At 37.3% G+C, this 72,089-nt stretch overlaps 2 protein-coding genes and 2 non-coding genes across 4 annotated transcripts; 3 read left to right on the forward strand and 1 right to left on the reverse strand.

The window, feature by feature from the left end:
* Positions 1-29,954: 29,954 nt before the first annotated feature.
* On the forward strand, positions 29,955-36,416 carry LOC149842684 (putative pectin methyltransferase QUA3). Its single transcript, XM_089999355.1, has 7 exons — positions 29,955-30,468; positions 32,675-32,875; positions 32,994-33,204; positions 33,310-33,571; positions 33,672-34,043; positions 34,388-34,483; positions 35,751-36,416. Exons 1-7 carry the CDS (start codon positions 30,073-30,075, stop codon positions 35,971-35,973), a joined length of 1,761 nt encoding a protein of 586 aa, XP_089855481.1. The 5' UTR covers positions 29,955-30,072; the 3' UTR covers positions 35,974-36,416.
* Positions 36,417-44,733: 8,317 nt separating this feature from the next.
* On the forward strand, positions 44,734-44,806 carry TRNAR-UCU (transfer RNA arginine (anticodon UCU)). The gene has a single exon. It is a non-coding gene; the product is annotated as a tRNA-Arg (tRNA).
* Positions 44,807-44,869: 63 nt separating this feature from the next.
* On the forward strand, positions 44,870-44,943 carry TRNAV-AAC (transfer RNA valine (anticodon AAC)). The gene has a single exon. It is a non-coding gene; the product is annotated as a tRNA-Val (tRNA).
* Positions 44,944-52,207: 7,264 nt separating this feature from the next.
* LOC149842687 (RHOMBOID-like protein 2) lies at positions 52,208-58,207 on the reverse strand. The gene is made up of 5 exons (XM_089999361.1): positions 57,630-58,207; positions 54,845-55,008; positions 54,033-54,196; positions 53,682-53,938; positions 52,208-52,541 (listed from the first exon to the last, which is right to left on the reverse strand). The coding sequence occupies exons 1-5, from the start codon at positions 57,914-57,916 to the stop codon at positions 52,430-52,432; spliced, it is 984 nt and encodes a 327-aa protein (XP_089855487.1). The 5' UTR covers positions 57,917-58,207; the 3' UTR covers positions 52,208-52,429.
* Positions 58,208-72,089: the final 13,882 nt, after the last annotated feature.

The raw sequence follows: 72,089 nt of genomic DNA on the forward strand, positions 1-72,089 counted from the left end.
TAAATGAGCTTGTGGTTCAAAGGAACCGATTTAGCATGAATATGTTAGGTGACATGGGATGATGTGCTATAATGAATAAAAAATATGCATGCACATGTGAATGCTCTTGAGTGAGCAAATGGTTAAAAAGAACTAATGGGGTGTTGAAAGTATACCAAGCTTAATATAATTACCTCAAAGCGGATGCAGGGTATGAATACTCAACTGGTTTAAAGGTATCAGGGCATACTGAATGAATTATCAAAATGAGTGAGCTAATAAAAAAATGTAACTACCATGAATGAGTAGTATGATGCTCATACCATGAATGACAATGTGAAAAGTTACTCTAGAAGGGTGCTTGGGTTATTGAGTCATGAAGTGTTAAATGATATATGACACATGTGATGATACACAATAACACATCTAATAAAGAGAACCCAATAATTCATTCAGACTGTGGCTTACCTTGGAGATGGTAGGTGGTACAAAACTTTGTTAAACAATTATTTTGTTTTTATGAAGGCTAGATGCCTCACTTTGTCCCAGTCATCGAAGTTGAAGGGTCAAACTACCAAGGTATCATAGGTGGTAGGTCAATGTCTTCTACAAAAGTTTAAGATGCATCTTATTTTTTGTTATGTTGCTACTAGTAGGATTTCTCTCGATTACAAAACACCCACAATGAGACCGATTTGATGTGGCACTTAGGTCATTAAAATACATATCATAATAAACCTTCGAGTGAGCTCTTTGTCTTGATGTATGGCCCTGTGATTACCCACATGGATACATACAGAAGAGAAGCAAAAGCCTTACATTTGAGCACATTTATTTTGTGAAAACTTGTACTGAAAACATGTCTTAATAATGCAAAAGCTCAATTATGGATATGTTCATGTGTTGAAATATTCTCTATGAATTTAACTGTTATAGTTTTTTATTGGAATGCATTATGGTGGTTATGTTGCATTGTACATGTCTTGAAAAATATATGTTGCATGTATGTTTGGTTTTATATATTTATGCAATGTTATTGTGTTTCTACTGATGCTTTATTAGTCTAACTCCTATATTATAAATACTCAGATAATGAATGAATTAGTTGTAGCGATGGCAAAGAGATGATGGGATGTTGCAGGTGGTACCAATAACCAAATATGTAGATCTAGGATTAGTCTTAAATTGAATAACTTATTAATTTGTTTGACAATGGTTTAGAAGTAATTCAATTGATTGATGAATGATTTTAAATTAATTCATAAATTATATGGGTTTTTTTATATCTCAAATTCATATTTTTGAGTCAAAACCGATTCCCGATTTGGACTTGAACCCAAGTCCAATAATTGTATTTGTGTTTTCCTTGATAAAGGGTTCTTGTTCATGGTTGTCTCTTTTTTTATCTTAGTTCTAGTGAGTAAATATACACTAGCGCTTATGCACAAGTAGGCTCTCCCGTGTTTAGTTCGGTTAGAGCAATGTCATCGACAAGGCCTTGCATAAAAAAATTGCTCTATTTATAGGTTAAAATTTTGGGGCATTACAAGCATGAAATTTGCGTCAATAAAAATCTCTTTAATGGTGCTAATATGACGCTAGTAAAGATATTTTTTCATATTTTTAATTAAAAATACATATCATTTTTACTAACACAAAACATTTTTACGCTAATAAATATCTCTTTACTGACACTAATATTGCACCACTAAAGATATTTTTCCATATTATCTTTATTGGTGCTAATATGGCACCATTAAATAGATTTTTACATATTTTATTTAAAAATATATAATCTTTACTAGTGCTAATATGGTGTCAGTGAAGAGATTTTTTCATATTTTTAATTAAAAAAATACCATCTTCATTGGTGCAAAAAATGTCCTTGCTAGTAGAGATTTTTCCACATTTTAATTAAAAAATCATCTTTACTAGCGTGAAAAAATTTTGTGCCAGTAAAGATCTTTTTAAGTGATTCGACAAAAATTGCTTATGTCCATGGCTGCACCGAGCCTTCTTCTTTATTTATTGGCATACACGATATGGAGAAGGATGCCTCCTTAAATAATAGAAGTCTATGAATTTTACACTGAGTCTACTAGTGTTGCTAGATACAACAGGGAGTCTAAGATAAAATTATAAAACTACCCTCTAAAAAAATCATAAAAAATTATGAATTTATATCCAGGTAGGAAACAAGCTCTATACTCCTCTAATAGAACCTAAGCTTAGGCTCATCCCGCTACGCCAAACCCCTTTGGGGCGATATTAGTCCATGTTGATAATATCATCATTATTCAACATGATTGAAGTAACCTTTAATTTTGATGTGATTCATGTAAGATATAGCTAGAACAATTTCGAGATAACGGTTGTACCATGATATTACATCGTTGAAATAGTGACTATATGTAAGACTCAAGATTTTTCTGAGAAAAGGCAATGCATGATGTGATTCAGTGATGGTAAATGACTTGTGTTAATTATGAGGTTTTTGCATATAGTTATGCATTATACATATGTATATGTATATAAGTATGGATATACGAGACCCTAAATCACGTAAGTAAGATGTACGACATGATTGAAGGCAATCTATAATATATTAATTTTTGAGAACCTTAAATTAAATTCATAATATATTAGATTAGTCAATCCTCTAATTTAAGACCCAAACGAGAAAAAAAACCTCATTATTTCATGTAAATTATTGAAAAATGTATATCGATAGAATATGGGTCTTAACGGGAGCAATTTTTGCAAGTGATGAAAATCTAAAAATATGCTTTGAGAATGTAGTTGCAATTGGAAATTTAAACAAGGATTTGTTTTAAAATTTTGGTTGAAATTGAGTGTATAAATAAATTTTAATAAAATTTATTATTTAGGTTGGTCGTAGGTCCGACTAGGGAGGGGGCGACCACCTTTTTGGACGTGTGGGGCCTTGGTGGACCAGCTAGTCAAGGGTTGACCAGCTGGGCGGTGGCATTTTCGAAAGGTTTTCAAAGAAATTCAAACGAAATAAGCCTATTGGTGCAGGAAAAGTAGAACTAAAATATTACAAGTATGCCACCACCTAAAAGGGTATGGCATACATCCTAGCCATTCATTTCTAACTTTTAATCTCAGCCACTCACTTAAAACCCTAGCATATTTAACCTTTGAAAAGAGAGAGAGAAAATCATTCTCTCCTCTTCTTTCTCTCTCTCCCTCATCTCTCTCAAAATCGTGGGGCTCTCCCTCTAGCCGTCCGTACACCCTCTTTCATCCCTCTCCATCTTGCTAGTGTGTAGGGTTGGGTACCACGTGGGACTCCACCCTACACTCCCAAGCAAGAGAGGATCTCCATTATTTTAGAAGTCATTGAATGCGAGATTTATATCATTGTTCATTTGTATTTGTATTTTTGTAATGTATTCTTCATTCCTTGTGTAAACATGAAACTGAGTTCCACAATGCATGTGTGTTGAGTTGCATGTGAATTCGGTGGATTAGATTTGTATATTATTCCTTACATTTAGTTCATAGCACTTATGTGAGATGCATCACGTGAACACACACACACACTTATGTTACATAAAAGAAATATGTATTTTGTCAAAACGAGTTTCCCAAATCTAGAGTTGTCAAAGATACCTTCGACGATTTGATTGTATCTCCCTAGATACTAGTCAAATTTTGGTGTTCTTAGACATTATGAAAATCTCAGACCTAGTCATCTGACTTTGTAGTTGAGAACTTTTCCAGATTCAGAATGCAAAGTTCTTTAACATCTTCGTCAAAAATATAGTTTTTGCATGCATTAGATCTTTCCCAAATCCAGAGTTGTTAGAGACACCTCTGATAAATTGATTGTATCACTCTGAATACAAGTCTGATTTTGGTGTTCTTAGATATTCTGAAAAGTTAAGACTCAAACCTCTAACTTTGTACTTAAAGGTTTAGTCTTATTCGGTCTGTAGGATCTTCTAAAATCTTTGTCAAAAATATAATTTTTGCATGCATTGATTCTTTCCCAAATCTAGAGTTGTCAGAGACACCTCTGATAAATCGACTGTATCGCTCTGGATACAAGTCCAATTTTGGTGTTCTTGGATATTCTGAAAAGTTAAGACTCATAACTCTAACTTTGTAGTTAAAGGTTTAGCCTTATTCTATCTGTAGAATCCTCTACAATCTCTTTCAAAAATATAGTTTTTGCATGCATTGATTCTTTCCCGAATCCAGAGTTGTCGGAGATACCGTTGATAAATCGACTGTATCGCTCTAGATACAAGTCTGATTTTGGTGTTATTAGACATTCTGGAAAGTTAAGACTCATAACTCTAACTTTGTAGTTAAAGGTTTAGCCTTATTCTATGTGTAGAATCTTCTAACATCTCTGTCAAAAATATGGTTTTTGCATGCATTGATTCTTTCCTGAATCCAGAGTTGTCAGAGACACCTCTGATAAACTGACTGTATCGCCTTGGATACAGATCAAATTTCGGTGTTCTTAGACATTCTAAAAATCTAAGACACAGTCCTACAACTTTTTAGTTGAAGACTTTTCCTGATTCAGTATGCAAGATCCTCTAAATCCTCTGTCAAAATATAGAACATTCGAATTTTTGTTAGTCCCTGTTCAGTCCAGAACGCCCTTGATAGCGTCTCGTATTTTCAGAATTTCTCCTGACTCTCTCAATGAAAATTTAATTGGTTTGATTCTATGAAAAGCTAAGAGATAATTCTACAACTTTTGTGTTTAGAGTCAGGGTTGAATCTTTGCCTAAATATCTCAAAAATATTAATTTTTTTGTTGTTATAGAAAGTCATGATTTTCTTTTAACTTGTTTTAAATCTCTCTCCTTTTGTGGCCGAGTTGGGTGCAGTCCACCTGAGACACCAAGTCACTGAACTTAAATAACCTAAATAAGCTTGTTTATCATCTAATATGGTCAAATTGGGATTAACCAATATCCGATATCATACTTGTATTGCTTTGATTTATGTACGCTTACACACTACATGGGAACAATGTGACATAAATGTTATAACACGAATGAGTATTTTTACTTGCACATCATGTCACCAAACTTAGAATAATTGCACGAATCATGTTGATAATTCAAGTGTCCTAGCATTTAATGAATATTTGATTGTGTTTCATGTACGTTTGCATTGATCACACGATTCACTTTTGACACTTGATCTGTCCTGTAAGTATAAAGGAGACTCGAGGCACCTTGTAAGGGTGTATTTGTTTGTGAGACTTTGTGGAATGTTGAAACTTCGTGGCGAGTTAGTGTGGGCAATGGACCCACCTTGTGAGTTGAGCTCACTTATGTCAGAAATGTGCAGTTACTCGTACTTTCTTTCTTATGAATATCTCATGCGATATAATTCTAGAGAGGTCTTTCTTTGGTTAGACAATTAATGAAATATTCATTGTTGGATGCTAAGGTTAATCATGTCAGTCGTTTGATCATGATCTCACTGCTTGTTGTTGAATAGAGCAAGAGTTGTATCTTCTTGCTCATTTGCTTAAATTATTGATGTACCTGCTTACGTATGTTAGTGCTTAACATTACCGCTTATGGCTAGCATTTCTCCTTACTTAATGCAGTTACACTTGTTTAATCATTTCAAATATGCTAATTATCTCACTACGATACACATATATGTTCACTTGTATATATGCACTGTTTGCGATATTTTACCTGTTTCGACATGATAAGTTCGCTTATGTCATTGCTTGGATTAATTATGTTATTAATGCTATGATTTGCGCAAATGGATTGTCGTGGTTGATTTCTCACCAGCTTGTAAGAGTACTGACCCCATTTTATGGGGATACAGGTGGTGACTTCTCGTGGTGCGATGGAGCTCGATGTGCGGCGGAGGACTGAACCCACACTCTAAAACTCGAGATCTTGGCAGTTGTTTTTTGTAAAGGAAAATGTTGTATCATTTTGTAAACAATATTAATAAAAATGTTTATACTTGTTGTTTTCTCTGTTACCCGCCTAGAGTTTCCACTTATTTTTCCCTTTTGGTTTTCTGCCTTGCGCAATGTATTTCAAAAAAAAATTATCCTGAAAATCTAAAGGGATTTTTCCAAGCTTAGATTTTGGGGCGTTACACTATAACTATGGCCGACATAGCCAGAATGACTAGGTCTATGATCTTGAGGACGATTTCCCCATTCCTCATGAGGAAAAAAAAAGGTAAGCAGGTATGGGACCAGTCTACATAGAAACCCAATTGTCGCCTTATGATCCCCATCTCACGGTAAACTATGATGCCCATAATTTATAGTAGAGACAGGATTCATCAAGATCACAAACAAACACCGATATTTCGAAAAGAAAGTGATTTTATCGAAAGCCAATATAATGCCAAAAATATAATATTTTCAAAATACTACCTATTTTGAAGATATATACTTCTATTTGAAAATAGTTTTTTTCTGATTTCTTTTATATTATTGATATTTTATGACTTCACATTATGCAGCATCCCTACATGCTGGGTATGCAGCAACATGTTTGGAAGTTATCCATCACAATATTTCTCCAAAAATATTGGGCATCATCTTGAGAAATGTCCACGTGGATGGTCAGCAAAGTTGAAGCTGCATGCTAAGGAATAGAGTGATGCTGAATAATAAAAGCCTTTATTCTATAAATATGTGTTCTATATACATTTTTTATAGGAATCACTTCTTAAAGTAATAGATTTTGATGCATGGATAGTTTTTTATAAGGTTTAAAAATCAATGGTCTATAATTTTCATAAAATTTCCAGGCTCTAACTATCATTTTTTTCATCCAAAATTCATGATCCAAGTTTCAATTTCTAGTAAATCAATCATGTTGAACACATTTACGGGATTAGAAATTCAAAAGAAAAACACCAAAAATCCAATAGCTTGTTTCATTTAGCACCATGCCCATCTCTCTTTCCCAAAGTGTACTCCCTTTTGCAGAAATATGATTACTCTCTCTAAATATGTATGCAACTACTTTAAATGGTACATGCGTGCTTTTCAAATTTCAAATAGCTACCTTAAATGGCTCTTTCTCTCCCACAAATAGATTCATACATGGATTTTACATGGCTCTCACACACACGATGTATGTGTTTGCCTTTTGGTTCTTTTTCTCTCTCTTGTTTTACCAAGTGTTTGTCCATTTGATCCCTTATCAAAGCCTACTGAACCAACCTTATTCAATTCATGATTTTCCATCGTCTAATTTTTCCTTTGTTTTTGGTATAGATTAATCTGCCCAGTTTAAAGGGCATGTTACACGTTCTTACAAATTATCATGATAGCTCTCATTTGTCTAATGTTGTTATCATATAAATGATATTTTTATCCTTTTCTTATGTTGTCTGATCATATGTTTGAAAGCATCTCATTCATTAGAGTTCCTTTCTACTGCATATGTGTTTCCTCTTTGTATTGACATAGTATTTCTCTAAGGTGCGTTGTATATTTTCTTAACCTGGATCTCTCTAGGCATAGCTGACTTAGTGAAAAAACTGAAGGCTAAAAATGTTAATGACAAACTTAGTGAAAAAACTGAAGACTAAAAATGTCAATGACAAACTTGTTTATGGAGGTTTTCCTCAAATGATCAACGTGTCTGCTGCTCAACTTGAGACTTGAGGTGGTTGACTTTTTACTTTCAATTACATGAGAAAGTTTGTTTGTTATATTATGTTTACGTTGCATGTGGGTGTTTGAATTATGTATATTGTTCTTTTCTGGTCATCTGTCATTATTTATTTTCTTGCTTACAAGTCACTTATGCACATGATCAACAAACTTTAAAAGGTAAATTGTGTTAGTTCATTTAACCATTAGAACAGTAAAACTCCTTCAGAATTTTCTATATTTAGTTTGGCTTACAATTTTCTACATTTAGTTTCACTCGATTTCCTCTAACTGAGTTGGGTTGTGACTAAGGGCAGAGTAAGGAATTTAAGCTAAGATGAGCACAAATGACACTAAGAAAAAAATAATTTCTATGACAATAAACTATACTAGAAAGTGCAAAAGAAATTAAGGAACTACATAGTGTCATATTCATAATTAGGAACCTTGGTTGAAACTAAGCATGTTTTTTCATAATAAAAACTATATTTAATAACTATAGTTCAAAAACCTAGTGACTCGAGAATCGGCTCGTCCACTAGTGACTTGTGATTCGAGCAAGTCAACTTGATGACACGTTCAGGTTTTGTTAACTTATGGTTTTGTATAAAAATAATGTATTATTAGTCAACTAAATACAAAAAAAACTAGAGAATGATATGATTGTTTCTAAAATCACTAAATAAATCAAATAACATCATGTTAGGTTACAATTAAGCTACATCTAGTCATTTATTAAAAAAAAATAAAGTATCGAACAACTAAACTAGTGTCTCCAAATATAGATTATATAACATGGTTCATGTAAGCAGTCTAACAATATTCATAGAACTCATTCTAACTTGGGGTTTTGCTTTTAACATTCATAAAATTCATTCAAATACATTTTAACTTATCCATCAAACATTTAAACATTTAACAATTTCTGCTCAAAATAATCAAATTTCAAACAAAAACATAAATTATTTCAAACATTTAAACACAAATGTAAATTCATTCAAATATATTTTAATCTGCCCATCAAACATGTAACTTCGTAACCTGCTCATCAAACATTCAAACATATAACTTTATAGCATGCCCTTCAATTCATTCAAAAATATGAATTAATTATCTGCTCATAAATTTCTTTAAATATTTAAATTTCAAACACAAACATATATTATTCAAATATAAACATAAATTCTAACATTTAAACATAAGAATAAACTCATTCAAACACATTGTAACCCGCCCATCAAACATTCAAATACAAACATATATCCTTTATATACATACATGCAAAATGTGCATCTATAGAACCAATTCTAACTTGGGGTCTTGCTTCCAATTTTTCATATTCATAAGTTCATTCAAACACATTTTTGAACCTACACATCAAACATGCAATGATTTTACTCCAAAATTTAGCATTGTTTGATATAAAGATCAAAGAAAATATATTCTATGAATAATGCAGTTTGATTAAACTCAAGCTTCGATCTTGAAATGTATTCAACAAGACATGACAAAGAAACACAAACATCATACAAATAAACAACCAACTATTTAGTTAATATTTCAAGAAATGTATAGAAGACGTTATAATTTATAAATAATTAAAAAAAGTATAAGTCACTTAAAACAAAGAGAAATAAAAAATATATATAATAAATTTTATATCTTTTACCAATTTATCTTTATCATAAGGTTAATAAACAAAATCACCAACCCAATGAACAAAAGATAATAAAACTAATAGAAAAATGGAATATATCACATGTTTTAAAAAAGATCAAATAGTTAATATTTTTATGTCCTAATTGTTCAGTCCAAGAATAACAATACATCTCATTAATAAAACCTATTTAATTATTTCTCTAATCAAATCACTAACCAACCAAAGTTTTTCAAATATCTTTTAAAAAAATCATATATTAATGGTTACTAATAAGTAACACGTATTTAATAAGTGAATGAAAGCTGAATTAGTTGAAACAAAATAACAAACAGATGCTAATTAAAAAAAACTAAAATTTTCATCTATGCTAATGAAAAAAACATTGAATTCTATTATTTTAAGTTCTAAACAAAGTCAAGTGTCAAAAAGAAAAAATACATGATACCCTAAAAGCATAATTCAAATTCATGTCATTTAAATAAATAAAAAATTAAAACCCATTTATTACAAGAATACAAATACATCTCATTTCAAGAATACATATATATATTTTTTGGCAAGTTGTTTCGTCCAACAATACAAATACATCCTATTCTCAACCAACGATTACACCATAACAAAGTTGAATCCATATAAACAAAGTAAAAAAACATATCTTCATAAAAAAACTCAAAAACTCTACAAAAACTCATTAAAAAAAAATGTGAGATGATGATGCTGTTAGAAATCTTAGAATCTAACCCAAAATATCTGATTGAATTAACGCCTATATCGACGAAAATAAAACATTTTTTTCATACAAAGAGAGAGAGAGAGAGAGAGAGAGGAGGGGGCCATTGTGGTGTTGCAGAGGGTAGAGGGCCGAAGAGAGAGGGGGGAGACCACTGACCAAAGGTGGGTGGGGTCAGCGGCGAAGGCAGAACAGGATGAGGTGGGTCAGGGATTGTCTCAAAGCCACAGGAAGAGTGAGGGCAAAACAACTTGGGTGGGTGGGGTCAAGGGCAAAGGTGGAATAGGGTGGTGGGCCTATGTGGTTAGGCGACTCAAGCCAAATCAAGTGTTGTGACTCACAGTGGGTGGGACCAGTGTTGGGTGGGTGGCGTCAGGGGAGAGGAGGTGGAACAAGGTAGCCTAGTGGGTGTGGTTAGGCAAACCGGGAGTCTAGCTGTCAGGGATGGAAGCGGAGTGACAGCGCCTTGCAGAGGGCGAAGGGTCAGAGAGAGAGAGGGATTCAGGCGATACTGAGGTAGCCACTGGGAAAAATTAGGGGAGGGGAGATTGGGGATTAAGGAGAGCGAGATTGGGTCAGGCACAGGGCACTGCCCACCCCTTGTGATATGAGAGAAAGCCATTGGGTTGGGCACTAGTGCCCACCTTGACCCGATCGGGGTGGTCACTGCCCTTATGATATGCGGGTTAAGATGGGAACTTCCCACCCTAACTCATATCCCTCTCAAGGGATTTTCACGGTTTAGGGTGGCCACGTGTCTACCCTCTTGTAAACGTGGCTCTGCCCTTGGTTATGATAATGATGTACAAAAAAACAAGATATATATATATATATATGGAGAGAGAGAGAGAACCAAAAGACATACGTGAACAAGAATGCATGCGCTCACATGACATCCATGTCATGTGTGAGAGAGAAAGGATAAGAGAGTCATTTAAGATCTACGTATGCATCTAGTTGAGAGAGAGAGAGAGCCATTTAAGGTAGTTGTTTGGAATTTGAAAAGCAGCATATACCATACCATTTAAGGTAGTTACATGCATATTTAAAGTGGGAGTAGTCATGTTTTTGCATGCATCGTAGTCGTGGGATCTTAAAAGAGAGTAGGTACTTTTGGAGCATTGTATTATATATATATATATATATATATATATATATATATATAGAGAGAGAGAGAGAGAGAGGGAGAGAGAGAGAGAGGTAAACATGCTAAAATAGGCTTTTTCGACTTTTTTGTTTTATTTTTAAGTTCAGACCATCTTGGAACTTTCGATTTAGACACATGGGTGAGTTTTTATAAGGTTGGAAAAAATGTCTAAAATCTTTCTAAAGTTGTGAGGCTCTAAATATCATATTTTCATCAAAAATACATAATTTGGGTGTTGATTCATAGCAAATTGATCATGCTGAGCACATCTGTTGGGTTGAAATCGTAAAAAAAACACTAGAAAAGCTAAACCATGCATTTAGCATGTTTGCATCACTCTATACGTGTGTATGTGTGTGGAAAATATTACCTATACTCTTGAGTACTGTACTCTCTGGCTAAAACTTAGAAATATGTTTCATTTGATCAATCTGTCCCAACAGATGCATTCAGAATAGTCCATTTACTAGGAAATGCACCTTTGATCGAGTAATTTTGACATAAAAATACGATTTTCACAATCATGAAATGTTTGCACATTGTAGACGGTTTAATTTTTAAGCCTTTCAAAATTCTGCTTATACAATATGATCGAAATATCTCTAAAACATATTTTTGACCAAACAAACCATATATCGATCACTTTTGTAAGGCTTAATTCATGATAAAATAAAAACAATGTGATACTGGATATTTCTACTCTAGGGTATAGTATGCTTGAGGGCAGCCAATATATATATATATATATATATATATATATATATATGAACCACTGATTTTCGAGCATTTTAAATATGCATCTAAATATAAAAAATGCCTAATCTAAGTACATGTTTTCTATTAAATTGTGTAAGAGCTCCCATATACTATGTAAGAGCTCTCTCTCTCTCTCTCTTTCTATATATATATATATATATATTGAAATTTTCTTTAAAAAAAACTAACAAATTTAAATTTCATGAGATTTTATGACTAATTGCCACCAATCTTCTCGAGTCCCACCTCTCTCTCTCTCTCTCTCTCTCTCTCTCTCTCTCTCTCTCTCTCTCTCTTTCTCTCTCTTGTCCAACCTCTTTTCGAACTCCGCCCATTTCTTGCGCTCTCTTCCCCTTTTTTGCTCTTTCTCTCTCTCTCTCTTCTCCTTTCCCCTTTCTTGCTCTCTCGAATCGCTCTCCGTCTGTTGCATTCTGTTGGTCCTTGAAGCCATGGAATTTGCAATGCTAGAAAAGGGTGGGACGTCATAAGCCCCTCGGTCGCGGACATCTCTGTCACTATGATCGACGACGTCCTCACGATCACGATGCTCTTCTCTATCACTTTCTTGATCCTTCTCTACGCGAAGCATTGCAAGTGGGGTTGTGGGGGAAGTTGTACAGGCAACCCTAAATACCTCCACAAGGCTCCTCCCTCCTCCTTTCAACAAAACTCTGGTGTCAATCGCAAGGTGATCAAGTCACTCCCTGTCTTTTGGTTTGGTTGCTCTGGTGGGGGTGGGGAGGGCAAGGACGGACTTTAGTGTGTCATCGGACTGAACCAGTTTGAGCAGAACACTAGACCATCACCTTTGTCACCCCCTCGTAGTCGCCTTGCCTCAATGGTTGATGTCCCTTTGATGTAAGATCTCTCTCGCTCTAAAGTCTAAGCGCTTTGGATGAGCTCAACGAACCAAGCCAATCCCGAGCCAACTCAGTCTATTGCATTGTGGACGAGCTTAATGAACTGAGCTGAGCTCGGCCCAGGCTCAATATGAGCCGAGCCTATACATTACTTGGTTGAGTCGAGCTTGTACATGCCAAGCTGAGCTCATGTACATCCCTACTTGCAACGTCCCAACGCAAGGTGATGTGCACTCACTGCTTCTACTAGCCCCAATTGGTTAAAAAAAACTATTAAATTAGTAATGAGGCTCCTCAAAAATATTAAATAGCAATAAAAACAATGAGTGTTTTAGGTAATTGCATTCTATCCATTTTTTAAGAGATTTGCTTCATGGAAGCCTATAATTGAAAAGGCATCTAACATTGGCTAGCAGGGTGGTTTAATAGGATTCGAATCTTAGTTGGATTCATATTCAAATTTCAACATTGAATTAATACTGATTTTATATCTGATTTCTAATTGGATCCGAATTTGGCTACTGAATTTGACAAGTCAGATTTGGATTCAGGTCAGATATTGAGTTACATCCAAGACATTGGCATTCTGATATGGACTCAGTGAACATCGATCCATGATCCATGATCCATGATCCAAGATCCAAATGGATCTTGAAACATGTGAAAGCTTTTCATGAAAATGAGACTGAATAGGACTCGAGAAAATAGGTTTTTTGGGACCTGTGCACTCTGTTTCGATAAAGGTGGTTCAAAGGAAAGTTGTGCATGACTAATACGCCTTTTCAAAGAATCTAAAATCACTGGATTCGGATTAGCGGTGTCTGTTCCATGGACTCGAGACTGAAACTGACAAACAAGCCTATGACAGATTTCTAGATTCCATGGACAGTCTATTTGGAGAGGTTTTTAACCATGCAGACAAGAGAGTTTGTGAAAACCACCAACTGAAAAATCTAAGGTAAAATCTAGATCTTTCCAACGAACCAAGATTTGGAATTTTCTGAGTTTTCTATAAGTCTCTACAATTTCTAAAATTCTGAAAATGGTGTGAGTTATTGATAAAGAACTAAATTTTCCACTATTCGATAGCAACAACAAAGATTGATATTTTTGAAACCCCTAAACGAAGATTCATCTATAACTTAGAACATGAAAGTTTTAGATCTAGATTCTAGCTTTCCACAAAATCAAACAAAATGAATTTTTATGAAGGGAATCTCCAGATAATTGAAAAATACCGAACACCACTAGAAGTGTTCTGAACCAAGGTGACAATGGATTCCTGTCAAACCGATACTTTGACAGCACTTTTTAAGGACTCAAATGACCAATTCATGAAATGGCCTAAACTACAAAGTTGTATGAAATTGTCTTAGCTTTCTGGAAAACTAAAGAACGTCAGAAACCGATCAGTATCGAGGCCAATACAACTATTTCTTTGGAGTTATTTTAGACAACTCATGATTTAGGAATCCGGATTTTGACAGGAATCTGAGTTATGCAATAGCAATCTGAACTGGATATTTTGCGAACAAAAAAATCACTTTGTAACATAAAAACTTCTATTCATTCAATAGAAAAAAAAAAAACAACCCATAACCTATTACAACTTTCAACCAATATTCAACAAGAAACATAGGAAAATAACAATAGACTCTAACTAATGAACCAGGGATTTAGTTATCCGGATGAAGATGGTAATGGATGTCGCTGAGAAGCAGTCGACACCAAGAAAAAATCTCTCAAACCAAAGCTCAAACCAACAGCCAACACGAACCAAGAAGCTTGCACGACAACCTCTAGGTCGATCTTCTCAAAGATCACCTTCCACACCAAAAATGAGATTTGGTTCCTCTTTCACCAAAAACATTTTCTCTCCCCAAGCCAAGAATTTTCAGCCACACCAAAATTCATTTTTCACAAAGAGAAGCAGTCCCCTCCCCCTTGGTCGACCTCCACTCATAAAGGCCCTGAAGCATGGGGAAGAACCACATTAAAGAGGCAAATAGCCTTCCCAAGTCATGCTCTAAAAAAGGATTTTGACTGGACTATTTTTGGCTAAGGCTATTAAGGGACTAACAACCATATTTGACTTGGACTAGTCAAGGCTGAATTTTGAATGAGGTCCAAGATGATCCATTCCAAAAATGGCACCAAGTAGGGCCCCCTTTGGAAACGAATCTTGATCCAGAACCAAAACATGCAACAAACTGGATCCTAGACAAAACGCATTAAAAAATGCAAATGCAAAAAAAATAAAAACTACATGCATTCCTCATACACCCTCTAGTACCATAAAAGAATCCTACAGAGCACCAGAACTATCCGAATTTGTAGAATCTGGCTCCTAAAAAAAAGATTACAAATAAAAAACATATTTAATGTGATTCCTCACATGCCAAAATGGAATCAATTAATAAAAATACAATCTCTGAGAAAGATGCAAAATATCTCAGATATTATAGCACAATAATCAAAATGGGGTCTGTGTTGGCAGAGATCCAATTGAACCCGGATAGTCCTACACGATTGGATTTGCCCAGGATCGCATCCTGGATTGGATCTTGGGAATTGGATTTGGATCCAATTCGTCTTCAAAGCTCGGATCTTCAGGATGCTCTGCATTATTCCCTCTTGGGTCGAAAGGCTTCGTCCTCAGAGCCTGGTTCTTCTCAAGCGATGCTTCATAATCTCTACAAAAAGTCAGAATACGATCAGCGTAGAATCTGTTCAAGGCAATAAGAATAGACTTAAATAGTACAAGAAATTATTTATAAGAATGACAATAATATTTGATGCAGTGCAATGCAATATGCTCTATAAAATGCAATTCAGATAAATTCAAAATAAATTAATGAAATTGAATCTCAAAAGCATCTAAGACATTATATTTAATAATCTTACCTTACATCAACACGTTGCAGATAATAACAAAATTTGGGTCAACAATAGATAACAATTGACTATTTATCATGGAATTCAAAATGATAAATTTTGCACTAAGATTTTGATAAGCACAAGTCACAAGCAATACAATGTAACAATAGACCAAATTTATTATCGGGATTTGTCAAAGAGACAAAATCAATATTATCTCCTAAACCCTGATGGTCATAAATAAGATTTGGGGCTTTAATGCCAACTAGACCTATTGCGTCACGACTAAAATGAGACTCTAAATTTGACTCTGCAGAAGGAGTTTCAACATCTAAGCGCTCATTGACACACATGTCTTGTTGATTTTCATCAATAAAATTCACCTTTTTGACAGTTGACTCGACAATGGATATACTAATGAGACTTGTCGGAACAATGTCGACAATCATATCAGATGCAACGCAGGGGTAAACCGTAACATCCATGGGTTCACTACGAGAGTTTTCAAAAATGTTGGGTTCATTGACAAGGATGTCCACAGACTCACTAAGGCTTGGATTGAGCTTTTCAATTTTGACATCAGCCTCGAAAATAGGGGTATAATTGACATGCCTAAAGTCATTAACAACATCTTCACATCCAAGCATCTCTTCATCTTTGATGCTTTCACCAACTTCTCCGAAGAGCGGATTTTCAAAGATGAAGTTGTCTTCGACCAAGCTTAGACAACCTTTGGGGTTCTCCATGAATAAAGGGTTGTCAAAAATGATATGAGATCGTTCTTCACGATCTTCTATGTCAGAAAGTGAAGAAAGGTCAGACAATTCTTCGGACACTCTAACAAGGATGGGTTTTTCATTCATCTGTTAAAAAATTGGATCAAGAATGATTGCACTGATAGAAACATCCTCAAATACAGGTGAGGACTCCTTCACAATTTTCCCATTAACTTCAATGATAGAATCACTACCGACTTCGGGAGAAGGATCCGCTAGGGAATCATTTGCGACATCATGAGATTTTAATAAATCCTGAGGTTCATGTCTGACGATGAACACATTAGGTTTCTTAATTTGAGATGCAACGATCTTAAGGGACTCATGAGGAGAAATGGGGATGACAGAAGAAGATGGAGGAACTATAACAATAATGGGGGCTTGAACCACGAATGTTGAAGTGGAAGACAAAGGAGGCAAATCTTTTGAAGGAAGCAACTTGATCTTTCTACCCTCAAAATGAAGGAATAGACATTGGACTTACCATGATGTATGACATTTTGGTCATATTGCCAAGGTCTTCCGAGAATAAGATGGCTTGCATCCATAGGGAGCACATCACACTAGACTTGATCAAAGTAGGTATTTTTAATAGAAAACTGTTACGACAATGAAGCCATACAAGATACTTCAAGTACAAGGTTTTGATGATGAGCAAGTAGAATCAACTGCATTTCAGTTAAGGCTATGAAGAAATTGAAGAATTCGATGAAGAATCTTTGAAGACTAGTGTGCAAATGTTTAATTCATTAAAAGTCTTAGATTCTTGTAAGAGCCTTACTTAGAGTGCATATTTAGGTTGCATTTCACCTTAAAAGTCTTTAGAAAAACTTTTCTAAAAGAAACTATCTTGAAAATCTTTTTAGAAAACTCTTTTTTTAAATTTTCATGTTTATTAGTCGACCAATCGACTTATCAGTCGACTAATCCTTTCGCGCCATATTTTCTAAAAAGTCATTTTTGTCAAATTAGTCGACCGAAGGTTTTATCAGTCGACTGGACAGAATGTCTGTTTTCTGGAAAATTAGCAGCAGTCGACTAATGGTTTTATCAGTCGACTGAACAGAACATGTGTTTTCTGAAAATTTAGCAGCAGTCGACTAATGCTTTTATCAGTCGACCGAACAGAATGTTTGTTTTTCAGAAGATTTTAGCAGCAGTCGACTGAAAAGTTTTTTAGTCTACTGATGATATTATCAGTCGACTAATTTTTCTCTAGTCGACTAAGTTTCAAAAGTTCAGATTTTCAAACGGCTCGATTAACAGATCAGTCGACCGACGATAACTGTCAGTCTACTAATAACTAACTATTAGTCGACTAACTAATGTTTCAGTCGACTAATTTTGTCGTTTTCTTGAAACTTCAAAAAGGTGTGTCTTTTTGTTTTTCAAACGTTTTGATCGTTCAAAATGGACTGTTTTGACACCCTTTCATACTCTCAACGTATGGAAAACTTTAACTATAAATATGAGTGCATTTTACACTCAAAACAACAAGAATTCAATCGATTTGAATCATTTACTTATTGTTTTTCACTCCTATTCATTCAAGTATTTGTTTTCTCACTCACTTGATATTTTCACTTCAGTTTTTCACTCAAATCACTTTGAGAGATAGTGAATTCGTGAGTAGAGTATTTCAACAACCTTAAAAGTCAATTGCATCTCATTTGCATTCAAAAGAAAGGCTCATAGGTTGTATTGTAAGTTGTTACTTATTTTTCTGTAAAAAGGACTCCTTGGTTTAAAGGAGTTGTTTGCTTTCAATAGGGTTGTTACTGAAAGTGGTACCGGTTTTGGTCTGTGTGATCTTGTAGTTAACAAGGTTGATAGTGGAAATCTCAAGAGGGTTTTGCTTGGGGACTGGATGTAGGTCAGGATAGACCGAACCAGGATAAAATCTTGTGTTCTTTGTGTGTTTGCTTTTCGATTTGCAAAATCCTTCAATATTTCGCAGACAATTTTTAAAAGCACTATTCACCCCTCCTCTAGTGCTCGTTGCCTCGATCATAGTGCACTTTCAAAAACTTGACCAAGCATTGTCGGTCGACACAAACATCGATGCTCTTTTGGAGCAAAGACATCTGATATGGATGGGGATGAGTCTTACAACTCAAACCTAACTTGGTCATGGCTTCGATCAAAATCACGTTATCACAATCAGAGTCTATGATGAACCTGCATACTTTCCCATTAATGGTACAAGCAGACTCAAATATGTGAGTTCTTAACCATCGATCATTCGTTTATTGATGCAGGGCTAAACAAATTCACCTAGAGATGAGTGTTTCACCTCTATCAGGCAGTAACACTTCTTCCACATACTCTTCTTCGGGATTTTCCTCAAAATCTTTTTATTCTTCATCATAAATAGGATTGGATTCTGAATCTAATCTCGAATCATCCTCAATTTGTGATCCTTCGATAAAGAGGGCCTTGCCACAACACTCTGTAGACTTATGACCGGGTTTCTCATAAGTATAGCACTTGATGGGGGTACTTGAACTAGACGTCCTCGCTTGATTTTCTATCAGATCATTTTTGCTCATAACCCTAGGTGAGTTTAAAGCATTAGGGTGACGGTAAGGTGAGTCGACCTTTCCACTTGGGACTACTGGGGCCCGCACTAGAGGTCTAGTAGTCTGACTAGATTTCACCAAGGTCTTTCGCTGAGTAGACCTTTCTCATTGATGCACTTTCTGATAAGCCTCAGACACAGTCCAACACTCAACGAAGTTAAGTATATTCTGTAATTGGAAGTTCAGACCTCCAATATATTTTGATACTAATTGTTCTTCACTTTCACAGATGTCATTCCATGCAATGAGATCATGAAAGTCTTTGGTGTATTGATCCACCGAATGAGTTCCTTTTTTAAGGCTTTGGTATTTCTGATAAAGCTCTCAGTAATAGTTCAAAGGAAGGAATTGAGCATGGAGTTTCAGCTCCATGTGCTCCCAACGCTCAATCGGAACACGACCCTGATGTCTGCGTGCTTGCTTGAGTTGTCACCACCAGGCTGCAGCTCGACCCTTTAATTTGAGGGAGATTAATCCCACACGTCGATCCTCAGAAACTTCCTTAAATTTAAGGACTTCGCAGACTTTGCTAATCCAATCTAGGAATTCTTCAGGAGTTCTGATTCCCTTGAATTCTAGGATATCAAAATGCAAGCATGAATCCCAATGGGATCTTTTAGGTTGTACGTTATCTCTTCTCTCTGGACTTTGTCGATGTGACTCGAAGTCTTTATCAGAATCATATGAATGACTCTCATAAGTTTCTCGAGAACTGTGTAGACTTTGCTCAGCTCGTCGATCATAAACTCTAACATTCTTGGCCATTTGATGAGTTAAATCTTCAACTCGGTGAGTTGTCTTTGGTAATCTCGCACCTCATAACGATGATCACGTTCATTGTTTCTTCTATTAAAGCTATTTTGACTTTGATCGCCCATTCAACCGGCCATGATGAATGGTACATAAAAAAAAAATTACACTCCCCACAATATCGAGAATCATATCGGATTAAAAAATCCAGCAACTCTCTCTCTGATACCAAAATGATATGGACTCGGTGAACACGGATCCAAGATCTAAATGGATCTTGACATGCGTAGAAGCTTTTCACAAAAATGAGACCGAATATGACTCTGGGAAATAGGTTTTTCAGGACTCTTTCACTCTGTTTCAATAGAGAAGATCCAAAAAAAAGTTGTGCGCGACTAGTATGTCTTTTCAGTGAATTCAAAATCATTGAATTTGGATTAGCGGTGTCTGTTCCACAAACTCAAGACTGGGACTGACAAACAAGCTTATGACAAATTTCTGAACTCTGCGGACAATCTGTTCGGAGGGGTTTTTGACTCTGCAGACATGAGAGTTTGCAAAAACCACCTACTTAGAAATCGAAAGTTAGATCCAGATCTTTTCAACGAACCAAGATTTAGAATTTTCTCAATTTTCTACAAGGTTCAACAAATATTTGAATTCTGGAAATGGTGTGAGTTATTGATAAAGAACTAAATTTTCCACTATTTGACAGCAGTAACAAAAATTAATATTTTTGAAACCCCTAAACGAAGATTCATCTATAACTCAGAATATGAAAGTTTTAGATCTAGATTCTAGATTTCCACAAAATCAAACAAAATAAATTTTCATGTAGGGAATCTCTAGATAATTGAAAATTATTGAACACCGCTAGGAGTGTTCTGAACCAAACTGGTGACAGTGGATTCCTGTCAGACCAAGACTTTGACAACACTTTTTAGGGATAAGAGGGTTGATTCATGACATGGCCTCAACTATAAAGTTGTAGGAAATTGTCTTAGATTTTTAGAAAGCTAAAGAACGTCAAAAACCGGTCAGTATCGAGGTCAATACGACTATTTCTTTGGAGTTGTTTCAAACAACTCAAGATTTGGGAATCCGGGTTTTGACAGGAATCCGAGTTATGCAATAGCAATTTGAACTGGATATTTTGCGAACAGAAAAATCACTTCGTAACATAAAAACTTCTATTCATTCAATAGAAAAAACAATAACTCATAACCTATTACAACTTTCAACCAATATTCAACAAGAAACGTAGGAAAATAACAATAGATTCTAACTAATGAACTAGGGGTTTAGTTATACGGATGAAGATGGTAATGGATGTCGCTGGAAAGCAGTCGACACCGGAAAGAAATCTCTCAAACCACAGCTGAAACCAACAACCAACATGAACTAAGAAGCTTGCATGGCAACCTCTAGGTTGATCTTCTCAAAGATCACCTTCCACACCAAAAATGAGATATGGTTCCTCTTTCACCAAAAACGTTTTCTCTCTCTCAGCCAAGAATTTCCAGCCACACCAACTTTTGTTTTTCACAAAGAGAAGCATCCCCCTCCCCCTTGGTCGACCTTCATTCATAAAGGCCCTGGAGTATGGAGAAGAGCCACATTAAAGAGGCAAATAGTCTTCCTAGGCCATGCTATAAAAAAGAATTTTGACTGGACTATTTTTGGCGAAGGCTTTTAAGGGACCAACAACCATATTTGACTTGGACTAGTCAAGGCTGGATTTTAAATGAGGTCCAAGATGGTCCACTCCAAAAATGGCATCAACTAGAGCCTCTTTTGGAAACGGATCTTGATCTAGATCCAAAACATGCAGCGAACTGAATCCTGCACAAAATGCATTAGAAAATACAAATGTGAAAAAAATAAAAACTACCCGCATTTCTCATACACCCTCTAGTACCATAAAAGAATTCTGAATCCGTAGAATCTGGCTCTTAAAAAAATAAAAATAAAAAGATTACAAATAAAAAATATAATTAACATGATTCCTCACATGCCAAAATGGAATCAAATAATAAAAATACAATTTCTGAGAAAGATGCAAAATATCTCAGATATTGTAGCACGATAATCAAAATGGGTCTGGGTTGGCAGAAATCCAATTAGACCCTGATAGTCCTGCACAATTGGATCTGCCCTAGATCGCATCCTGGATTGAATCTTGGGAATTGGATTTGGATCTAATTTGTCTTCAAAGCTCGAATCTTCAGGATGTTCTGCATCACATTCCTAAGCCTAGGTTTCCTATTTTGATAGACACAAATTAACAAAGCAACCTAATTTGATAATCTAAATTCATGTTTGGATCTATTTAATAGATCCAATACATGTTACAAGACCCAAAACAAAAGATAATATCCAAACTAAAAGAAGAGATCCTATTAGAACCTACAGACCTGGTTATTCTGCTATGCTCCTACATCATTCTCCTTGGGTTGGAGAAGACTTGTCCCCAAGTATGGATCCCACTTGCATTTCTTTCAATTTCGTTCTACCTTGTAAGTTATGGGCCCACAATAAAGAATTAGATCTCTATGTTGCTCTAGAGGTTGAGTGAGTCAAATAGAATCTGATCTAATGTATGCTTGAAAGCCAAGGATGTTCTCTATGAACCATCCATAATCATCTGGATCTCTATGGTGATTTGGATCAAATGGATCCATTGCAGGTTTGATCAAATATGAAGAAGTCGATAAGTAGATGATATAGACCTCTTCCTCCATGATCCCACACTCCACATGTCGTTGGTATCCCAATCCAAATAAGTTCAGGTTATGGGATGAGTTTCATTTAGGTAAGATGGGCATAGGTGAGGTCTGGATCTGGATATGAGGTAAGGCATGGGATGTTTTTTGTAGGATTAGATCGATTGGACTCATGTTTACGCTCCAAGACCATCCATGATTCCACACTCCACATGCCCACACTCCAAGACAGTGGCTCCTCACTTTATGCTTGTAGATGTCATTCGACTTGCCATCAATGTAATAAGGTTTTTGAGCACTAGGCATCACATCCCTCCCTACTTGTTGCTACCTGTCTTGCTTGTGTGTGTGCTTTGTTGCCTCCTTGCAGGTTGCCTGTAGATCGTTGCCATATTGGTGCCACGTCACACCAAGCTTTGGTGATTGTTTGCCACACCACTTCATCTTTATGGTTGTGTGAGTGATCGTTCCTCCCGGTTACCATTGTTGCCACTTTGTCCATGAGTCTAACAGCTTGTGAGCCTCTCAAGTGATTGGGGCATCTCTCCTATGTGGTGACCTTTTATTTTTCTCCCACAAGTCACTTCTGCTCAACTCACTACACACTGCACTTTGTCGCTTCTGAGACTCCTTCGTCATTCACACTGCTACTTGTTTGTTTTCACACAAAAAAATAGCTTTTTTTAGAAAATAGATACAAAATTAGATTCGAATTTAAGATTGTGGGGTTCTTCTTCAAGGTCGGGCACCTTTCCTCTTTCATTGAGTAGGGATCAACCAAATCAAGAACGTGACATCATTGTGAACCTTGTACACAATCCTATAAAAAAAATGAGCTTGGTGGCAAGAGCCACCCTGATTGAAAAAAAAAAGACAAAAACACAAGAAATATACAAATATTAGAGCTATCAAAACTTAAAAAAATACGTAAAATAAATGAAATACAAACAAAATCTCACATCGAGCTTAGGTAGCCATTTTTACGTTTAGTAGGCAAGGGTGCACACTCGGCACTTCAACTTGAAACAAACTCTAAATGGTTGTGAGATTGGGGATCTGGGTCTTAAACTAAACTTGATATGGGCTTAAACTAGACTAAGTCGGCTAGAATATGTAGGCTAGGCTAGAACAATTAGGTTAGGTTTTGCAGAAATTTTGACAAAGTAAGGGTGTGCTAGGATAACAAAAATCATATCTGAAATAAGGGGTGACCCCCTATTTATAGTTTTTTTGGTAGATCTCGATACATTTTTTATGTATTTGGACTCTAAAATGTATGAATGATCCATATTGAAGAGATTTGAAATGAAGGGGTAGGATTCATCCAAAGCATGTTGCCTTGAATAAATGTTTTATTTTTGTAAAAACGATTTGGAAAGGAAGATATTCAGTTTTATGTTTGGAAGGAAAATAATGCAGATAAGGGCGGGATGTGCTTTCTAAAAAATGGTCAAAATCTACTGACGACAAATTGCATTGACAATACATTTTCGTTAACGAAAATTTAATGTGTCGTTAACCCATTCGATAACTATAATTTATGGGGGTGACTGGCTCTTGACGATAATAGAATGTGTCATCATGGGATGCTGATGTTATGCCACAAAAAACGGTTGCTTCTAACGACAATTCTTGATGTTAACAATACATTTTTTTGCTAACGACACATTAGAAGCTGCTAACGATGATTAATCATTTTTGGACCCTCCTGACAACACATCAAAAAGATATTGACGACACTTAAAAAACTACTAACAACACATTATGTGTCATCATCATTTTTAAGCAGCTGCTAAGGGCACATTGATTTGTCATTGGCACTTTTTGGGTAAAACAAATCTGACATGTTAACTTGTTTCGACCATAACTTTTTATGTGGATGTTTGTTTGAGGTGATCTTTGATAAGTTGAAAAACTAATATCTTCTACTTTAATTCGGGAGAATAAAAAATGTTGTTAACGACACATCAAGTAGAAATCAAAATTTGATCATTTTGGTAGTAAAAAATATGATCAAAGTGATACCTACCCGAAAAATAGGATTTTTACTAAATAAGTTATCATGTTTTGGTCATAACTTTCTATTTTAATGTCGTATTGATCAAATTTTTAGCTTATATATTATTTTGAAGGCAAAAAATAAAGTTAAAATTAATAAAACTTTGAAATGAGCCAAAAATATTGAATTTTGATAGATGACTCATAACATTAAATGACTAGGTAAAAATTTGCATGTCTACATGTTGCCGTCCTGGCAACTTAAAACTCCGTGAGCTTATCCCTTGCTTACCACTTAAAACATGACAACTTTTTTATTTTTTAATGAAAATTTTGCGCAACATATTCCCTCTAAAGGATAAGCTTGACTCTCATCAACTAATGGGCAATTTCCTGAGACAAGCCTACCTTTTATTTGAAATTTCATGTCCCTACCACCTCTAACATTCTTGATACAGTTTAGTTTTTGAAAGGCAAGCTGGGGTTAGGCAGACCCCTACCAGTTATACAACAATACCATTGGGATTTGAACTTGCAACGTCCCAACACAAGGTGACGTGCACTAGGTGTTCCTACCAGACAAGCTGAGGTCCGGTTGGTTCCTGATACAGTAATGACCTGTTTTAACCTACTTTACCCCAAAAAACATATTTAGATTGATTGGAAATGAGAGCCACTTAACTAACCCAGGTTAAATATTTTAAATAGCAAAAACCCCTTTAACTTTATCCTCAACTAATTGAGTTAAATACTTTAGTTAAATATATTTATCCTAGATCTGACCCCTATATGCTTATCCAAAACTGAAAATATGGGTAAAAATCTATGTCAAACTTGCGCCAGAACTTTGATCTGTTTTTTTTTGTTTTTGAAAGTCCAGCTGGGTTAGGCAGACCCCTACCAGCTATACAACTATACCATTAGGTTTTGAACCTGCAACGTCCTAAAGTCAAGGTGACGTGCACTAGCTGCTCTTACTAGCAAGAGGAGCCCCCCTTGGGTTTTAACTTTGATCTGTTTTGGTTATTTATAAGTTGGTAATATTTAAGGGTTGGTGTATGTATAGTCAATAGGGCTGTCAACGGGTCGGGTTTGTTTCAGGTATCCCACCAGACCCGAACACGAATTTTTGAGTATGAGCTTGAAAAAGACCCACCTGAATAATATTTGAGTTGACCTGAACCTGACCCAAGAAATATGCACGCCAGGTTTGGGTCATAATTTTTGCCATGAAACGTCTCCCTGAACTGCCACCCACCTTCTCCCTCTCCTTGGTTTCAAAAACTAGTGAGAAATTGAAAAAAAAATCACAAATCTCACATTTTTTCAGCAAAATCTCAGCAATAAAAATATTATTAAAAATATTTTTTATAAGAAAATATTAATAAAAATTATTTAAAAATAACAATATGCAGTTTTTTCATGATAAATAGCCGTTTAAAACGTAAATATCATGTTTAAATTACGGTATTTATGTTTTTTCATAAATATCGCAAAATTTTGAAAATCTCCGTTTTAAATTTTCAGGCAATTTCTCACGATATTTGTCACTATGGTGTGAGGGAAGTTAACCCAAGGTCTTTATTTGACTATTGTCAGAAAAACCTACATCGGTAATCTCATAGAAATAGTACCTGACTTAGGCTGTCTTTATCAGGAAACCACAACTTAAGACCAAGCCCACACAATGTCCAAACAATACAGCCAAGTGAATGAAAGAAGCCAAAGAATTGAAAGATAAGGTGTGGACCGCTTGTTTCTAGTGTTGGACGATTCAAATCAAATCTTCTCTTCCCCATGTTTTTAAAAAACTGGCTGAAGCAATTGTTCCTTTAACTTTAGTTTTTAAAATAATTATGATATTTGTTAACTGTTTGACATTAAATGCTTGTATTAAATTTTGTTTGGACCCATACTAATTTATGTTTCTATGGGGAATTGATGCAAATGACCCTCGACTCTTATTGTAAATATCATTACTAACAGCAAGCTAGAAAATATAACAAATAGGGATGGCAATGAACCGGGGCAGGGGACAAGGTCTCCCACCCCACCCCACCCCACCCCACCCTCTCTCAAAATCCGAACCTCTATTCTTGCACGGGGATGGATTTTAACCTTCACCCTGGCTTCTGTCCCCATTTCATGTCCTCCATCCCGGGTCCAAAGGGGGGCGAGGCCGGGCGGGGACCTGTTTTTTCTCGGCCTATCGTCGCCCCCTATAAGGATTGGGGATGAGATTGGGCGGGCGGGGCGGGGCACGGCAAAGCAGAGATTGGGATGGGAACCAGGGGGGATGGGGAAAAGCGTAAGTCCATCCCTGCAGGGGGGTAAATTTTAACCTTCATCCCCGGTCCAAATCTCAGACTTAGCGTGTGATATTTTCAGACGACAATTTAGACAAATGGTTTGACCCAGGCATCTAATTTTTTAAAAAAAAATCAAGCAGCCATGTTTGACATATTTTGAGTAGTGAATTGACCATGTTTGACATATTTCTACAGGATTGGCCAAAACAAGGAATGATGTCAAAAGTGAGTACCACCTATCACATTTTTAATTTACTTTACTTTTGTATTTTCTTGCTTTTTTTTAATATCCAATCTTTTATTATTTTCTGAATTTTATTTTATTTTTTAAAATAAAAAATTTGAAAGGATGATTCAAAATGATTTGGTTTGATTCTGAATGGAGCAATTCCCTGAATCATTTTAAAAAAACAAATGGTATCACTCAGAAGCCCAATTTTTACAAGATTGGATAAAACCTAAGGCCACCCAAAAAGTTTCCAGATATGCTAGAATACTTCATTTCATGTAGGGGTGGCAAAACCTGACACGACGACCCGCCAACCTGCCTCTTAGGCGGGTTTGGGTTGGGCAAAAATGAACCCGTTTAATAAACGGGTCGACTCACCTAACCCGTTTATTAAACGGGTCAGGTTCGTGTTAGGGGTATGCCAACCCGCCAACCCGGCTGACCCATTTAATAAACGGGTTAGGCGGACGGGTCGACCCGCCAACCCACCAACCTGACCCGCTAACCTGTCAACCCGTTTACCCGACCCAACCAGTTTATCAAGTGGGTTGTCGGGTCATGTCGGGTTACCCATTTAATAAATGGGTCAGGTTTGTGTTTGCCACAGTTGACTCGTTTAATAAACGGGTCGGGTTCGGGTTGAGGTATGCTGACTCTTTCTCTTTCTCCCTTCATTCCTTCTCCCAACACACACCTATCCCACCCTAATTTGGATTTTTTTGGCTCCACCACTAGGTTTAGCAGGCTGAGCCAACGCGGCCAAGTCTTAGTGCCAGGAGCAAATTCTTTGGGTTGTAAATCTCAAAAACAAAAAACAAAACATAGCAAGGTGATCAATCAGCAAAACAACTCAAAAGCTAAAAGAAGTATGTTTAGCAATTGAAATTTCTTTAAAGCATTCTTTTTATGACACTAAGAAACCAACCCCAGGATAGAGACCTAGTCGCGCTGAATCAGCCCGCCATACAGTACATTCGTCGTCCCGATAGCATAAAACTCCATAGGTGCACTCCATAGGTGCACCCCTTGCTTCGGCTAATTCAAGGGGAGTGACGCCTAAAAGTAGGGATGGCAGTGGACCAGGGGAAACGGGCCGGCCCTGCCCTGTTTGGACTGGGGATGAAGGTTAAAATTCAACCCCCTGTAGGGATGGACTTACGCTTTTCCCCATCCCGCCTGGTTCCCATCCCAATCTTCGCTTTGCCCTGCCCTGTCCCGCCCCGCCCAATCTCATCCCCAATCCTTCTAAGAGATGACAATAGGCCAAGAAAAAACAGGTTCCCATCCCGCTTTGCCCCCGTTTGGACCGGGGATGGAGGACATGAAATGGGGACAGACGTGGGGGTGAAGGTTAAAATCCATCCCCGTGCAAGAATGGAGGCAGGGATGGAGGTTCGGATTTTGAGAGACCTTGTCCCCTGCCCCCGCCCCCGGTCCATTGTCATCCCTACCTAAAAGTGTCGTTAAAAATATTTGAAAAAGGTTGAATAAATGTGTCAAACACAAGGATTTGTTATTTGGATTGATCATGGAATAATGAAGTGCATTTTATTTTTTAATAAAAAGTAATTTTTATTCAGGGTGGTGGGAAGTCCACCGATGGGCACTAAGAGAAGATAATAAAGTGCAATTTATGCACCAATAACATCCGACGTGGCACATGCAACGTGAGGTCTTATCATAGTCCAATCCATCTTTTCCGAACCAAGCAGTATAAATCTAACTCTGGATCGGATTCAAATCAAATATGGTCAAGTTAAGTCGGATCTAGATTAGATTCGGGTTAAAAATATAGTTACATTTGTGTTGTAAACGAATTTAACCCGACCCTTTTTTTACCTTTTTTTCTAAGTAAGATTTTACCCATTTTCAGCAAATCCAATACCACACGAACTCAGATCATAACAAATGAGGAGGTCGGTACTCTACCATGATGGATGAGTTGGATATTAGATCTAGAACCAGATCTATTATTCATAAATCAAACACGAGTCAAGCATTTCTTACCCAAATCCAAACCTGCCTGCATCATTAGTTCTAACTCCAAGCATCCAACTAGCCCAGAATATAGCATTCAGGAAACGTCAACAACTAGTCTGGCTTAAAGTCATGCCCTTTTACAATACCGCCCCTCATTAAGTTGTTTTGATCAAATCTGACCTTACAAATGGATTCGGTATGGTAGATTTAATCCCCTTGAACCATGTTTTTTTTCATTTGATTTTTTTTTTATAGCAAAACTTTGGTGTTTTATGACTTTTTTGGATAATTTAAAGGCCCTTCTGGCCTCGCCCTACCCGGGAAAACCGGGCCCCACCCTGTCTCTCCCCGTTTGGACCAGGGATGGAGGACATGAAATGGGGATGGAGGTTAAAATCAAAACCCATGCGGGAATAGAGGTGGGGATGGACTTACGCTTTTCCCCACCCCGTCCCTTTCCCATCTCCAATACCCGCCCCGTTCCCAATCCTTTTTTTAGGAATGGCAGTGGATCGAGGGAAAACGGGTCCGCCCCATCTCATCCTATTTGAACCGGGGATGGAAGACATGAAACATGACAGATTCTCAAGAATGAGAATTCAAGGGTGGGATGATTGGATATAGATCATTTCCTGGATCCAGGATCGACCTGAGTCCAACCCGCAAACGAAAACCCATAGGCAAATCCGTTATCCTATGTAAAACCAGGGACAGATTCATACTTTCGTAACCCGAAAAAAAAGCGAAGGCACTGATGTGTTGATACATTTATATAGCACCCAATAGTCAAGGCCAATCACGTATTCCGTTTACGTAGGGTTAGTTAGTACGTAAAGAAATCATTAATCACAGGTGGCCGGAAAATTTTGATGAACTTGTTTTTGAAACTCAAAAACATGTTGCGGGTTTAATTTCCGTCGAAAACAAGGAAGAGAAAACCACGCTCGTGGCGGTTCGTTCCCTGCGCACACTCGCACCCCCCAACAGTCCACCCTTCTCCTCAATAACCGACCGACCTTAAGGAGCGGGAGAGAACCGACGGATTCCGGCGACTGAGCGAGGTCGGAGCGGACGGTGGAGATGGGCCACGGTAACCTCCCAGAGAGGAAGCACGGGCGCCACCGGCAGCTCCTGGACCTCGTGTCGGCGGCCATCTTCGTGGCGGTGGCTGCGTTCTTCCTCCTGGTGTTCACGCCGCTCGGCGACTCGCTCGCGGCGTCCGGCCGGCGGGAGCTCGCTCTCACCACCACCGACGCGCGGGAGCGGGCGGGGCTCGTCGGGCTCGTGGAGGCCGGGCAGCCGCTAGACTCCTGTCCGGCCGACGCCGCCCACCTCATCCCCTGCGAGGACCCCCGCCGGAGCGGCCGTCTCAGCCGAGACCGCCACTGCCCACCGCCAGAGGAGTCGCCGCTTTGCCTCGTCCCCCCGCCCCGCGGCTACCGGATTCCGGTCTCCTGGCCGGACAGCTTGTCCAAGGTGATGCCTCCTCTTGTTTAGTTTCTCCTACTTGATCGATCGTTGTTAGGCTTTTGCTTCTTCTACGGTGGATGGCGGATTGTGTGAGAGGAGGAGGTCGGAATTGGAGACATTCGAGGGCTTTCCGGATCGAATTTCGGAACTTTTACTTCCGTTTTCCTTTTTTTCGCTTTTAGTCATAATTTTGGATTAGATCGCGCTGAAAGTGAAGGAACTGGTAGAATTTTGGTTATCTTTTGTTTAGTTGAAGTAGGAATTAGACTGACAAAGACTAGTTTGAATTAGATCTTGTTGTTTTATCTCCTTTTCTTTTGTTTGATTTTGTTTTTGGACTTGGAGTTTGTGCTGAATTGTGTAGTGTGAAAGGTTTCTTGGATGGTTGGATCAGCACTGTACCGGATGCAGAAATTGGAGATACCAGAAGTACTGATGAGAGAGTTGACTCATGTAATGAGATTAAGAAGCGCGAATTGGGAGTTGAAGATATCTATTGAAGAATTATCTGATTCGGTAACAAATTAAAGGCTATGGTTCGGAGTGTATGGTGTAGCAACAGGGTTCTGTGGTGTGCTTCATTTGGTCAATAGCTGGGAAGAAGTTTGTTGACTTGCAGAGTGTAACAGATTCTTTAGATCTGATATGTTTGTTGCGGATTTAGTACAATTGTAGATACGAAATTTCACGAAATTTGCAAACCGATTGAAGATGTCATACTGGGATATTTCCATAATTGTTTTTTTTGGTAGGGAGAATTTTCACTTCTTATTTATGGTTATAGGGCGTCTTTGTGATATTCTGGTTGGTTTCTCCATGCCCAAATTAGTTCATGTTTGCCAATGTAGGATAGTGGTGGCATATTTCCATCTCTTTGTTTGTAATCTGCATACTAAATGTGAAACTGGCTTGCTTTATTTCAATTTTTGTTACAAGGGAGGAGAAGGGATTTGAGCCATTGCCCCTCTTCTGGGAGAAACACAGTCTACTGCTAGTCTGCTACACAACTAATGTGTATCCATTTTGATTTGTGATCCATGACCGAGTTGGTATGGTTGGAGGGACTTGGTAACTTACAACCAACAAACTGCGGGCCTTTTTTGGTTGTGTTGTTTCTCTTCTTCTCTTTGTATGATCTATACATCTAGCCTGGATTGTTTAATCATAAGACTGTATGGATCATGAACTCATGCTATTAAATACATCATGCTCACGTGAAAAATTCTATTGTTGAAAAGTATATAGGAAGACTTTTGGAGAGATTCTTTTCACGGAAAAGCTTCGTCAAAGCTGAAGATTTAAAGGAAACGAAGAAGTGTGGAACAAAAAAACAACCTTTACTATGTTTTGGGACTATCAGAATATCTTGCTATACTGTCACCTTAATATTGCAATAATATGTGATACATTCATTGAAGGAAAACACTGAAAATATCATAATGTTTTGAACAGACAGTATGTGACAAAGATTATTCCTTAGGTTTTCATCTCACGGTATTATTATTTATGAAATAAATAATACCAGCACCACATGTCCATGTGAGTTGCAGACATGTCCATTTAAAATGACACTTAAGAGCGTAAGACTCTCTTTTCTTTTTATTGAGGGGAAGCCCTGGTTCAGGTGGTGGGGCTCGGGAGAGATTGATGCTCTTCCGTATGGTCCATCTCCATCCCCAAGTGGTTAAAACCCCTCCCTCTCCCCCCGGCCCACCAGGGAGCCTGCTGCTTTGGCCGTAAGGCAAGGGATGCACACCCTGGGTATCGAACTCTTGACATCCTTCAACTTAAATGCAGTAAGCCGACCCACCTAGCCAGATGTGCAGAGCCCTGGTGGGCAAGAGCTTAAGATGTTGTCAACATCATTCCCTACCAACTTCCAGCTACTGTATTCTGACTAAATCTTTTATATTTTAAATGCATGGAACTGCAATTAAAGTAAAATATTTTCTAATGGTTTATGTTTTATTGTTGTGAAAGACATGCTAGCATACTGTGTTTCTCAAACTGTGTTGGTTACGAGTTAGCGTGGAAGTTGATCTAATAAAGCAATCCTGTATGACAGGTTTGCTTCCTTTTATGCTCTCAGAAATACTTTTTCTGAGCCAGCTTGTTGATCAACCATTATCCTCTTTGCAATTCCTTTCACTGAAATTATTTAGTAATAGTCTTTCATATTCCAACTTCTTCTGGCATATATGTCTATTTGCAGATATGGCACAGCAACATGCCTCACAAGATTTCTGTGAAAAAGGGTTATCATGGCGGGATGAAAGAAGATGTTCCATATTTTGTTTTCCCTGATGAGGGCTCAATGTCCCCAGATGGAGCTGTGCCATACTTTGAGAAACTTTCCCAATACATTCCTATTGGTAAACATGGGTTAAGGACAGCTCTAGATATGGGTTGTGGGGTAATCTTCTTACCAAGCTAATCTGTTGTACTTTTACACTATTTCTTTCTTAAGCATCCTCTGTGTCTTATATTTATTTCATTGCTTTGTTGGGAACATTGTAACGCTGATGACCCAGGTTGCTAGTTTTGGAGGATTCTTGTTTAATCAAGAAATGTTGACGCTTTCTTTTGCTACAAGAGATTCCGACAAAACTCTGATACAGTTTGCATTAGAAAGAGGAATACCAGCATTGGTTGTAATGCTTGGTACTCACCGGCTACCATTCCCTGCGCATTCATTTGACTTGGTCCACTGTTCCCAATGCCTAATCTCCTTTACTGCATACAGTAATCTCTCTCTCTCTCTCTCTCTCTCTCTCTCTCTCTCTCTCTCTCATGTATGTACATGCATGCATTATTATGTTTTCAATTAATTTAGAAGTCTGAATGCAGATGGAACATACTTTTCTGAGGTGGATCGTCTGCTTCGACCTGGAGGATCTTTGGTCATTTCTGGTCCTCCTGTACAATGGGATAATCAAGATAAGGAGTGGGCCGACCTCCAGGCTGTGGCACATGCATTGTGTTACGAGTTGGCTGTTGTAGAGGGGAACACTGCAATCTGGAAAAAGCCTGTAGGTGATTCATGTCTGCCTAACCAAAATGTATTTGGGCTCAACTTATGCAGCGAAACAGATAACCCAAGTTATGCATGGTAAGTGTCATGATATCTGTTTCATTAACTCACTCCATCATTTTCCATTTCACAAAGTAGGTGCATTGACTAAATGTGATCTGCCTTTCCATTTATTCAGGTATGTTGAACTGGAAAACTGCATCAGTAGAATGCCAAAGATGAATGGAAACAATGCAGTTGGATCCCTTCCAGATTGGCCACTTAGATTAAATAAGCCCTCTCCTCGAACTGCTCTTATGAAGAATGGTGCTGCTGTGTTTCAAGCTGATACAAAGCGTTGGGTCAGACGGGTTGTGTACTATAAGTCTCTGGTCTTGAAGCTTGGAAGTCCAAGTGCTCGCAATGTTATGGACATGAATGCTTTTTTTGGGGGCTTTGCAGCAGCTCTTTCCTCAGATCCTGTTTGGGTCATGAATGTTGTTCCTTCTCGCAATCCATCAACACTGGGTGTGATCTATGACAGAGGTCTTATCGGTGTCTATCATGATTGGTGGGTGCTGCCTAAAATTAGAACACAATTTTCATCCAATTATGGACTAATCTGTTTGTCATTGCCTGCCTGTTTGGTAGTTTGCTAGTATCCTGCTTAGTTACTAATTGAAATTCCAGGTCATTGCTAGATGCATTTCCTTGAAACTTGAAAAGTTTTGATCTGTAACATCTATTGGCTCTAAGTTGCATTCTTTCGCTGAGCAATGTTGCTCATTATTGTCTAGTCCTCATTTGGCATGTTGGTTGGCAAATTCCTAGTGTTAGTGGTCTTGCAGGGGAAACTTGCATCTATTGTTTTGTATGTCGCAAATGTGATAACTAATGCTTCTTTTGTGCCGATAGGTGCGAGGCATTTTCTACATATCCACGAACCTATGATTTTATTCATGTGACAGACATTGATTCTTTGATAAGAGACACCAGTACAGGGAACTACAGGTATTCTTGCAGCATATATATTTCTTTTCTTGGTACTTCACTAAGAATTTGGTGCATCATTCGTTTATCATCTTTTCCTAGTTGGCTGTTTGTTGCTGTGTGGAGAAGGGAATGCCGTAACAATTAATACAGAATGAACAGAGGTTTTTGCTAACACTTGTTACCATCCCCATCCTTATGGAAAGGGTTATATGTTTAGGCTAGATAACTTTAACTTGGAAACACAGTTACCAGTATCATTTTCCAGATAATATCAACAAGTCCTTTGCTAGAGGAATTTGAAAATAAGGAAATTATCAAGAAAACTTGCCATTTAAAAAGTCAAAGGATGAAAGACAAAGCTTTGGAAATTTAATTTTTAACTCATTATTGTTTGGAAAGTGTTATAATATTTTGTAATTTTTTAATGATATTTTGATTTTTATTCTGTTATTTTGCTTTTTCTGTTTCTTGAAAAAACTCCCTGAAGAATGTGAGAATTTGAAAATATCATGATTTTCAGTATATATAGTTAAAAATATGTGTAGGTGTGTATGTGAATCCGGTACTTGTTTAGTTAGCTTAGCACTTACATTCTATGCAAGCCCCTACATGTGGTTTATTAAAGTGAAAATATTAAATTTTATATTCTTTTTTTGCTTATGATATAAAAAATTACAATAGTTGTTTAGCACTTTCCTTTTTCAATTATTGATTTTTAAATTCTTTTAGAATTTTTATTTATAAATTATGGGTTCCTATGCACAACACCTTGGCACTAGGCCTAGCCCACATTTTTTTTTAATAAATCAATGTGTTTATTTGTGTTTGTCGGCAACCCCTTGGCGCTATGGTACTTAGCGGCTAACCCCTATGAGATTTGAACCCTCAATTTGATATTGCAACCTAACCATCCAGCTATCTCATCGGACCCCAAATGGCAGCATGCATTTAGTGAACTTTAGAATGCAACCCTGAGTGATATTAATGAATAATGATATTCTATTAGTTAATGAGTGTTTCCTTTTGATTTTGAGAGAATTGAGATCCCTTTACAAGTCTAAGTTGCATTCACTTTATGTTGAATCGTGGATATCCAGCTGAAATTTCCTGAGAAACTGCATGTTGTCAGAAAGCTGTAAAACAAAATCTCATTTTCTGCAGAACTCACTTGTCATATGCCCAAAATTTTGATATGGGAAACTCTCTAGTTGAAACATTTTATTTTGTTTGCATTGCAACATATTCAAGTAATTTCAAGAGCTTGGTTTGCTCAATTGTGCTGTAGATGCAATCTTGTGGATCTCATGGTGGAGATGGACCGAATTCTACGCCCAGAAGGGACTGTTATTGTGCGTGATTCACGAGATGTGATTGAGAAGGCTGCTCGAATAGCTCGTGGTATTCGGTGGACCGCAAGCATGTACGACACCGAGCCAGAGTCTGCCGGAAAGGAGAAACTTCTAGTAGCAACCAAAAATTTTTGGAAGCTGCAAGCAGTGTCCCTCTAATTCCCTCCCTCACGAAGTTGACGGGTGGGTGGGGGGTCATCTGGTGGGGGTGACTTGTGAACCTCACCAAGTTGACAGGGCGTCACGAGTTCGAAACTCAGAGGGGCGTCCTTTGCCGCAAGGTCGAAGCTGGGTGTACTCCCCGGTGGGCAGGAGGGGACTTCATGGGTTTTATCAACCGGACAGTGAATGTGAGGTCGGTGATGGTGGGGTTCTCCCTTGGCCTAGCCAAAAAAAAAAAAGGGAAAAATCATGACAAAAAACTAACTGGAGAGATATGTATCAAAAGAAATATTTTCCTTTTTTATGTAACGGAAATTTTAATATTGCGATTGCTATCTCCATTGGTTCCCGAGATAGGTGATTTACGCAGTGGCATATTGTTTGAATGATATATAGTTTGATTTGTACAATAGCATATCATTTAAACAAATATTTAGTGATATTTACACTTTTATTGGTAAATAATTTGAAAAAAAAAACTCCCATCTTATAAAAGGTTCGTAGATTTTCAATTCGGGACGTTTTTTTTGGTTTATTTTAAGAAAAAACCAAACCTGGATCAGAGACATGTCCGTGCTGATCTTAGCCTGCCATACCTACTGGCATTTGGTAGACGAGCATCTTTTATTCTATACCATACAGTTGCCTGATAGTTCCCAATTGTCTATGTTGCCTCGTGCATTTTTTAAATGTTATAATATAAAGAACTTTTGGCTCCTCGTTACCCCTCATGGCTCCTTTATAAGTACTGTATATATGAGTCGATATAACTTGCACAATTCATTCGTTCCTTACCCTTTTATGTATATATATATATATATATATATATATATATATATATATATATATATATATATATATATATAAAAGGATGGGCTACCGTCCAACCAAAAGAAGGTTCAAAATCTACAACTAATGATAATTGATGGCTTTCTTTCTCTAATTGAGTTTTTCATCGATCAAACCTTACATATTGGATTTTTATCATTCATTCAGTTAGCAACAAATTTTGGATTATGAATTTTTGACGTTTAGATACGCTTTTGAAAGCGCTAAAAATCAACAACCCATAGTTTGTATTGTAAAGTTTTAATGCATTGTGAGCCGTTGATTTTTTTTATGTTTCGAAAAATATGTCTATATGTCGTAAAGTATTCATGTAAAGCATAATTCTTACTAAATAAATTATAAAGAACAAATATGTGTGGCACCATCCATGAGATGCTCAAGTATTGGAGAAGGAGAGTTGTCCGATCATCGTTCGTTAGTGTGTGTTTGTGATGTGTTTTTGTTACACTTAGCTTGAAGTCAAAAATAATAAAAAAGATAAACACAAATCGGGGAGTTATTTTTTCAATACCACCAAGATCACCTTAATCTGATAAGCGGTTAGGAAGAAACATCTTCAAGAAGATAGACTGCTCGGTTGTTCTTATCTTTAGAGCATATTTTTGTTTCAATCTTAGAACTCAAAAATGAAAACCCTAGAAGGGTTTTTGGTTTTCGCTTAAAACAATAAAGTTATAAGAATGTGTCTTAGCTTTCCAACAACTATAAAAATATAGGTTTATATATATATATATATATATATATATATATATATATATATATATATATAGACACGTGAAGTTTCTTTTATATATGTGGATTTCCTCCTAAACACGGAAATTTTCTCGTATATATGCAGATTTCCTGCAAAATATATATGAAGATCCTCCTATATACGTAGATTTTCTTCTAAATATATGTAAAGTTCCTCCTATATATGCAAATTTCCTTCTAAACATGTGAATTTTCTCTTAAAATATGTTAATATGCGAATTTCCTCATATATATGTGGATTTACTCCAAAATATGTGATTTTTTTCTTAAATATATGCAAAGTTTCTCATAATATATATATATATATATATGTGTGTGTGTGTGTGTGTGTGTGGATTTCCTCATAAACATGTGAATTTCCTTATATATATGCAAATTTCTTCCTAAATACATGTGAAGTTCCTCCTATATATACGGATTTTACATGTTTAGGAGGAAATCTGCATATATAAAAGGAACTTCACATATATTTAAGAAAAAATCCACATGTTTCGGACGAAATCCGCATATATATGAGAAAATTCACATGTTTATGAGAAAATTTGCTTATATAAGAGAAACTTCACTTATATGTGAGAAAATTCATATATTCGCATATTTTCTACAAAACAGTCTTTGTTCTCATATATTTATTTCTTTGATCCAATGTCGAAAACTTGCATTTTTATAATCATTGCAAAACTGAGACACAAACATATAACTTTACTGTTTTTAGTTAGAACCAAAATCCCCTAGGGTTTTCACTCTTGAATTTTGAGATCAAAACAAAAATATGCTATACAAACAGGAACAATAGAATAGTGTATCTTTTAGAGGACATTTCTTTCCAACTGCACATCAGATCAAGGTAATCTTTGTGGCATTGGAAAGATAATGCTCACATCTATTTTTTATTCTTTTGATTATTTTTTAAAAATTTTGGCATAGATGGTCAAAAAATAGTATAGAATAATCAAGATTGGTGCAATCGTGTCTATTCATCTCTTATTTTAAGAACATTGTCAAAGTTATATCTTAGCGTCCTTCATCGTTTCTTTGCGAATCAAGTATCATTGAAAATATATTTTTGTCTATTTTCTTTGGGGTTTTTTGTATTTTTTTTAAATCCTTCATTTTATGAGTCAAAAATCAGTGATAAAGTTTGTCGTTGATCTTAGATGCAATACTTATACACATATTCAGGAGAAAATTCACATATCTAAAGGTTAAGATTATCCTTTTACATCTGAATATTTGAGGTTTTGGTCATCAAGTAGATTTTGGCAAATTGTGAGGTTTTTAGGAAAATGCATCATTTTTACCGTACATTACGATCATTTTTCATATTTTAAAATTAAACTAACTATACCAAGGCCACGAGCATTATTTCATGCAGGACCATCTCATGATTTTTTGTGTTTTGCATTTTACAAAGAAAATTGATTCTTGTATAACCATTTTCTATGTGTTTTTGTAATGATCTAAATTAAGGCCTCTTGAGCTCGGGTTCGTGGACGTTAATTCTTAGACAAAAATTACTAAAAACAACCTCAACTGATCCTAAATTTTTTTGTTTACATGGTCTCATCCATATTAAAATCTAATTTAACCCACTATACAATAAACAAAATACAAATCATCCAAGTGCATACAAGTTTAACGATCTAAAATACATATCCAAAATAAAAATGTGAAAATAAAACAAAGTACTCAAAGGTACTTTCAGAGTCACTAAGAGTTGAGTTCACACGGTCAAGTTCTCCTTCGTTCTGCAGCGCTCCTTGATCCTATAGTTGTAACCAAGCAAGAGTGAGTTTAAAATTCAATAAGGTTTCATTCACAAATTAAACATATGACCATTACAATTGTAGTGAACTCTAAGCTCTATTATTAATTTAGTTCTCTAACTAAGCACACATATTGTTTATATATTTTATATCTTGTATACCGTTATCTATCATGAACCCATTTCTTATTTTCAGAGTAGACATTCTTAATGTCATAATTTACACTAATCAGTCATTTCGAAAATAGCATCCTGGGCCGTAGCAACCCATATAGACAACTCCGGAGCCTACAATTATTGGAGATATATGAACCACCTACAAACAACATAGTTCAAACTGGTCTAAACCATGTACTTTTAATCGTTGCAGCTTAGCTCAATGGTTGCAAGTTGTAGATCGCAATATGCCCATCGGTAGCTAGCCGAAGAGCCCGAGAAGCTATATATGCCTCCAAGGAGCCCAAGAAGTTATACATGCCCTTAAGATTTATAATTCATGCTACATCCTACATGTGTTCAATAGGTAATGTCTTTTACCCACAAGGGTTACCTAAGGATCCCTAAGATCCTAGGCACAGATGGGGTACATTCATCTTTGATAATATCCTAGACCATGTCCTTCTTAGTAGAGTTCTTACTTTCTCTGTATTTTTACTCTAGATGCATTATTCGTTTCTTTTTCTTTCCTTTCCTTTTCTTTCCTTTCAAAGTGTTACTATATTATACAATTTTAGATATGCATCACTAATTAATGTTTAGCATGTAATCACATAGACTTTTGTATAGGAGAAAGAAACGATAGTGGAGAAAGGATTTTAGATTTTGGTTTGTCCTATGATATGATCTTAGAAAACACTTGGTTTAGGAAGAGGGAGTCTCACCTAGTAACATTTAAAAGTGGGGTTAATACGAGTCAGATAGATTTTTTCCTACTTAGAAAGAGAGATAGGGGTTGTGGCATTGATTGTAAGGTTATACCGGGAGAAAGTGTAGCTACACAACATAGAGTCTTAATTTTAGATCTTAGAATTAGACAATGCCGCAAAAGGGATAGACATAGGATAGATCCTAGAATTAAGTGGTGGGCACTAAAAGGAGCTAAACAAGGATTGTTTGTAGAACGGGTAGTTAAGAAAGTTGATTGGTGTCTCGAGGAGGATTCAGAATCTATGTGGAATAAGATAGCGGGTGGCATGAGAAAGGTGGCTAAGGAGGTATTGGGTGAGTCTAAAGGCGGTGCACCGCTAGGTAAGGATACATCGTGGTGGAACGAGGATGTCAAATTAGCTATTAAGGTTAAAAGAGAGTGTTATAGAAATCTAAGTAAATGTCGTGATAATGAGAATTTGGAGAAGTATATGATAGCAAAGAAGGAAGCTAAAAAAATAGTTCGGAACGCGAGGGATAAGGTATATAAGGAGGTTTATGACAAGTTGGATACCAAAGAGGGTGAGAAGGATATTTATAGGATTGCAAAAATGAGAGATAGGAAATCGAGGGATCTGGGTATGGTTAGATGTATCAAAGATGAAACGCAAAGGGTTTTAGTCAAAGATGAGGAGATTAAAGAGAGATGGAAAGATTATTTTGATAAGCTATTTAATGAAAGTCATGCTCAGGATCTTGGAGACTTTTTCATTCCTTTTCATGAGATGAATCATGACTTCATGCGCAAGATTCAAAAGAAAGAAATTGCAGAGGCTTTGAAGAAAATGAAATCAAGAAGGGCAGTTGGCCCAGATGGTATACCTATCGAGGCTTGGAAATGCTTGAGAGAGAAAGGTTTAGAATGGTTGACAAATCTTTTTAACAAGATTTGGCGGACAAATAAGATGCCTAATGAGTGGAGGAAGAGTACTTTGGTGCCTCTATATAAGAATAAGGGTGATATACAAGATTGCACAAACTATCGTGGTATAAAACTCATGAGTCATACTATGAAACTTTGGGAGAGGGTGATTGAGTCTAGGTAGAGGAAGGTTGTCATGATATCGGAGAATCAATTTGGTTTTATGCCTGGAAGATCTACTATGGAAGCTATACATCTTCTTAGACAACTTATTAAGAGAAATAGAGAGAGGAACAAAGATTTGCATATGGTTTTTATTGATTTGGAGAAGGCTTACGATAGAGTACCTAGGGACGTTCTCTGGTGGACAATGATGAAGAAAGGTGTTTCTCTCAAGTACATTAGTATAATTAAAGATATGTATGAAGGAGTAGTAACCAATGTCCGCACTTGTGGAGGGGTGACAACCAATTTTTCTATAACGATTGGGTTACATCAAGGATCTGCTTTAAGCCCTTTCCTATTTGCTATAGTGATGGATGAGCTTACGAGATCAATTCAAGAAAATGTGTCGTGGTGTATGTTGTTTGCTGATGATATTGTTTTGATTGATGAGTCTAGAGCTGGGGTTAATGCTAAGTTAGAATTATGGAGACAGACATTGGAAGCAAGAGGTTTTAAGTTGAGTAAGAGTAAGACAGAATACATGGAATGTCGATTTAGTAAGCAACAAAATAGAGATGGGAGTGTAGTGAAGCTTGGTGAGAAAGAAATACCGGTGGATGATTCTTTCAAATATTTGGGATCTATCATTCAAAAGTATGGAGAAATTGATGAAGATGTAAATCATAGGATAAATGTTGGGTGGATGAAATGGAAGAGTGCAACTGGAGTGTTGTGCGATCGTAGAATGCCATTGTGGTTGAAGGAAAAGTTTTATAGGACGACTATTAGGCCCGCTTTACTATATGGTACGGAATGTTGGGCTGCCAAGAGACATCATATTAAAAAAATGAGTGTAGCTGAGATGCGTATGCTGAGATGGATGTGTGGAAATACAATAAAAGAGAAGATTCGGAACGAGGAGATACGTAAGAAGGTAGGCGTTGCACCCATTGAAAATAAGATGAGAGAGAATCGTTTACGGTGGTTTGGACATATTCGACGAAGGCCTAATGATGCTCCAGTTAGAAGGATGGAGAAATGGGAAAATATATTAGTTAAAAGAGGTCGGGGTAGGCCTAGGAAGACATGGATGGAGGTGATAGGAAAGGATATGAATGCTTTGAACCTCACCGAGGACATGGCATTGGATAGGAATGAATGGAGGAGAAGGATTCATGTGGAAGACCTAGAATGATTTTCTTTGTTGGTTCATATCGCCGACCCCAATTGTTTTGGGATGAAGGCGTAGTTGTTGTTGTTGTTGTATGTAATCACATAGACATAAGAACACTTCTAGGGATAACAATCCATCATATAGATAAAACATAATTTAAACATGCACAACACTAAATACCCCTCCCAAGGTATAAGCATGTTGTTTCCAGAATAATCTCATATTCTTGAAAATTTAGAACTCCACCCCATTACCTCAATATCTGCATTCCCTTTTTCTACAACATATTAATGTATTAAATCATTATCCACAATTCCATAATAAATACTCTCATGATTTAAAACATATCATATATCAATATTTTCATAAAATGGAAAAGTACCAGAATAACATGTAATATGTACCATAATACACATGCATCTTTTCAAAAAATCACAATACCTAGCTTCCTAAGCATGCATTTAATACTTTTATTCAAAAGCATGATGCATACTCTTAAATATAACAAATCATAACATCCATTTGTGACAAGATGCAATATGTCCCCTTACCTCGAATTGCCCAAATCTCAAACTAAGGCTCAACCTTAGTCCTTCTGCAAATCCTGATATGAAATGAGTAGAAATCACAACAATCACTCAAAATATCATTTCACTCCCTGCTTGTATAAAATTATGAAAATACCATAGAGTTTTTTTTTCAAACTCAGATCTCAAATTCTTAGAGTTTATCATCTTTCTCTGTACCAATGGATCCCTCTCGAGAAAATGAATCTAGAGGTTTAAAAATCATCAAAAACCGATATCGATGTGAAAAGTTATGCCTAATTTACTGGTGTGGCATAATAAGGCAGAATAGTCATTTTGCTTCTCCAGGAGGAGGTCTGAATCTAGATACTAGAATTGTGAAGGATCCATCCGGCCCTTTGAGTCTGTTTCTCAATTTTGTAGCAGTTCTGACCCGAATCCACATCAGATACTTATACCTAAAATAGATACTCTATTTCTAACCAACTGAACCAAGTTGACCTAATGGTTAGGAGTAGTTTCCTTCTATGGTGAGGTTGGGAGTTTAAATTCTAACCCCCACCCTTTCATACATGTTCCTTTCTTTTTATCTTTTAAAGTTTTTGGATCTTCTGAACCTAACCCAAACCCATCATGGGTTGGGTTCAGTTCTAACATCATATTAAACCTAACCCAGACTTAGCCTGGTCTGAGTTCAGTCATGCATTGAACCCTAATGGGTTTAGTTCCTAGTCCTTTCTTTGATTCAAACAGATTGGATTCAGATCCAGTCTAATCTGGTCTAGATCCAACTGAACCTAGTCCTTCACTAATCCAAACCCAATATTGTCTAGGTTCAATCCCAAAACTTTTTTCTGATATAGGAACACTGGATCCAGATTCAGTCCAATCTGATTTGGATCCAAACTGCTCTTGAGACAGGGATCCAGTCTTTATTTCCTACACAGGTTGACGAAAATGGATCTAGATCCAGTTTGGTACCCACTCATCCAGGAACTGTTGCATGTAATATGTTTTAAAACAAAAAAAGTTCTAGCAAGTTTGGCTCTTCTCACTACCCAAATCCATGTTTGGATCTGTGCCGCCTAAACTCGGTACCTGGAAATGAAAGTCTGACAATAGACCGGATCCATTTGGTTATGTCCTAGGTTGGCCAAGTTTTTTTTATGATGAGGAACCCTGGCAGCGAACCGGGTCACTAAATGGGTCGGTAACACCGGTGGAGTCACCGACATTCAAGCTTTTATGGAGCCCACCAGTTAAAGACACCGGTACACTTGGCGGGACCTAGGTTCGACAAGTTGAAAGCCCAGTTACATGACACTAGTTTTTTTATGCCTGTGAATACAATCAAAAGCACAAAATCAAACCAGGGTTACCGGAAACACTACAAGAGACTGGGGAAACGCGTTTTTAGGAAAACCATTTCAGAAACTGTAAACATTGTGTTACCCAAACGTTTGGGAAACACCAAAAAAATCATGGAAAACGCGTTTCACATACGTTTCCCTTTTGTGGGATACATATTTTTTTGTTTTTTGTTTCATTATTTTATTATATTACTTTTTTAAAATGTTTCTCATGTGTTTCCCAGTGGTTTTCCGTTTCCAAATAATTTCTCATTTTTCATTTCACATGTGCCTGAAAAAAACTCGTTTCCCATTTTTGTTTTCTACAATTCAAAGCGTGGAGAAAGCATCTAATTATGATTAGAGAAAGTGCAGTAGTTCAACAAGCACCCGTGGCCTAATGGATAAGGCGTCTGACTTCTAATCAGGCGATTGTGGGTTCGAATCCCACCGGGTGTGTTTTTCTTTATCTCCGTTAAGAAATATTTATTTAGAATTCAATTAGGCAAAGTCATCAATAATGGTGTCGTGGTGTAGTTGGTTATCACGTCAGTCTAACACACTGAAGGTCTCCGGTTCGAGTCCGGGCGACGCCATCATTATTTTTTCCTGTCGTGAAATTTTGCAAATTCTTGTTCTTAAATCCGACCTATTTGCAACCATAAATCCATCTCTAATTGTACAAAAACTATTATGCTCCTACTCCTTTTCCAAATTATTACTTTTGAAAAAGAAAATTGATTTCATTGCTCGTGCTAAGAAAACCTAAGAAAAAGCATGATACTGCACCAGTGTTATATCCATAGTGACATATCTCACGAGATTTATGAAATTATCGTGAGAAATTACCTGAAAGTTAAAAACAGCAACTTTTAGCGATGTTTTCAATTTCTCATAATTTTTTCATCAGAAACATAAATATCGATATTTATGTTTTTATAAGTTATTTATCATAAAAAGCACGTGTTTTTATTTTTTATCTTTTATTTTTATTTATAAAAATTTATTTTCCATTTCTTCAATATTTTTCCCAAAAAATGCAAGATTTACAAAAAAATATTTTTTATGAGTTTATAGCTGCAGAGATTTTGCCATTTTTTTTTTTTACTTTTGTCACTATGATTATATCATCTCCAACTTGCCTAGCAAAGGAAAAAAAAAGGCTCTATAACATCCAGGCATGAATGTGTTATTTGAAGAAATTAATGATAAAATATAAGAACAAGTTGATTAATATATCTGTAAATATTATAATAGAAGATGCATTGTCAGTGGAGGTTAAAAAGTTTCTCCTTTATAACCTTTTTTTCAAATGATATATATCATGTGTTGATGAATGGCGTCCCATATATCTATCTCCGCAACGTATATAGACCCTCTCCACCGAAGCTTGTCCAAACAATGGACGAACCGAAGAGAGATCAAATTAGACCACACTTTCGAGACCAATAAATGGAACCTGCTGTTCAGTGTACAGCCTGACCCGATCCTTAACAATAAGTTCTTTCTCATTAATCAAAAAACGTTTTTTTCCCATCACAGAGAAGAGAAAGGAGAAGCGGACCCAACAATGGATCAGTCCAGAACCTCGTATCAGTTAGTTTAACCTCGTACAATTGACGTCGAGGATGGTACCAACTCAAGCGGAGGAGCGTGTTTCATACTGTCATGTTTTTACCTTTTTGTTTCTGATGTATATACCTCTTAGGCACTCTCCATACTATAAATGACCTTTTGAGCTTAAGAACTCCATGTATTGGATATCTTCTCCTCTTTATGTACTTTACTTACAACATGTTATAAAAGAAGCTTTATGCATCATTGTTTTCTTTGTGTTTGTGCATGCACGTACTCTTGCTTCTGCTCGTGCACGTGTATTGTGAGTTGCTTGTATGTTTAAAAGGCTTGCTTTCGATGTTTGTTATTACCGAAAGCTACCGCACGGGAACCTTCGCTTCTAAGCCCATGACAGATATAATCTTAATGAGATTGGAACTCGAGAAACAAGGTATCCAAATACAAATTGTCCAAACTACATCGGTGACCCTACGGTGGCAAATGTTAAAAAAGTTTTTTTCCTATTGTTGTTAAAGAAGTTTATTGAAACTATTTTGCTTGTACACTTTTTCAAGTAATTTATTTATTTGACAAAAAACTTTATATTTATTACTCGTGGTGAAGGTCTAAGGACCAATGTAGATTTTTTTATATTTATATGAAGAAACTATCCAGGATCAAAGATCTAGCTTATGGTTGTTGTCCTGGTAACCTAAAACTCTGTGGACTTACCCCTTGGACCGAGGGAGTAGCCATGCTTAGGCTTGCGCAAGGGGTGAAGCCCATGAGATTTGAAGGACCAATGTAGATTGAAAACCTAAGCTAACAAAAAGCATTACACTAGACCAGTGATATTAGCGTCAACTTAGCAATGAAAGAAAAAAAAAACTTTATCATTTAACATGCAGGCACCAACATGATCTAATAATCAATTAACACGATTAAATGTTGATTAACAAACTCAATTAGAACCAACAAACCAACCAACATTTATGAATGTATTATGCTTTCTTGAATGTGATAGAATTTGGAAAGACAAACCAATGGTTTCCAAACCCATATGATGTGTGATTGAATTGTAATCTGGTGGGGGGGTCTGCCTAACCCCGGCTTAGTGCCAATTAAAAAAAAAAATGAAAGTGCTGAATATTTAGGAAGTTCATTCTTTTTCCTACGAAAACCTACCTAAGAACAGGGCCCACTAAATGCCTCCCTCATTTTTTTTATAGTAAACCCCAAGTAGAAGCTTAGCGGGTGTCTGACTTCCTATCCAAGTTTGGACAGAACAGTGTGTTCAGGACATACAGGACAGTGTTTTTATCCAGCACAAACTCTCCCGTGCAACCGTTCTAATTTTTGTTTTAATATCCCCGATCCTTCTCCACGTCATTCTAGGGGTTCGGTACAAAAAACATGGCCACCAAGATGCATGGACATGCAGAGCAGCACATCTGCAGTTTGACGGGGACAGGATACGCTTTCAAACGAAACCTAACCCACAAAAGTATGTAAGTTCAAATCAGGTCAGAGCTACCTCCATGCAATGAACGGCGGTGTCCAGAATACCATGGTTGGACTCAATATCTCCTAGATGGGCTCCACGTTTTTTCAGAGCTGTTGATGCACTAGATGAACATCATCTAGAGTTTGCAAAATAAACAGGTAATTCATCCATTGTAACTACCACAAAATCTTGGACTTGGTAATTTTTAGAAAAATTTTAAAAGCTTTGTAATCATTCCTTTATCATAGCTTGAAATAACAGTTCAACGAAAAATAGTGTTTGAAATAACAAGTCAACTGACCTTGGGCGCATTACAGGTAAACCTTTTTTTTTCAGCAACGGATTTGTAACTACATACATACATTGAAACCAAATAGATTCAAAACGAGTTTTTAAAGTTTATATGAAAAGTAAAATTTTAAAGAAACTCTTATACCAAATCACAAAAATGTTCTCAGAAGCGAAACATTAAGGAAAGAGTATCATCTTAATATCATCATGTCATCGTATCATCGTCTGCAGTTCTGACCTAATCATCACCTGTGCTCATGAAACAGGTCAAATTGATAAAAATCTGGTAGGTGCATAGATATAACAAAATTTATAACAAGACTAACATATATGTTGTTGCTTTCGTGATATGCAGTTCAGAATAAGTAAAATGAGCATGATAATCTTGTTTCGATATTAAATTGTTCTGAGGATACGTATAGGAGAGAATATAGAAAAAACTGAGACTGCTCAGGGGTTTGTTATTCTATGTATTTTGATACCCCGAACAACTAGCTGAGTCTGATCCAAAGGAGACGGTCAGTCATCGAGAGAGAATTCTCCAGAGGCATTCGTGGTAATGGATGCATCCAAATTCTGCAGAAGTGTATGAGAACTACTACCTAAGATAATTTTTGGTATCCCCGTCCCTAACTCCAATAACCAGGGACACTTAGTCAATTGCTACTCGAAGAGCGTATTTGCTAATAATCTGTTCATCGAAGTTTTTGTATCATCTCATCATCTCGCTTGACGAAATCAAGAGATGAATGGATACGTTAGGTTCTATTTTAACTGACGACCCATCCTACATGCTCTGATCTTTCAAACCAAATCGAGCATCTTACCTGTAAAGGCAATGATCACCATTTATGTGATTTTTTTTTTATCATTGTGCATTTACACAACACGAGGTTACCATAAACCTCTCATCCAATCATCGTAATATTAACATGTTGCGCATGTCTGATAGTATCGCTACGATGAAAGGGGTATCCGTTTCTTAGAAAGAAACCCCAACATTGTTTAGAAAATCTCAACGACCTGTGCTCCAAGCTAGGGATATCTAAGTTATTTTTTTATATCAAAACAAAAGACCATATATACTTCTTAGAGCTACGCAAGGTTGAGAGTAAGACTTGGTTGCGAATAAGCAACTGCTAGATATTCATTTTTTGCTTTTCGAAATAATGAATATTACAAACATTGGAATGTCGCATAAAATTTCTTTTTTCTTTAAAGACTTGGCGAGCATGCGCAAATCTATGCCTTTAAAAGTGAGTGTAATGCAAGGTAGACAAGACTACACAAAACTGTGTACCTTATAATGTTATATATATGTATATATAATACATATATATCAAAGTATAAGCATGTGCATTTTATAGCACGACGACATTATATATATATATATATATATCAAAACATAAGTTTGTGCACATTTCAGCACGACGATAATGTAAATAATATAAAGCAAGACTCGATGTGCGAAACTACACATCAAGCTAAATAAACTACGTAAACGATGCATGATGTACGCAACTATACATCGACAAAATAAATTGTGTAAGCAGTGCATGATATACAAAATCGTACATCGGCTAAGTAAATTGCGTAAGTAGTGTACGATGTACAAAACCGTACATCGGCTAAGTAAATTGCATAAGCAGTATCCTGTGGATGTAAGAGCGCACGTAAATGACATAAATTTAAATGGACAAGAATACGCAAAACTATGTCCTTGAGTTAAAAGTATATGTATATACGTATAAATATATGTTAGAACTATTTTGGCATTGTCCTTGTATACAACTTTTTCCTATTTCAGAGATTGTCAGACTTACGGATGATTCCGAGTGTAGGTTTTCAAGGGCTCATGCCTTGGTGCATGTGTCATGTCTGTTGCGTCAATGGAGTGTGCTAAAAGATATTTTATTGCACTACAAAAGAGAATGATGCAATAACTTAAATAAAATAGGCAATGTTTTGTGTTGCATGAGTCGAACCTGAACCTAGTTTGAGCCCACCAGATTGAGTTGGGCTCATGCCGAGAGTGAAATGAGGACTCTATCTTCACTCGGTGTGGAAAAAAAATTGATATGAGTTCGATAAAAATGAGCCAAGTCAAGCTTGATTTAAAGAAAATCGAGCTTTGACTAGGTTTATATGAAACAAAAACCATGACTAAATTGTCTTAGTCAAACCGAGTCAACTCAGAACCAAAAGGGAGGGGGGCAGATGATTGAGCCGACCAGGTCTCAGCAACCACAAGGGCCAAACCTAGGGTCTTCGACCAAGCCAAGCTCGACGAAATCGAGTTGGGCTCGGTAAGAGCTAAGGGTCTAACCGAGCTAGACGACTGAGCCAGCTCGGATATCAAACCGAGCCAGCTCGGATATCAAATCGAGTCGGGTTCGCTCTCTTCAAAAATAGGCCAAGCCCAGGCCCAACTTGAGACCTTGGGTGTGGCCCGACTTAGGATACCCAAGTCTGGTTGGTGACCCAGCCAGGTCGGGCCTAATCTGCATCCCACGGCCCGGCTCTGGCAGGCTCGACTGAGTCGAGCCCAACCCAGCTCGATCGAGCTGGCAGCCAAAAAGGGTAGGTCGGTTCGATACAGTCGTGCCCGAACTAGCCCACAGGGGACCAGGCTCTTCGAGTCATGGGAGGGCTCGACTGGTCGAGCCCTCCCATGACTAATCAAACAGGGTTCGGTTGCCTTGGGCAACTCAAACCCAGGCCGATGCGACAGGAACTCTACTGTTGCTGTCATCGCAACCTGTTGAGCAGAAAATCAGAGAGAGGGCAGGGGGGAACTCGTGCACCGATAAGAGGAAGAAAATGAGGGGGACAAGAGAGCTCCCCTGTGGAGGCTGGCGTCCGGCGTGAATGATAGGGAGCCGAGAGGGAGACGGGAGGTGAGGGGGCTCAGGGAAAAGGACCGAGAGAGGGTTTCGAAGAGAAAGAAAGAGAGTGGGGTTCCCGGTGGGGGATCGGGTCAAGCAAAGAGAGGGAGAGAGATGCGAGAAAGAGCGAAGGGGGGGGCGAGTGGCGAGGGAGGGGGGAGGCATTGGGTTGCGCCGGTGTGAGGAGGTTTTGGCAAAGGCCCGGGTCGTGTCTTACGCAGAGGGGATCCTTGTTGGGGGTCGCTGCATTTTGTTTTAAAATAAACCCCTTGTGGGGGGTTTAAATAGGGCACCGATGAGAGGGGGGTAGTGGGTAGCTGGACCTGGATCCGGTCAGATCCAACCTAGATCCGATTTTTTTTTTTGAAAAGTACAGGTCTTACAGCCATGGTATTTTGGCATGTCATGTTTATCACATAGATGAACGGCATCAAGGTGACCCTACCATCAAAGTAGCTATGACTTGATATGCACTCAAAGTTTTTTCACTTAACCATAGTGACAAATCTTGCAAGATTTATGAAATTCTCGTGAAAATATCGTCAATAATTACCTGAAAGGTAAAACTGGTAATTTCTCACAATATTTCAATTTCTCATAATTTTTTGTCAAAAATTAAATACCATGTTTTAAACATGATATTTATGTTTTTATCAGCTATTTATCATGAAAAACTATGGTTTTTATTTTTTGAATATTTTTTATTTATATTTCCTTGTAAAAATATTTGTTTATTTGTTTTTTATTGCCAAGATTTTGCAAAAAAACACAAGATTTTTTTAAAAAAAATCAATATCTCACGAGTTTTTGGCTGCCGATATTTTGCGGTTTTAACTTTGGTCACTGCACCTAACCAGTCAGGGATATAATCCCAAAGAGAATAGAACAAAAGGCATGTGGGTACAGTCTTAGTGACCAATGTTAAAAAGTTCACTGAAGCTTTTCTTTTTCTTTTTCACATCTAAGATGGTAACTTGCACCAACTACTCTATAAGGACGTACCTCTTAGAATTTAGAGGAAAAGTGTCCATTATTTTTCAGATATGTATTTGAGAATCTAAAAAAAGCTTTAGGCAAAAATTGTACTTATGGCATTAATTAATAAAAAACAAATAAAGCCTCTTTAAGTTAGCATTCTTAACAATTGCCTCCAAGACAGTAAAACTGGTATAACTAGATGACAAAGACGCTGCTCATTTCAACTCATTGATACTGTATGCACATCTACACCAGAAACTTACCTTCAAGCAGATGAGTGTTTGCTAGTGTACCAAAGAGAGACAGAGAGAGAGAGACATGCAGGAGTGGAACAAGGCAACCAGAGTCCAAGAGATCCATTTGGGCCTAGTCTTTAGCTTCAGTTTTTTCTATTTGGAATTTTATTTAGAATTGAATTTTTTTTAATGTAATGGATCGATCACCTATCCAATTTAAAATTTGGGTTTTTCTTTTTTTATATAAATACTTTTTATGGGGATTCTTAGAAAGTAATTGATGGATGAGCTCTTGTTATTTTCTGAAATTTTTGCATTAATTTATTTCATGGTTTCATTACCTTCCTACTTGCTGATTTCCGTTCACAGGAGTAGATTTTTTCACCATCATCGAGATGAGGGTGGATGAGAGAGAGAGAGTTGAAAGATGTACAAATAATAAAGAAATATTACAGACAAGAGCCTCTAGGCAAGCTATGACATAACACGCGACCAGAGACCTATACAAAAGAAAAATTAATCATAAACAGATAGAAATAAAACAGGCACATAATTTTATTGTATCATAGACCATCTAGAAAAAAATGTTTTCACTGAAATTTTCTCCAACTTCACATATCACCAAGTATCTTCAATTCCCGCAATTCCATCTCGATGTTCGAACACAACTTAGATAACGGCACCAGTGGCAGTTGTCATTTCCGTTCTTGCCCCGAAATAGCATCACCAGGCCAATCGCAAAGCTGTAAATTTCCAGAACATATGTAAATTGATCTATGATCTGATCATTGCCTCAAAAATCGGAAGTTGAGAAGTTAAACAGAAGCACCACCAAGTCCAAAAGGCAACAAAATATTGCAAAAAGAGCAAGCACATGTTGTTAGGAAGGGAAGTCCCCATCACAGACCGCACATTGGCAAGCCTTTGGTCGGTAAAACCCTTGAGGTCCCCCTTGCCAACTGGAGGGTATGCCCAGCTTCAACCTTGCAGCGACAGACACCCGCTCACCCCCGTGGGCTACGAACTAGTGATGTTCCGTCAGCTTAGTGACTTTCACAAGTTGCCCCTATCAGATGAGTGGATCCCTTGTGGTTGTCTTCAAAATTTCGTTAACATATAAGCTACAAAATTGTGTTCAATAGGTAGGGGTGCTTGGCACAGGCTTGCTTGTTTACATATAGGCTTGTTTGTTAACCTGCCACCTCAAGCACTGTGCCTGGGCTCATTTAAGCTCTTTTTTTAAATACAATATGTTAATCATTGGTTATATGTCTTAGAATGCATAACATGACCAAAAAAAAAGGTGTACCCTATCGGTTAGGACATTGGTCTTTCATGCTTGAAGTGGCAGGTTCAGTTACCGTCGCTTGTACATTTGGCCTTTACATCTAATAATAACAAATTTATATCTTTATTCAGCCTGAGCCGAGCCGAGCCAAGCCAAGCCAAGCTGAGCTCAAACAGGCCGAGTCAAGTGAGCTCTTCTGCAGCCATATCAACAGCATTTATTTTTTAAGGGCGCACAACCATCCTATGGCTGTAATAGACTGTTCGAAGTTGAGATGTCTGAACTGTTTATGGTAGTATTTGACTAGTTTCTGCCATAATGTATGGTGTGGAGTGTGAAGAACGAGTACTGATGCTCTGATGCTCAAAGAGGGCCTATGCTCGTAAAATGTTCACATACTGAATATGACCAGTGAACTGAAGTAACATAAACTCATGGATGAAAGTATTCAGACAAGGCTTTTATGCAAGATTGCAGTATAGGATAACTAACCGGTACATAAGTTGCAGACATCCAAAATGTGATTTAGGAATTAGAAAGTTATCAGTGGAAGACTGAAAGCATTTGCATGAAACAAGAGATGTGTGGCGCTTACCCGACTATCACCAGAATCAGTGAAACCACCCATAATATGTACTGATAGACCATATATTTAGACTTGACATGGACACTGTTTGGTGGTGGACGCTGATGCTGTTCCAACCAACTAAATTGAGGTCGGATCAGCAAAATGAAGCCTAGAAAAAAGCCAGTTAAAAATCCTCCAATATGAGCAAAATTATCAACATGTGGTAGTATTCCAATGGCCAAGTTGATAACGATTATCAGCACTAACGTAAATAGAGCTGCAATCTGTCACAGGAAGAAAACCAATTACTTCATTAGAAAACATGGCTTAGCAAAAAATAAACAGAAGACTTGTTAAAAGGCATAGTAACTAACTCACCTTGTTGGAATAGATTGTCCAGTTTGTAATTAGCTCAGAAAGCATCCCTCCAAGAAGTCCAAATAGTGCACCCGAAGCACCCACAGAAATATTATTTTGAAGGAAGAGGAGAGAGAGGATGCTACCTCCAAACCCAGATAACAGGTAGATGATCCCAATCCTTACTGTCACAAATGGAAAAAGAAAATTGTTGGGATCATATCTTGAAAAGGGGAATAAAAGAAACTGCAGTTTACCCATGAAGCACAGTGCATATGCCTTTTCTCATATCAGCTTGCTGTCACAGTTACTATTTTTCCCCTTTCCTTAAGATAGACAATCTGGGCATAGGGGCTAGCCCCTGGTGAAATTCAAATCTGTGCCCGCTCAGCTAGAGATAGTGCAATCCTACAAGCCCAGCAATCACATAAAGTTGCTCTCCCAAACACTTAAAAGTTACATTTTAAAGAATTGTTTGCCTTCACGCTTTTAAAGTTTTTGTCTCCTAAAAGCAAAATAAACTATTCACCTGCCAACCCTCCAACAGAGGCTCCTTTCTCACTACAAAATTCTTGCAAGTTTCAATGCAGGAGGTCTCCCACATTCTCATTTGTGAGTGTGTGCAGGTGTCTGTGTGTGTGTGTCTAGCCTTGTCCAGGCTTGGGAGTCTCATTCACAATTCCATAATTCAACACACCTTCTGGAAGTATATCAAGCAAGAGATGTGGTTTCAAGCTCATTAAATAAGAATTCCAAATCCATGTATGTTATTCTATGAACTCTTGAACTGCACGCCTATATAAAATTATCTGAGCTTGAGTAAGTGAACTTACTGAATCCAAATTGCTGCTCTAGGCGGATACCAATGAAAAGCAGGCTCAGCATATTTGCAAGTAGATGGATAACACCAGCATGCAACCAGATACAACTGACAAGCCTCCATCCTTGATGCTGATGCACCACTCTATTCCACTCAAGAGCCCCTAGTTTCAACAACCTGAAAACATTCCAAGCCCAAAAGAAACATCAAAATCACAAATAGAAAGTTCATTTATATAAAATTATGATCATGCCTCAGCTCTATTTGATTACAGGAAAAAATAAGCCAGCTTTTACACAATCAGCAAACAAGGACGGAAACAGATTTTTTATGAACAAGGATAGAAGTAGATGGAACATAGCACACTAGTCTATAATGCATTTCATTCAATATTGAACTAATAATGCACCCTAAATTTTGTGCTTAGATGCCAATTTTAATCAATCACTGTTCTCAGGTTGACCAGTAGAGTTCAATGATGTAGTCATTGTGAAATGTAGATCCAGGATGACGGAGACCTGGGAAAATAATCGGTGTTTCTTGTGTAACTGTAGATACATGTGATTTGACAAATTGCTACAGACTGAATGCATTTGTCTATTGTTTATGGACCAGCATCTTCGGAATCACCCATAGGAATTGGTCCCAGTGTGTGTTTGATATATGACACTGAAACCCCAGTGCATCAAATCTAGAATTTTTATTTTGCGAATTACTAAAACACAGTAACTTGATTAGGGAAGGGAGCTAATACATTTAACTAAGGATGCTATTTTCTCGGGGTGTGTGTGTGAGAGAGAGAGAGGGGTGTGTGTGTGAGAGAGAGAGAGAGGGGGGTGGCTCGAAATTGGATGCCATGAGTCAAAAACAGTTCCATTGCTCACGAAATTAGTGGGAAGATATATTTTCCTAAGACTGTTCTGGCACAAAGTGAGTATCAATACACGTCACATAGTGGCTTCTTGAAATTTTGATACTCAAATAACACACAGAATAACCCCATCAGGTTACCTACATAAGGGGCATCTGCAAGGATATAACTGCAGTATCATAAAACTATTATAGCCAGTTCCTCACAAAATTACAGCATAAGAATCTTATTCAAAATGAACACAGATCTCACATGTATCAAAGAGAACAGTCACACACATAGGCACACATGCACAACACACACACAGCTCTGGACATAGCATGCTGCATCCCATCTAGCATTTCTTTTCTTACTTGATACATACAGTAGAGAACAAGATCAGATCCCAGACATGGATCAGGAAAAGCTGATGAAAAGCCATCCTTTATAGCCTACAATACCAGAGGTAATTGAAGTAAAAAAAATAAACTTCCAATTATAAAATCAGCCATGTCCGTACCTGATCTGTGTACCTCATTTTTGCCTTTAATCTAATATATACTTCCCACAATAAACATACACCTCACTCTATAACTCAAAGAGTCAAAATAGAACACTTTCTAGAGACTGATAAACAGCCTATGAAATCAAAACAGAGCATACTTAAAGAAGTCTTCTTTTGTAAATAATGTCTATATATATTTCCATGTTAAGATGCAAGTTTCTCAACACTCTTGTTGAATGCATCTAAAGATTAAAGATTTGATGAACTTTATATACGACAACGAGGCCACTTGTTCCTGTTCATCTTCCCCTTTTTATTTCTTTCATTATACCACAGAATTTTCACATAAAGCTTCTGAAACCTGTAATAGAACCCCATAATTTCCCTTGAGGTGATTGAGCGAACTTTTTTTCCAGAGACGGATATTTATGCCACCATAACCTTTTTTCCCTTTTCTTGGCAATCTTAGCTCGGTGATAGATTCTGAGATTCCTCAACAAAGAGCAAATCTGTGAATCTGATTTAATTCAATCTTTTTAAATTTTTCTTTTTTCTTTCTCAAATTTTAACTTTTTCTTTTCTTCAGCACAAAGAAAATTGTTTGTTAAAACAATGCTAGAAGAGATACTTAACAAGGTGAAAGGTTCCGGGCAAAAAGAAAAAGAAAAAAGATACAGGGCTTCTCCACAGCGTCTTGCCAGCATTAATCAACAGGACCCTTAACACAACAAATGAAAAAACTAAAAGATGATATTGATGGCCCTCAGCTTGCTCAATGGTTACAGTCTCCATGGAACGGTAATCCACTCATCAACGTCAAGCTAAATGCCTCTTTGACATTGACAGTTGAAGCCATAAAGCCAGAGAACATACACTGGTTCTAGCTTGTTTTCATCTTCCTGCATACGAAATTTAAGCCGGTGCTTGAAAGTGTCCTTCCATACACCCAATGGGATAGCAGATGAAGAATTCACGCAGATACGGATACTCATTCTTGAACAAAATAGTGTTCCAACCCGTCTCCAAAACTCCATCTTGAACTCGAAAACTAGCAACTTGGAGCCTATATCTTTCAACAGATGAAACAGAAAACTGAATAGCAGCCAAATTCATTAAAGCCCACCACAGCAGCATTCGCAAAATCCCAAAATTCACGACCCACCCACTTTCAATTCAACCATGAAAAGCTACGTATACTCTCCCAAAGACTTGATCCAACTATGAAGCACCAATCTGAGGTGGTTCGTCACAAAAAAAGCACAAGAAAAGGCAGCTAAAGGTGTGGTAAAAGCCTCTCAATCTACAGAAAATTGAACAGAACAAAAGAAAAAAAAACAAAAACCCAATTCAATTAACTCGAATTTCTACCTGTTACCAATTTCTGATGAAATTCTGACAACCAAGAGGCGGTAAAAAGAAGGGGAGGGAGAAAATCGAGCTTACGTGAGAGAGGAGGGACCGAAGAGGGGGTTATCTCGTAGGGGCTCGAAGGAGAATCGGCCGAGGAAGGTGGCGACGCAGCTCTCAGTGCGAGGGTGGGACTTCTTGGGGCAGTTGTTGGTGAACATGAGGACTATGAATATGGCGACATTGGCCACCACGAACATGGGGACGAGCCACGACGTCCATTCCCTCTCGGACTCGGACTCAGCCGCGTAGCCGTTCCTACCGTCCTTCGCCGCCGGGTGGTGGCGGTCGTGCCTCCCATCCCTATTCTCGATGTCGTTCATGGAGTCTCTCTCTCTATAAAAGAGAAAAAAGTTGGTGTATTATCACCCTCTCTCTCAGGGAAAAGAAGAAGTTGGTGTACTCTCTCTCTCTCTCTCTCTCTGAAATTCTAGAGACACCGGCTGTTAAGTGCTGCAGATCTATCGCACTTTGTAAAATCTCTCTAATTCTAAATCTCTCTCCCTCTCTAGAAGGGAAAAGAAGTCGGCGTGTTAATATCACCTCTCTCTCTCCGGAATTCTAGACAGAGAGACCGCCGTTTGTTAAGGTAGCGGATTTATCGCCTCTCTAAATTCTTAGCTTAGAAGGGAGTATTTATTTTTGGGCGTGACAGCCTTTCCGAGGAGGTGGTCACGACGAGGTCGGCGATTTTTTTTTTCCGGAGATGGCGATTTAATCGCCCCAGTGGGAAATTGAGCTTGGTGTGTTGGTTGGGAAAATGGGTTGCTTGAAAAAAATGGGTGTTTGATTTTTTACTGTGTAATGACTGGGAACGCCCTATACCTTGATTTGTTGGGAAATGATGGCATCGGGGGTTGAGTGGTGGTAGGGATGGCAGTGGATCAGGGAAAAACGGGGCCCGTCCCGTGTGAATCGGTGACGAAGGACATGAAACCGAAATGGATGTGGGAAGGTTAAAATCAAAACCTGTTCTGAGATGGAGGCGGGGATGGACTTACGCTTTCTCCTGCCCTGCCCCGATCCTAGTTAGTAAAATATCTAAATTACCTTTAAGGATGACAGTGGATCGGGGAGAAACAAGGCCTCACCCTGCCCTGCCTCGTCCCATTTGAACCAAGGATGGATGTTAAAATCAAAACATGTATAGGGATGAAGGCGGGGATGGATGGCAGAATTTTGAGACGAGGCAGGGGTGGATGAAAGAATTTTGATATGGGGTAGGGGTGAAGACCTTGTCCCCGGCCTCCGCCCTGGTCCACTGTCATCCCTAAGTGATGTGTGATGGTTTTGTTTTTTGAGTCATTGGATTGAGGATTAGGTAGCTTTTCAAGTGTTTGGTAGTTGGTAACCTTTAGTGTACATGAGCAAGTTAGGGTTCAATTGTTGGTCTGTTTCAACTCAATGTCAATAACTTTTATATAATTTGTCTTGAGTTGGTGAGACTAACTCCTTGACCAAATAGCAGCTTTGTGCAATTTTAGTTGCCTTTGAGAAGGAATGGTTCTACCTTTTGTTTTCCCTTGTGTTTCGTTAAGACTATTTAAAAAATGTATTTTCAAGTATTTTTTTTATTTGAACTAATATTTATTAAGAAACAAGCTTTCTTTGAAGTTGATTTGATCTAAAAATGTAAATATTTTATCATTAAATCTTAGTATAATATCAATTATTGATGTTTTACTTCTTTAAAATACATATTTGTGCATAAAAATCTTAATCAAATATATGCTTTTTATAGAGTAAACAATGATAAATACATCTAACAGTACATATTCGGTAAAAATACTTGAAAATATGATTTTCAAACGGTAAGAGAAGGATTAAAATGTTAGTGTATTCGCATAAACAAAACCGAATTGTAAATGTGTACATGTAGACACCATTGAAATGATATATGGGTGTTTGACGTTCTCCTCAACCAATCGACGCCCACGATGAGCCCAGGCCTCAGGTCAACGGTGAGCAGAACCCTGAACCCAGTAAATACCAGAATGTGGGCATTGTATGGGGTTAGGGGCTTATCGCTCTTATCATATATACAACCACACCCCCCTCTCCTTTTATAATGAAAGATAGGGGTGGTTACGTGAATGTGAAGAGACCACATTCACGTAACCTTCACCCACTAACTCCTCTTAACTGCCCACTAACCAGCCCACTAATAGTGTTAAACTGGGTCACTTGATGGGTTGGACTCAGACAAAAAATGTTCAACATTCTCCTACTTGACCCATTGACATTAAAAGTGCACTAAATTGAAGTTTATATCATTATCTTGATTTAATGGGTTCGCATGTTATTCTGTATCACAAGAATAAATCATATGAGTCATGGAGATGAACACCTCTTTATAAAATATCATATTTTCATGTACTACAATACAATTCATTATCAATACTTTAGCATGTTAAGATTATCTTTATGGATAGGTTGGTCTCTAATATATTTTATTGGTCCTTTAATATTGTTATTTTGTTATTCTCTCTAACCAAATGAGAGATCTTTTATGCAAAATCAACAATACACAAAGTCATAGATAATCAATTCATTTTTACAAATATTATCACATATAATGTATTGTCATACATCAGAAGGAATAAAAAAGACACATCCCCTTTACATGTTGGGAATACAATCTCAGTGCTATCCCTCTAGTAAGGGGATCCACAATCATTTCCTTCATCCCAATTATATCAATACATATTTTAACTCCATGTATTTACACGAGGTTGAGCTCTTATTGTTATTTGAGAAAGATATGATTGCTTAATTATCACAAAAGATCTTTAGTGGTCTCTCAATAGAGTTCACTATATTAAGACCTAAAATAAAGTTTCTTATCCAAATGACCTGAGACAGATTAAGTCTCATATAGAGCAATAAATTTTGCCTCCATAGTATGAGCAGCAGTTGTAGACTGGTTTCTACTTCTCCATGAGACGACTCCACTTGCTAATAGCAAGATGTATCCAGTAGTGGATTTTCTAATGTCAAGACATCTTTCTAAATTCGTATTAGAGTATCCAATGACCTCTAGCTGGTCAGCTTTTCGGTAGTTTAACATGTAGTCATTTGTTCCTTGTAAATAGCACATGACCTTCTTTGTTGTCTTTCAGTGTGCAATGCCTAGATTTGACTGATATCTTCTAAGCATTCTCACAATAAATGCTATATCAGGTCATGTGTAGGTCTGCGCATACTGCAAACTCTCAACCGCTAAAGCATATGGGACAGTTGTCATCTGAGCCTTTTCATTATCATTCTGAGAATAGTCCTTTAAGCTCAATTTATCTCCTTTCACTATGGGTGCCGAACCAGAAGAACAATTCTCCATCTCATATCTTTTTAAGAACCTTAATGATATACGATTTCGCAGAGAGGCTAAGGACACCCTTAGTTTTGTCACGACGGATCTCGATTCCAATAACATATGTGGCCTCACCCATGTTCTTTATATCAAAATGAGAGGAAAGAAAATCTTTTGTCTCATGTAATAGACTCAAATCATTAGTTGCAAAAATAGTATCGTCAATATATAAAACCAAAATTATGAACTTACTCTCACTAGTCTTTATGTAAATGCATTGATCAACAATGTTTTTAATGAATCCAAAGTTTATAATTACTTGACTGAACTTTTTATACCACTGGCGGAAGGCCTGTTTAAGTCCATAAATTGACTTCTTCAATTTATAAACTAAATGATTCAAGTCATCTATACTGAAACAAGGAGGTTGTTGCATGTATACCTTCTCTTCCAGATCTCCATTCATGAAGGCAGTTTTTACATCCATTTGATGCAGCTTTAAATCAAAATGAGCTACTCTCGCCATGATTATCCTCAATGATTCCTTAGTTGAGATATGAGAAAAAGTCTTATTATAATCAATGCCCTCTATCTATATGAAACCTTTTGCAACAAGCCTAGCCTTGTACCTCTCCACTTGACCTTTAGAGTTTGTTTTGCTCTTATAGACTCACTTACAACCAATAGATCTAAATCCATCAAGTCGAAGTACAAGATACTACACTTGGTTCTTTGTCATAGAGTCAAACTTTTCTTTCATAACATTGATCAAATGTGTTGATCTTTCACTTTCAATAGGATTTACAAAGGTAAATGAATCATCCTTAGTATCTATGAAATTATTAGACTCTTGTAAATACACCACATAGTCCGGATGGATAGTAGATTTTCTGGTCCTCATAGACCTCTATACAGGTGCTACAGGTGCTACAGGTGCTTCAAAATAAACTTTTGTATCTTGGTGTTGTTGTATATCCTCATCAACAACTGATTTTATTCAAGATTGATGTTTATTGACCGGACTTTTCTTGACATTATCCAAATGGACAATAACAAGAAAAACTAGGTCTTTATCCTTAGCAGGTATGAAACATGAATCTTGTATTTTCTCAAAATCAATATTTCGAGATACATCTATCACATTCTCAAGAAATCTCGCTTTTATCTGTTTTCACTATCTATGGTATATGAGATGAGCAATAAAACATAAAGCCCTTTGATCTTTTTAAATAACCAATGAAAAATTCACTAGTCGTTCTAGGATCAAAGGCTTTTATATATGGGTTATACAATTTAGCTTTAGTTGAACATCCCCATATGCACATATATCACAAAGAAGGTTTTCTATCTGTTTATAACTCGTAAGGAGTCTTATAAACAGCCTTCGTAGGAACCTTATACAAAATATGTATTATTGTCCGAAGATCTTCAGTCCATAAGGTTAAGGGATGGTTTGAGTGATTCAACATTGCTCAAACTATTTCTTTAAGCGTACGGTTTCTTTTGTTAGTTATACCATTCTGGTAAGTACTATCAGGCATAGTGTACTGAGGTACAATGTCTTTCTCTTTTAGAAACTGCGTTAATGGTCCATCCTTTTGTCTGATCTCAGTGAAACGGTCATAATATTTGTCACCTTTATCAGACCTGACAACCTGAATAACTTCACCGGTTTGTTTCTCTACTTCTTTCTTGAAGTCTTTAAAAACCTGAAAGACTTCTGATTTTTTAAATAATTAGTAAAGATACATATACCATGAGTAATCGTCTATAAATATGACAAAATACTTTTCACTCGTATAACACGATGAAAAAGGGACGCAAACATCCATATGCACTATCTCCAACTTTTCAGTGTTGTGTTTGTCATCTTTCTTATATGTGTTAGATTACTTAGCCTTTATACAGTCAACACATGGCTCTATATCTATGAAATCAAGGGATCCAAGGATTCTTTTTTTCACAAATCTTTGGACTCGTTCTTTCGAGATATGTCATAACCTTCAATGCCAAAGTAGGATTGATTTTTCTTTAGACCATGTCTATTATCAATTAATGTGTTCTCAACATAATGAGAATCCTAAATTTGGAATTCGGTTTTTAACCGATACAAACCATCACACACATATGCAGAACCTACATTAATAAAATTTTTAATAATCACAAGCTTAGAGTTTCTAAATTTAAAACTAAAACCAAACTTATCAAGTTTCAAAATTGAAATCGGGTTCCGACTATAAGATGGAACATAAAATGTATCAACCAAATCTAAAATAAATCTTGATTCTAACACAACTCTGCAGGTCCCAACGTTCTTGACATGCGAATACATCTTATTTTCTGAGAAGATGCTTCTTTCATTCCCTATTGGTTCTCTTTTATTCAGAAATATCTGCAAGGAGTTGGCAATATGCACCATGGCACCAGAATCAATCCACCAACTATGCAATGAAACATGAATCAAATTGCAGTCATGAAAAATAAATAACTTATTACCTTTATTTTCAAGTCATTTCTTATGCTTCAAGCAGTCCACCTTCTTGCAGAAGAAACACTTTATAGAAAAGTCTCCTGCGTGGGATTTGACTTTCGCCTGAGAGTTAGAACTTTTTTCAAAGGCCTTCTTGTTCTTTCTTTTGAAGAAGTTTTTCTTTGGCCCCGACCTCTGTTTTTCCTTATAAGAGGCTATATGTGCACTTGACACCCTCTCACCTTTCAATCTCTCTTCTTCTTCAACACACTTAGACAAAAGGTCGTTAAAAGACCACTCATCGTTATGTGTGTTGTAGAAGATTTTGAAAGGTCTATATTTAGTAGGCAACAAGGTCAAAATCAGATGAACCAAGAAAAAATCAGAAATGGTAAACTTTATGTCATTCAGCTGAGATGCAATGTTCTTTATTTTTATAATATGCTGTCAGATATGACTGTCATTGATATATTTCATAGATACTAATTTGGACATGAGCATATTAGCTCTTGCCTTATTAGAACTGAAAAATTGAGCCTTAGTAGCTCCCAGAAATTCCTTCACTGTCCTGCAGTGAAGAATGCCGCCTCGATATTTTTAGTTACTCGAGATTACAAAATCAATATGCTAAGTTTGTTCGAGCGCTCTCACTTTTAAGAGGCAACCTTATGTTTGGTTGTGCATTGCTCTATAAGAGCGGGAGGTTTCTCAATTCTAAGGGCCAAGTCAAGGTCCATATAACCTAGAGTGAACAACATTATTTCTTTCTAGTCTGAAAAATTAGATCCGTCTAAAAAGGGAATGTTACTAGAACCGACGATAAAAAAAGAACCTGATACAATAAAAAACGAAAGATAAGACTTATTATTGCTCAGATTAGACTTGTGATAATAAGGTATAAAGTGAGACCCTTTATTATTCACTTTTTCTGAGACAAGCATAGTTGAGTCATTATTATTCCACTTTGGTGTAAACGATAATATTCATAGTTGCTATATCTTTTCAATTCACAAAGAATTGACTTCAGTTAGTGAAACTAGCAGATCATGTAACCAAAGGCAATTCAGCATTGTACCTTTGAGTATGAACATGCTTCATGGGCTGAAATACACATCTACTATAACACCATGTGTGAGATTAGAATACAATAACCTACCTTTGAGTAGAATCGTTGTTTCATAAAGTCGCACATAATCATAATAATGAATCTTAATACGGTCCAAAGAATTTTTAATCAATACAACCCAGATCACTTTGGTGATTGCATAAATCGGTCAATCAAAATCTTTTACCAAAAATATAATCATATTATGGAGCATGCTTAATACATGTATATTCATGGCAAAATATATTTTATATCATCAAAATACAATTTCATGCTTCTACTTATATGCATAAACTAATTTTGATGATAAAATGTCATGAATTTAGTCATAATTTATGCTTAAAACCATCATGCATAACTTAATCAACATAAAACACATAAATTAATATACATAAGTCATACTTTCTTAACAATGAATACATATAAAGCATGAAAAATAACAAAAGCAAACCCAATGTTGGCGTATTCGCATAAACAGAACCGAATTGTAAATGTATACCTGTAGATGCCAATGGAATGATGTACGAGTGTTCAACGTTCTTCTCAGCCAGTCGATGCCCACGATGAGTTCAGGCCTCAGGTCGACGGTGAGCAGGACTATGAACCCAGTAAATACCAAAATGTGCGCATTGTATGGGGTTAGGGGTTGATTGCTCTCATCATACGTACATCCCCACCCCTCTTCTTTTATAATGGAAGATAAGGGTGGTTACGTGAATGTGGTCTCTCTACATTCACGTAACCTCTACTCACTAACTCATCTTAACTCCCCACTAACCAGCCCACTAATAGTGTCAAACTGAGTCACCTGATGGGTTAGACCTAGACCCAAAATATTCAATATAAAATGCTTGCTAAAGAGAGAGTTGGAAACTCTATGAAAGCAGTGAATATTGAGGTAAAGTTGTAATAGACAACTTTCTAATATTGATAGAACTCCAAACTCAAGTAACTGGAGCGCAGATCTATCAACTACCTCTCACTTGGCCTTGTATGTACCTGTTATTTTGGCAAATTACCTTTTTTGTAATGACTTAGATGCCCCAATAAGTTCTCGTCCAATCAACTGTAACACAAAGTCCACAAAAATATGATCCATGCTCCTCAGATACCCTATCATCTTGTATGTTTTTTTATATAGGCAAATTGTGGTTAGGCAGACCCCTACCAGTTATACAACTATATCATTGGGATTCAAGGGCGTAGCTAGGGGGGGGGGGGTAGCCCAGTCCTAGCCCAGCCCTGACTGTAGCAAATAGTTTGATTTGTCCATATGAAATAGATTTTTATTAATAATTGTAGCCATTTTTTATTTTATCTCCAAAAAAAATTCGGGGGCGCTGGCCCCGAACCCCCGACTATCGCACAAATAAAAAATTTTTTGCTACACCCCTGTTTGCCCCCCCCCCCCCCCCCCTCACATGAATCCTAGCTACGCTCCTGTTGGGATTTAAACTTGCAACATCCCAACACAAGGTGACGTTTACTAGCTGCTCCTACACCTATCAATAGGGCTGGTAAACCAGCCCAACCAACCCAACAGGGCATGTTCGAGCTTGGCTCATTTATTAGTGGATTAAGCTTGGCATGCTCGAGCTCTGCGAACACGAGCTGGCTTGTGTAAAAATATTTTTTGTTATTTATACATAGTATATACATTTTTATATATTATACTTGAAAATATATATAATTTTTTATAAATTACACTTAATAGTCCATATTTTTTTGTATATTCATTCTTCTTTTTATATATTACATAAACTATATATTATCCATAAAAATATATATTATCTATATAAGCACTACCGAGCCGAACCTAGTTGAACACCTTGTATTTGGACTTGACTCGTTTAAGCTAAACGAGTTGCTCATGGCTCGGCTCACCAACTATACGAATCGAATGAGTTTGCTCATGGCTCGGTTCGTTTACCAGCCGGTGCCCCCCCCCACACACACCCACACACACACACACACACACACACACACACCACACACACACACATGGGTATCCTCTTGTATGCTTAGCACTACTGAAAATTTGATAAAAAAATAACATATGTTTGTAAAACAACAATAGCCATGTGAGCCAGTGTGTGTAGGGTCTATAATAGCCGACAGCTACGGAAGTAAATGGATGGAAGTTTTGCAATTTTTGGTTGTTCCGGATCTGAATTCTCATGAATTTTAGCTCTTCTGGATCTGAACTGTTTGCATCCTACCGACAGCAGACCTCCTTTGCGATACATGTAGTGACAAATCTCGTTCTTGAGAAAACAACAAGCAAAACTGTATTGATGTTTTAAAAACTCAGTTTTTTGTGAGAAAAAATTGTACAAATAAAAATATAAAATGTACTAACACCATAGTGACAAAAGTAAAAAAAATAGCAAAATCTCAGCAACCAAAAACTCATGAAAAATAAAATGTTTTTGTAAAACTTTGTGTTTTTTTTACAAAATACCGGTAATGAAAATAAATTAAAATTATGAAATTATTTTTTTTATAAAAAAATAAAAAATTTAGTTTTTAAAATAAAAAAATGTGTTTTTTATGATAAATAGCAGATAAAACATAAATATCTCGTTTAAAATGTGATATTTATGTATCTAACTAAAAAATCACAAGAAATTGAAAATATCACAATAAATTACTGTTTTTAACTTTTTGGTAATTTCTCTTAATATTTTTCACGAAATTTTGTCACTATCTAACACTAAAAACCTAAAAGAAAAAAGATTTGAGTTTATAAACATCAAGGTAAAAACATGACATTTTCAAAGTAGCTATTTTTTTTTATGTGCATAAAAGTTTTGCTTTAATGTTCCTTACAGATTTTGAACGCGTAAAATGCCTGACACGCTTGCGTTTCGAAAGACTGACGGCGATTCCGATTAAATCGCCCGAACTAATCGGCGATTACTGAAAAGGCGCCAGCTGGTTCCCGTTATTGTGCAGGTTCCAGTACCTAAACTTCTACAGCTAACATCCGAAGCCCTTACCCAACTAACCAACCACTGCCCATTAATGACAAAAACGGGTCGGATATGGGTCGGGCCATGCTTAAATAAAATTAATGTTCAGCTTTTTAAAGAGTGGATTCAGATCAGTATCTGACTCAGATCTTATTGTAAAGTTTCAGATCCATAGGATCTAGATTTTGGTGATGTTGGGTATATGCTAACATGAAAAAGGCAATGGGGACCTTGTTAGATCCTGCTCTTACCAAGATCCATTGCTTATGCCTTTCTGGCCCAGATCCAAATAAATACAACCGTATTGTTTCAGACCTTACCAGATTCAGGTACGTATTACGTAGATCTGATAACATGGGTTAGATCCGGGTTGAAAGCCCAACCCATTTGCATCCCTGTTACCTTCGCCATGTACATCTCTTTGAGGTTTTGGTATATTTCGGCATTAGGTGATAAATTTTTTTTTTTTTAATTTACGATTATTTAAAATTTAAAAATAAAAGATACATAAACGAATGTAAGAATATGAAACCAGAGTAAATTTAAAAACCATTTAAATTTCCAACAAAATCATGGTATAGTAAAAAAAGACAATTTGAACATATCGCAAACGTGTCAATATATGATTATTTTTGTTGCAATATATTTACAAAAATTATCACCAATATTTGTGAAACTAGGCTTCCAAACACAGCAGGTCCAATGTGGATCTGTGTGGTTTGGGTCCAGATCCAGACTGTACAACTAAGACTAGGGCTGTCAATAGGCCGTGTATCCCACCCATTAAGATGCACCCAAACTAAAAAACAGTGGCTATGTGTTTGGGTTATAACGGGTCAAGAAGTATAAACCCAAATATAGGCATATATGGGTTAATATTTGGTGCTATTGAAGGCACAAAACTATTTATAAATCATGGGCTTATCATATTTTTTAGTTTTTTTTCTGTAGATTGAACCTTATAGATACAATCTACAAGGTTTGTTTAGTAGAAAATAAGTTTTAAATCATGTAATTGTTACATATAAGCAGATTTTTAATTAAGGGCTTAAAAAATCAACGGCTCACAGTGTACTAAAATTTCATGGCTCAAAAAACATATAATCCAAGATTTGATCCTCAGAAAACAATCCTTGTTGAACATATCCATGTGGTTGGATTGAGTTGATAAGGCTTGAACCCTTGATTTTCAGCTCAATAGTTCCATGCCTTCGATAGCACTAAATATTAACCCTAAAAATATACTAAAAAGGACTCGTCAGCCAGATCGAGTTGAATGTCCAGCAAAAATCTAAACCAAACCTAGCCGCATGTTACTTGGGCAGGGTTCAAGTTTATCTGAATACAATTTGGGTCAACATTTTTATGTGCATACCTAAATATCTGGATTTGGGTTGGGTTGGGTACCCGAGACAAGCCTGACCCGTTGACAGCCCTACGAAAAATCACTTATAATTCCAACTTCCCCAGTCAGACCCTATGTGACCAGGTCATGGTCTACATCTTGACCCGGTAGGCCCACCCTGTCACGGATGCCAAAATGGGATGCTGGATTCGGAGCATGAGTATGATATGGACCCTTTCCCTGCCCCTAGTGAGTGATCCAGCACGCACCACCAGCTGAAACCAGCACGCTATCGGGTTGTTACCCACTATAATCCACTATCCAAAATGGGTCTAGGATCCGAAACCGTGGAGTCAGCCACCTAATGCACATGGATGGTGTGCGGAGGGTTACTTTGACTTTAATCGCTTGTCTTCTAAGCCACTGATATGATCCAGCACGCACCACCAGCTGAAACCAGCACGCTATCGGGTTGTTACCCATTATAATCCACTATCCAAAATGGGTCCAGGATCCGAAACCGTAGAGTCAACCACCTAATGCACATGGATGGTTAGTTTGACTTTACTGGCTTGGCTTCTAAGCCACTGATATGACTCGTGGCGACCTCTGATTGGTCACAGCTTGTGGAAGCACTGTTACCAAACCCCAATCAGTTGGAGTGACAGAAACAACCTTCTCAATCAGGCAATCAATGACTCCTATCTCTACGTCACCATTAAGACCCGGATCCACCTCACCAGGGTCCCACAGATAAATGTGGTTGGTAAGATCCAGGATGTCAAGATAGTGATCAAAGTACAGAAGGCAGAGCCAGGTCAATGATCCCGAGGGCGGTTTCTTCTTGTAATTATCAGCCTACCATGGATGGCAAACTCATAAACTCAGATCTAGTGCCAGTGCCCATAACCCATAAGGTTGAGGTCACCCCTGACCAAAGGTTTGCAAAATTTTTATAATATTTTAATAAATAAAAAAGAAAATTATTGACAATTATTCTGACATGTAGTTTAATTTATAATAAATTGTTATTTTTTGGTTAATTAATTAGTTATTATTTATCAATTATATTTAATTAACAAATTTATTTAAAGATTTAAGAGAGAGTAAATCTAAATAATTCAATTATTAAATTTATATTTTTGATATCGAAATAGGTATTCTGATATGAATCTTAGTAAGGATCTGATAAAAAATCCAGAATATCTAATTGTAATTAAGATATTGAATTTATGAGATTTTGAAATAAGTAATTAAGTTTGGATTTTAGTAAACATCCAATAAAATCAACCCACATAATTTCGTGATGAAAGATCTAATTGGGCACGCTTGAACACATTGGATCTCGAAACCCTTTTTATTTGGGATCAACTCACGAGGGATTTAGACCTGGCTCCCTCTACCCATGAGCAAGCTGGCAGCCCCAACCCAGCTTCTCCTTCTCCCTCTCCTTCTCCTTGGTTTCTTATCGGCACACACCTCAGCCCAGCTTATCCGGGCAACAACCCCTCCCATCTTGTTGTGCTTTGTGTGGAGATTGCAAAGCAGGTTATATGTTCCCCCCCGATGATTCACTGAATCCCACGTCTGTGTTCGGGGCTTTGAATGAGCACCACGTATACAAGCACATGGGGCTCGTATTCCCGTGTATGTTGACATAACTTTGCATCGGACTCTGGTGTTGTTGCAAAGACTTAAGTACCCTTTATTGCTATTCTTCTCATAAAGTGATGGTTTGAGAAAATGACAAAAATGCCTTTCATTCAAAAAAGAAAAAACAAATAGTTCAAAAAAAGGACAAACATGATTTAGAGTTTTTACCCTTACAGAAAGGGGGGTCTGAGAGCTCCTCCCAGTGTGGGTAGCATCATTCAACAGACGATCCTACATTGCTGCATCGTCATCTTCTTCTTCTTCCTTCTTCGTAAAACATTGTAAAACCCTCTCTCTCTGTTGTGGAGTCTGATTTAGAGTTTTTACCCTTACAGAAAGGGGGGTCTGAGAGCTCCTCCCAGTGTGGGTAGCATCATTCAACAGACGATCCTACATTGCTGCATCGTCATCTTCTTCTTCTTCCTTCTTCGTAAAACACTGTAAAACCCTCTCTCTCTCTGTAGAGAAGAAATCAAGAGAGGTAAAGGGTTCCTCCTGGAGAAGGCCATGAACACCAACCCTCTCACTCACTCTCCCTTCTCTCTCTACTTGTGTGCCTGATTTAGAGTTTTTGCCCTTACAGGAGGGGGGTCCGAGGGCTCCCCCCCGGCGCGGATCCCACTGCGCGGTCAGCGGGCGGGTGTCCAGGGGGGGCTGCCCCTGGCGGGGGGCTCGGGGGGCAGCGCCCTCCGGACCAAAAATTTTTTGGGCCTTCCAACAATGATTTGTAGTATTATCGGGCTTTCCTACAGCAATTTGTAGCATTTGTAGTGTCTTCCGTAAATCGCGAAACGCTATAGCGATTTGTAGTGTCTTCCGCAAATCGCTATAGCAATTTGTAGTGTCTTCCGCAAATTAGGACCAACTTGTCAGAGTCATATCTCCCTAACCGGAGGTCATATTCCAAATCCGCGATTTGTAGTGTCTTCCCCAAATCGCCAAATCACTATAGCGATTTGTAGTGTCTTCCGCAAATTAGGACCAACTTGTCAGAGTCATATCTCCCTAACCGGAGGTCATATTCCAAATCCGTAAAAAGTGGTGTCTTCGTTATTGAATCTAGTTTATTTATGTAAATTTTCAGCAATTTCTATTGTCATTTCATTCCCCATTTTAACTTCAACGATACATTACAACCACAATCATCAAAAGAAAGATTGCCCAAGCTAAGAGTCACCGTTCTCGCCCTCCTCCTCGACAGCAACCCAGTCGGTGCAGTCGCGCTGAGGATGGCCAGCAGAAGCTCCACCACGTCGTCGTCTTCTCCCTAGCGAGGAGGTCTCAGCGGAGCCGTCATTCCGGTGACGGGTGTTCATCTCGTTCCCTGGAGTTGAAGAGTTGTGGAGTCTGATTTAGAGTTTTTACCCTTACATAAAGGGGGGTCTGAGAGCTCCTCTCAGTGTGGGTAGCATCATTCAACTTGAAGAGTTATGGAGTCTGATTCAGAGCTTTTACCCTTACAGAAGGGGGGTCTGAGGGCTCCTCCCAACTTGTTCATGGCCTTTTGCCCTTACAGAAGGGGGGATTTACATTTCGTAGAACACCCGTCACCGGAACAAGATGAACATGTTTCTTCTCTAGAGAGAGAAAGGGTTTTACAGTGTTTTACGAAGAAAGAAGAAGAAAACATGTTTGTCCTTT

The sequence above is a fragment of the Nuphar pumila genome, chromosome 3, assembly GCF_984573655.1.
Source record: "Nuphar pumila chromosome 3, dmNupPumi1.hap1.1, whole genome shotgun sequence".
Taxonomy (NCBI): domain Eukaryota; kingdom Viridiplantae; phylum Streptophyta; class Magnoliopsida; order Nymphaeales; family Nymphaeaceae; genus Nuphar; species Nuphar pumila.

Coding starts and splice junctions, on each gene's coding strand:
- LOC149842684 (XM_089999355.1), top strand. CDS start 30,073: ATGGGCCACGGTAACCTCCCAGAGAGGAAGCACGGGCGCCACCGGCAG. Junction 32,876..32,993: donor CTCTAGATATGGGTTGTGGG/GTAATCTTCTTA, acceptor CTGATGACCCAG/GTTGCTAGTTTTGGAGGATT. Junction 34,044..34,387: donor ATCGGTGTCTATCATGATTG/GTGGGTGCTGCC, acceptor TTGTGCCGATAG/GTGCGAGGCATTTTCTACAT.
- LOC149842687 (XM_089999361.1), bottom strand. CDS start 57,916: ATGAACGACATCGAGAATAGGGATGGGAGGCACGACCGCCACCACCCG. Junction 55,009..57,629: donor TTCGGTCCCTCCTCTCTCAC/GTAAGCTCGATT, acceptor GAATGTTTTCAG/GTTGTTGAAACTAGGGGCTC. Junction 52,542..53,681: donor CTGATTCTGGTGATAGTCGG/GTAAGCGCCACA, acceptor GGAAATTTACAG/CTTTGCGATTGGCCTGGTGA.